Below are 60,948 nucleotides of genomic sequence, written 5' to 3' on the forward strand. Positions count from 1 at the left end.
CCATCATGAGAACTCTTGGGCCGCCGACCTATCAAACCAAATCCTACTCTCAGCCTTGAGAGTCAGCCTTCTCATGCTATAAGGGGCCCCGACTCCTCCTCTACGAGGTGGGCCATTCTGAGGGCTTGGAAAGGCTCCCCCTTGGAGCAAGCCCAGATGCGACACAAGTCCCGCATCGACTTTGGGCACACCGTTGACTTTCCTGAGGGACCTTCATGGGAGGATCTGACATGCCCCCTCTCCCGCATGCACGCCGAACCCTCGCCTTGGGAGACGCCACCTGACTCACACATTCCCCGTGCCGCTACTTCACAGGGCGCCATGCCCTCGGATACCTTCCGGGTGCCTACCTTGGCCTTCTTCTTCGGCCGACTCGCCTCCGGCTCCCTGGGTGATTTCGACTCGCACGCCGATGTGCTCTTCTTCAAAGGGACCCTAAGGCCGGACCCTTCGCATTCCTGAGTCAGTTGTGCCGCAGTTAAAGTGTGGGGCATCCCCTTCAAAGACTTGAGGTTCACCATTTCTGTGAACGAAGGTTCGATAAGTAAGACATGCCAAAAATGAAGGAAGCACTTCGGGCATAAATCTGACCATACCCCTAGGGGCTAGGCTTAGTCCCGCTTTGACCAGCCACATGATCTCTCTTAATCGCTCCACGTGCTTGGTCTCTATATGGGAAAGAAACAAGGGAACGTTGTTGATGGCTCAGGAAGTCCATCCAATGCAAAACCCCCACCCCCGACTATAGCTCAAAAGAAGGTGATGAGTTTTCCAACCCCTTGTTGTTGGAGGGTGCCCCACTAATCTTAAAGCCACATCAGGGGATTAAGTAATACCCGCCTTGCCTCTTGCACAAGCAAAAACATGCTAAGAAAAGTGTTCGAGTCGGCTTGATCCCCGCCCCCCAACACTCCTTGAGGAAAGCCACTAGGTAATGCCAAGAGTTCGGCGCCATCTGGGACGGTGAGATCCCCCACTAGCGGAGGCATTTTTCGATAACCAGGTGTAAGGGGAACCGCAACCCCACCTCAAGAGCATATGTGGTTAGCCCGAACCCGTTGGGAAACGGGTCGTAAGGAAGTTGACTAGGATGCGAAGCATGAAGCCTGTAATTCTTTGGGATACTATAATGATCCCAAATCAGACCTAAGAGTTCCTTAGTCACCCCAAATCAACGTCGTGCCACGACCTCATCACTTGAAGGGTCGCGAAGACCTTCGAATCCACCGAGGGCAAGCCGCCAGACGAGGAATTGACCACTTCTATCCTAGAACTATCGAAACCCGAGTCGCTGATCTTGGGAACCAACTGACCTAAAAAGGAGGAAGATAAGGAAGATGAAGACATCTTGACCTTAAGGTAAGGAGCAACAATCTCAGGCGTGAGCAGAAAAATGACAACTGAACAATGCCACCGTAGTACACGGGAAAGGGTTTATAAAGAGGAAACACGCCGCCATAAGTTAACGTTTGGACTCCCCGAGGTGAGAAGTAATGTCAACATCAAATCTGGCATAACTCCCCATATTCCCCAAATTCTCCAAGTTCTTGCCAAAAACCCGTAAACCACCAGAAATTTCCTGCCAAAAACATATTATGCGATGAATCACGAATAACTTCCCTCTAAGTTGGCAAGGAACCACTCGGCCAACAGGATCAGTCTTTGCCCGAGTCGTATAACTCGGCCAGTAGTCGCACGAGCAACACGTCGTCCAACCAGTCCATCCAGTGTCCGAGTTGAGTTGCTCGGCCAACATGATCAGTCTTTGCCCAAGTCGTACAACTCGGCCAATAGTCGCACGAGCAACGCCTCGTCCTACCAGCCCATCCAGTGCTCGAGTTGAGTTGCTCGGCTAGTCGGATCAGTCTTTGCCCAAGTCATACAACTCGGCCAGTAGTTGCACGAGCAACGCCTCGTCCAACCAGTCCATCTAGTGCCCGAGTCACATGACTCAGCCAGTTGATACTCAACCGCCGCTTCAACGACCCAATCGTGCCCTTAGCTCCTCATAAGGACCCTGGGGCACGACTTTTTTTGGGGGGGGGGGGGGGGGGTGTGGGGTGGGGGTGGGGTTGGGTTGGGAGAGAAGTGATAAGGCATATTATGGATTCCACCATGAGGACATGACCCCCGGCACGTCAGCCCAAGTGCGGAGCCTTGGGAGGCAAACGTAGTGTCACATCATATGTGCCACCAGAAATCCAAGATAATGGTTGTTTGGGGCTGCACCAACCAGCATCGCTGCAACAAGGACCACTCCGGGAAGCTCCTCATATCCCAGGCGATGAACGTCTGAAGGTACACTCTCCACTCGGAGAGTCGATCGCCGTGCGAAGGCCGTGTACAACCGACCCCTAAGCACTATGATAAAAACCCATTGCCAACATCTGATAAGGGGCATTTGTTAGTGGATCCGCAATGTTATCTTTGGATTGGGTCATAAATATGCTCAAGGAACTCAACGTCAACTCTACCTTTTCTCCTATAATATATTATGATAATATTAAAGCTATCTACCTATATGCCAATCTAGTGTTTCACTCATGCATGAAACACATTGTCATCGACTTCCACTTCGTGCGAAATCAAGTTGTCAGACATCAACTATGTGTTTCTCACGTGCATACGACTGATCAATTAGCAAACTCACTAACGAAGTATCTCGTCCATAAACGATTTTTATTGCATCAGTTCAAGATCAGCATCCTTGACAGAAGTTCAATCTTATGGGGGCATGATAACAATTAAAATTTCTTTAATTACATAAGAAAATCTGATAATTAAAGGAAATCTTCTATTCCCTCATATATAAATAAGACATGACATTGTATTCACCCATTTAATGTGTACTTTTATCATTACAATTCAAACTTATAAGCTGGTGTCGAACGACCGGCGCATGGCTTGGTCAACGTTTGGCCTTTGTTAGTCGATCTGCAATATTATCTTTGGATTTGGTCATAAATATGCTCAAGGAACTCAACGTCAACTCTACCTTTTCTCCTATAATATATTATAATAATATTAAAGCTACCTACCTATATGTCAATATAGTATTTCACTATGCATGAAACACATTGTCATCGACTTTTACTTTGTGCGAAATCAAGTTGTCAGACATCAACTATGTGTTTCTCACGTGTATACGACTGATCAACTAGCAAATTCACCGACGAAGTCTCTCGTTTGTAAACGATTTTTATTGCATCGGTTCAAGATCGACATCCTTGACAGGAGTTCAATCTTACGGGGGGCATGATAGTAATTAAATTTTTTTTAATTACACAAGAAAATCTGACAATTAAAGAAAATCTTCTATTCCATCGTATATAAATAAGCATGACATTGTATTCACCCATTTAATGTGTGCTTTTATCATTACAATTCAAACTTATCAGCTGGCGTCGAACGACCGGCGCACGGCTTGGTCAACGTTTGGCCTTTCCCTCCCTCCGCCAATATCCAGCGGTGGAGCTCTCAAATAGCATGGCAGTTCTGGCGCCGAGGAAGGGCGAGGCGAGGATGCGATCGCAGCCATGGCTCCTCTTGCAGCACCTGGTAGTTGAAACCAAGGCAGCGAAGGCGGTCTGGGAGGGAGTTTGGAAGTCGGTGACCGGCAGCTGCGGCCACTGCAAGCACGTCCCCGCGACCTGAACGCCCATCTCCTCCCGGCAACCCCCAGCCTCCAACCAATCAAGGATCAGTCAACTCAGAGGTCCGAAATGCCTGACAAACTGTATGGTAAAATGACAGGCATAACCTCACGGAAAAATACGGTGGACTTGGGCAGATAATTAAAAAAAAGGATAATATAGGAAACTCACAACCGAAAGAATTATTTATATTAATCACTTACATTATCTCAATATCTTAAATTCTATATACCTCAGCATCTCTCGATTTCATGTTAATCTCTCTTAATTTCTCTCTCTTAACTGCATAATATATTATATTAATCCTTATTTTTGGAGAGGTCAAACAAAGTGTTCGACTTTAAGTTACACAAGTTTTTTTATCTCTACTAAAAAACTTAATCCAATCCCTTACATAATTATAGTTTAATTTAATATTTCAATATGGACAGTCTAATATATTTTTTCTTAATGTTCTAAAAATTATTTCATTAGTAAAATATCCATGTCTCCTCGTTAAGGTCAAAGTCAAGGTCAAAGGGGGTAAATCTACGAGTTTACCCCTCCGTTCCCATTAGCCGATCATGGATTGGCTTCTTCCTCGCCCTCGGACGCTCCAAGAGAAGGCGAAGACATGAACTGCCGGAGCCTGGAGGAGTTCTGGCCCGTCTACGTGAGCCAGCACTCGAAGCCCACCACGCGGCGCTGGCACTTCGCCGGCACCCTCTCCGCCCTCCTCTCCCTCCTCCTCGCCCTCGTCCTCGCCCGCTGGCCCTTCCTCCTCCTCGCCCCCATCCTCGGCTACGGCCCCGCCTGGTGCAGTCACTTCTTCGTCGAGGGCAATTCCCCCGCCACCTTCCGCCACCCGCTCTGGTCCCTCCTCTGCGACCTCAAGATGTTCGCCCTCATGCTCACTGGCCAGATGAATCGGGAGATCAAGCGCCTCGGCAAGAGACCCGTGCTCCACGCCTTCTGATCTTCTTCTGCGTCGATTGGTCGATCGGATCCTCCATCCGACCCACCTGCCCTCGTCGTTGGTAAATTATCCATCAAACCCTAGCTCAATTGTCGCCGGCACCGTCTTATTAATTTCCCTTGTATGATTGGCATACACCTACCTGATGATGTTGATGAACGAATTATAGTCTATCTAAAGTCTGAATCTTACTATTAGTATTCTCTTGTTCCTGCCACTGCTGCTGCTATGGGATTGTCTGCTTGCAATTACTTCGACATTGGTGTTGGATTAAGGTTATTGTGGCTGTCTTAGAGGATCAAGATGACTCAACTTGGAGATGATCGTTCTTCAAGCTTTTGATTAGCTTGATGTACTTGGTGATATGTTGTTTGAGGAGGCCATCTTCTAAAGCTATTATGCTCCTACTAGGAATATGATAGCAGTGTCGACAAGTAACGAGACATGGAGTTATCGGCATCCATGGCACAATTCTGTTCAATCTCTTGTGGGACTCCCTTTTTGCCTGGCCAGCAAGGCAAATCGATCTCAGTTCTTATAATTTAGTTCTTATTCTTTTCTGGTGTTGGTGTGGCATATACCAATAGTTCTTATGATTTAGTTCCGAATTGAAACTTGTGTTTTCAGAAACAACCTCTTTAAATATTTAAAGGTAAGGCGGTATACATTGACCCTCCTCAGACACCGCATTGGTGAGAGCCTCGTGCATCGGGTACGCCCTTGGGTATGCCCTTTTTTTATTGAAACTTGTGTTTTCAGCATAGTTATTAGTAACAATGTTATCGATCAAGGGTTGCTCCAATGATGAATGACATTTATAACACTATTTTGGTGGGACAGATGAGAAGCACCATTTGCGGTTTCGATAAGAAGAAAGTAACTTGTAATAACTTCATGAGTTTATCTTCCTTGTTTATGTTTGGCTGCATAGCATCAAGCTACAGGATATCATTCTCAAATTTTCTTTTATTGAAGAGGATTCTTTCATCTATGTTTACTTCAGGAATCCTTGGGTGAAGAAGTTACCTGAAAAGTAGCTTCTTAGTATATGACAAATCGACAAACTTAGTACGTGATTAATGTATAGTTTCAAGTACATGTAAATATATATCATCAGAAGTGATTCTCTTCGGCAGTAGACTTTTGCTAATTCTTGTAGGAGACTAGTAGCGTCTGACTCTTACCTTCATTGCTGCCTTTGTTTTGTATAAATGTGATGCGGTATTGTTTCTGAGTCATCCGGTATCAGTTGTTTTCTGCATTATTTATTCTGATACTTTATGCCCCAGTATAAATGTGATTTAAATTGCTTGTGCTGTATGGGTAATGTCTTTAGTTTGTCCAAATTTCTTGATGTAATGTGCCAGCCAAATTGTGAAATACAAGACTCAGATGTTCTTTTGATTGGTGTTCTCTTGACAAAGATAGTAATTCATGTACAGTTGCAATTGCCCGGTAAATGCAGTATTGAAAGCAATACTCCTCATTTCATGAGACCTGCCTGCAAAAGATCCTTGCCTGACTCTTAACTTGATTTCTGCCCTTGTTTTGTATAAATGTGTAGTGGTGTTGTTTCTGAGCCTTTCAGTATCAATCAGTCGTGTTCTGCATAATTTCTCCATATACTTCATTCCCTAATAATAATATTGCTCTTGTTTGTCCAAGTTTCTCAACGTAATAATTTGTGAGTCAAAAATTGTGCCATAAATATCTTCCAGATGTTCCATTGATTCAACTGCTTCTTTGCATGGTTACTCATAATTAGGAGAAATCCTTTCATGGCACATGATGATGATGTCTCATCTCGTTTGGATTTTGGTTTTGCTATCGATTTATCACTCTAGATTTTTGGAGGGTTTGTTTTACTTGTTTCCACGATGCGAAAGTTACCAGCAATCGGTATTCACTTTGATATTATTGTTTGATTGCTGGTATTCAACATAAAAATGTTTTAGTATGAGAAACATTACAGACTTAAATGCATAATAGCATACAAGCTTGAAAAGGGTGGCACTGCACACGACCCTTTTTTAGGATAACATTTGTTTACCACATAGCCAATCTGTTATATACCCAACAAACCCTCATCTTTTGTGTTATTGGCTTTGCATTACGCGAACGAGCGTGGCTTTAACTAAGGGTAGAAGAGGAAGAAGACGAAGAATAAGTAGCTGCAGCGGCGATGGGGGCGGGAGGACTGGCCTTTTAGGCTGGTGTCCCATTCCTCGCTGCGCCTTCTCCTTTTTCCACCCACCCCCCTTTCCCCTCTCTCGCTGTCCGAAGAAGAAAGGAGGAGCGGCAGCTTATTTCTCTTCACCATGATCTCCGTCCAAGATCAACCGGTGGCAGGATCCTCTCCGGAGCTGCAACGATCGCTTCACGAGATCCTCGGCGGTGGAATCCGTAAGTCCCATTTTGCTCCTGGGATATTAGATTCTTCATCTTCGTCGATCGGTTCGGTTTTGACATCCCGATCATCGAACTTGTGTGTCGACATTCTGCTTGTAGATGCTTTCTCTCGTAGAAATCCGACACTGATTTGGTTTATCTTGAATGGATCCGGCGTTACTGTACACTGTATGGGGCAATCGTACCTTCTTCGTTCTTCTGTGGGAATCGATCGGAACCCTAAGCGTAATTATAAGGTGTCTGATGCAGCACCCGTTTGTCGGTCTCCATTTAATATCAGTAATTGACCTTTTTGATCCTATTCCTGCTTATTGTACTTCGATTTGGATTTTGCGCGGATGCTCGATCAGAATTTAGGGGTGGAATTAGATTGGGCAGCTGCTGCCTGATTGATAATCCATGTGTCATGATTAGTGGATTTACAGGAACTGTGTTTGACAGTTGCGGATGTGATCCTTTGGAGGAGAAAGAATGTAACGATAGCGATACTGCTTGGTGCACTGGCTTCTTGGCTGGTTTTTGAAGTGGTGGGATATACGCTATTGTCTCTTGTTTCAAACGTTCTGCTGCTGCTGATTTCCATCCTCTTTCTGTGGGCAAAGGCTGCAGAAGTCCTTAACAGGTAAACTGCCATCTTTGGACTGTTTGCATCTTTATTTAACTAGCTCCATTATGTTCCTCCAACCTCTTAAAATTAGAAAAATGTTGTCTTGATAAAAAGCAGAAATTAGCAATCTATCAATCTTTTTTTTTTGCATGATCTAAATTCTGAGACAGAGATCTAACTACTATGTTCTGTTCTATAACCAATTCATCTAATATAGACTGGCATCGTAGAATGAGAATTTGTGAAACCATTAAATGACTGTCAGTGGGCGTTGTTTGTGGTCCTGCTAGAAGATTGGACCTTAGAAGGGCATAAATTTGATGAACAAATTGTTCCTCCACCAGGACATTCTTGGGGAACTTGAAAACAGTGTAGCAACTCGGCAAGGCATTTCAACTGGAGAACTAAAAAGTAAGGAAGAGGAAACCGATGATTTTATAGTATTTTGGAGATAGATAGTGAAGCAAAGTGGGAATTTCAACCAATAACTTTGTGTGTGCAATAACCAATTTTGGCATTCTGATCCAAATTCCTGGTGATTCTTTTTTATGTGCTGAAGAAGGAACTCAATCTCATTTATGATTTCCTTACTTGTTGGAGGAGAGGATATAACTGCAGTAAAAATAACCAGAGACCAGTCCAATTTAAGGTATAGTTTTCTTCATTTTCCTCAGAGATACTTAATATGTGGGCTGAATTGAAAGAATAAATGCATTTGTCTCTTAAAGTGCTTGGTGAAATACTCTTCTGTTAAATATTATTTACATAATTTATAGCTACCCTAATCTATAATATTTAATGGAAAAAATGCTGATAAAGAAACAAGTGCAATGGCCTGTACAATTTTTTTTCTTCTTTTTCTTTACCCTCTATGTATGTCTGGGTGGAATACAGTGTATGTTCTCCTTTTTAAAGTTTAGACAAGTTTGCTAATCGAATGTATTTTACCTGTCATCTTAGATACAAGTAATTTTAATATGAATATAGATTTGCTAGTTTTATTCCTCATCCATTCTTATTGTGTCACTTCTACAACAATCTCCAGCTATTTGCTGACTTGAACGCAGGCCTCCTCCGCCCATGCCAGAGATGCACCTCTCAGAAGAAATGATATATGAAGCTACAGTTTTGTTCCGATTCCATGTGAACAAGGTCCTATCTGCTTTCAATGATATTGTACAGGGAAAGGACCCAAAACTTTTCTACACAGTAGCTCTGTGCCTATGGCTGATCTCCATGGTTGGTGGGTTGACTGATATGCTCACTTTGGGTTACACAAGTAAGTGCTCATGCTATTAGATTTAGATACCATATCATATGAATGTTCTAAGAGAATTACCTATTCTAATCTTTGGTTGTTCACATTTCTGAATTTGAGCTGTGAAACAATATAGGAATGCCCGTCAGAAAGGGTTGTGTTTTGGGTGGTTTTAGGTTTAAATTCTAAACTTACACTGTTCGCTAAGAAGCTGCAATGTTGAAATAAGAGAGTTGATCTTAGTTTTCCGATGATCCATCAGATCATGAAACCATAAATTTCTAGAACTGGTGTTCACATTACTAAAATGTATGTATAGTGATGGCTATCTGGTTTGCATAATTCAGTATGACTCGTAAAACTATGTAGCCGATATGTGTGTTCGAGTATACAAATTTCACAAAAAAAAAATGATGGTGAATTTCTTCTGAGAAGATTATTAGCTTGATGGCTGGTATTAAGGTCACATTTCATTTCTCTATCAGGTATTGCAATCATCCTAACAGTCCCGGCACTGTATGAGAAGTATGAAGACGGCCTGGACCAATGTGTGAAGTTGGCTCACATGCAAGTGAAGATGTACGAGGCAGTATACACCGAGTGTCTTAACAAATACTTTACAAAAGCTAAGAAGTGGATTTTGGAAAAGAAAAAATTAATTACTGATGTATGACTATGCCATGGAACATCTTTCGGTTTTCCTCCTTTTAGCATCATTATCAGAAAAGAGTTTTTGGAGTGGTCTGTCTGTAGCATCAGAAACATTTGTGCAGTTCTTTCAATTTCTTGGCAATTCTTAGGAAGGATTTCAGTGGATTTCAGTGGATTTGAGTGGTCTGTATCATCCATCAGAAACGAACCAAAAGCATTTCGTTCCAACAAAGTTTTCTCTTCTATTTATTACAGGGATAAACAGAAATATAAAATTACAGCAGTTGATTTCTTTGATGGAAATCATAGCATTTGTGGAAGTTGGCTGCAAAAGCTACAGTTTCCATCAAGTGGCAGAACATAAGAAGTTACGGCGAGTACCATAGGAACACCCACACACGCACATATACAACAACATTAAGGAGGCTCTCTCGTCTTCCAATACTCACTTCTTACCACCCTCCAAGCGCTCTTCTCCGGCTGATACAATCTTTCCATGTTCATCCTCCTCCACGGGGCATTCTACTGGCGACACTGGACGCCGAGCGACGAGCGCAGCCCACACGAACATCGCCGAGAACGCCAGCGTTGCACCACACGCAGCAGCAGACACCATTGCCATGAGAACACCCCAAGCATATGCCTTTCTTCGATGAACAGAAGGAGGGCTCTCGGTAGGCCTCACCAAGAACGAATTCGGATTCAGAGGCTCGGAGTGCATCAGATATGGAGCTCCCCGCTTCACTGTAAAGTTCCACGAGTATAGACTGCTGGTCTCAGTAGAATTTCCACTCCAAGAGCTTATGCCCACAAACACTGCCTCCTTCCACACCAAGCTGGACAAATTGATCGAGCAATAGATCGAACAGTTGGCGGTCGGCCTCGGATCCCCTGCCTGACTCAGCCTCACCTCCATCCTCTTCGATTCCCCGTCGTAGTCGATCCAAGAACGCAACTTTTCACCGCTATTCAGAAGCAGACCGACATCAGAAAGATTGCTGCTTGTCATGAAAGCTTCTCCGCCGAAATCGATTTCAATGAGGCTTCCACTTCGATTACCGGACGTCCCAAACCTCACTGCGACAAGGCTGGTCGACAGCCCAAACCCATCTCCCTCCACCGACTCCAAGAAGAAAGAGAGGAGGCTACCACCGTCGCCCGGGGAGATGGAGAAGGAGAAGGAGGAAGAAAATCCAGGCTTGGTCCCCAAGAATCTGATGGCTTTCCGGTGCGCGATCCGCCCCGAGCTCGAGTTCGCCGGCCGCGTGATCCTGACCGCCGAGCCACTCATCTGGGCGTCGCCGTAGAGGGTGAATTCCGAGTCAAAGCTCCGATTTTTCTCCGATCCGTCGAAAGAGAAGCAGAAGTCGTTGGCCTTATTAGGTACTTCGCATCTTCCACCGGACAAGAATACACCCAAGAGAAGGACGACGACGACGACGGTGAAGGTGGAAGACGGCGGCGACATTGCCATCACAAAAATCCGGCAGCTTACCATGGCACGAGAACCCGAGTCCGGGCCGGTCGTCCTCTATCGCGTTCTTGATGTCGGACTCGAGCTTTCGGCAGAGCAGCGCTGCAGCGGTGGATCTGCGAGCGGAATAGGGTTAGGGTTTGGGCTTCGCAGGAAGGGGAGAAGCGGAAGAATGGGAGCATTAATGGCGTGCGAGACCGGACGGAGCCCAAGAAGAATCTCACTGACACGCTCTCTCTCTCCTGCAGCAAAGACTCCCTCCTCAGTCGTCCTCACCCACTTCGGAGGTAGAAAAATAAGAGGGGAGGGAGGCATTTAAGGAGGCGACGACGATGATTGAACGCTGTCCGTCCGATTCCTCAGTCGCAGAGATGGACGGACGGATGTAAAATCTCGTTAAGTTATTCCTTTTTCCCTCGTGGGTCCCACAACCGAGCCCTGTGCGGCCTCACGCCAATAAATGCACGTACGGGCGGGTGGGTCCGCGGGTAATCTGTGAAGGGGTCCCAGAAGCGTTTGCTCTTCCCTTTTCCCTCCCCCCTCTTTCAATTATTATAAATTCACTTAGTAAAATATTACTGAAAACTCAATTTTCATTTTTTTTTTTATCAGTGAGAGTTTCTTGTTCAAAAATTATTCTAGAGCTCCTAATTTCTGCTAAATTTTAATTTTATCCTTGAATGAAAGTGACCGTATTTAAAATATGTCATTTAGAAAAATTGATGTGTTCCATACTGAAAAATGAACATTTTATGATTTATATTCAGTAAATCAACCTTGCATCTTCCATGATGTGAAGCTATTGGATCTTGTATTTACTTTTGTGATGTAAAACATTTAATATTAATCAACCTTCGTTTTATTTTTAATTGGCATTCTAATTAATATTAGGACTTCTTAAAAACTCCAAAGTAATTTAGATTTTCATATTTCATTTTTTATATTTTAATATACTACTATTCGTGATAATTGAAAAGTATAATAAACTAATCTACTCCTACTACAACTACTAATATAACAATAACAAGCTATAATCGCCCAATTACTTTGGATTGGCCAATGAGACTTAGGTACAAAATAAATGTATCAAATGGCATAACTCCTTTATGAATTTTGTTATTGTCTGAATGTCATTGATTAGAAGTTGACATGACTCAGATCTTCATCTAAAGGCATGAGGTCGTCTAAAGACCCATTGTGATAATCTCGTAAAACGATTATTGTAATGTCAAGGTGGTCTTTGAAGGGCTTATATGTATTTAAAATAGTCTCGAGGTTGGGGCAAGATAAGTTATGGTCTTCTCGATGGATCCTTCACAAAGGTTAACATCAAGGGTAGTTTTTCAACCCAACCCTTTCGATGTTCAAGTTAGCTTCTTCTAGTTGTATAAAAGTGTAAAGGATTTTTTTGAAAAAAAAGTTCGATCCTTGGATAGGCACTGAGGGTCGACTTTTATATTTTGACAACCGATAAGACAATCTATAACCATCATAACACCCTCTTCTTGATGTTCTGTCTACATGAACGATAAAGTCCGATATCCACGAAGGTCAATCGAGGGAGAGCAAATCCGAGCGATCATATGGATTAATGTTTCTAAATCAATTTTAATTATGAACACTTATGCCACCAAAATAATTGTATGGATTAATTTCTAAATTGTGCGTAACATCTCTATTGATTCATCGTGTCGGTGCCATATGAAATGTTATACGTAGAGATGCCCTATGAAATATGTGATGGACACGTGGCTAGTTCCACAAAGAGGATCTTCCTCGCCCCTCGCTCCTTATAAAGGGACTTCGTCATCTCTTCTCCTCAGGGACATCGGAGCCCAGCAAAAGCCATGGCGGAGGTGGCAAAGGTCGAGTTCGAGGCCGCTGACTGTCGGCAGATTGGCTGCCGGCTCAGCCGTACCCTTCCAGGTCGATCTCTTAGAACCCCTAACCCTCTTTTCACCCTGTTTCGATATTTACTGGCGACTTCTTTCTTCTGCGATGTTGGCGCAGATCAAAACCATGACCCTATTTCCACGTCGTTCTCTTCTTGATGGTTGTCACGATTTCCGTTCCCCTTTTCATGATCGGTGTTGTTTCTTTGATGGCGTAGATCAAGATCAACGATCTCGACACGATCACCGACCACCGTCCATCCCCAAACCTTAAACCTCTTTCACCTTTCACCCTGATCTATCTCTACCAGTGATCTCTTCCATTTTTTCCCTTCCCTTTGATCTTGCGGTGCTAGCGCAGATCAAAACCCTAACCCCATTACACGTCGTTCTCCTCTCGTCGGTTCTCCTGATTTCCGTTGTTGCTTTGATGGCGTGGATCAAGATTGCGTAGTGGAAACCGGTGATCAACCAAGGTGAACTCCTCCAATCCGCGTAAATCTATTTCCTAGGGTTTGAGATCCTGCTAAAGATTGCCCGTGGATTTTTAATCTTTTCTAGTTTCTTGATCTTAATCTTTGACGGTAGCCTTTCTTTCTAATGACAACTCTGGAATGCATAAAGATCATACATTTGTTCTCACTCTTCTTTCATTACGAGAACAAGAACAAATGTTGTGCTGATTTCCAACACAGAGTGTGTTTTTAGTGCAAAAGCGAGAAAAGAGACAATGAACAAATGTTGTGCTGATTTAAAAATACTCACCATGTTGAGTATTTTTAAAAACAACAAACAACAGACTGCCTTGCTGTGAAAATGTAAAAGGGCACTCGTAAGGCTAATGAGGAAGTGCAAGTATATGCACAATAATATATCAAACTAAAACCTAAATATTCGTAAATTTGATCCTGAGCTTGGCTTAGCAAACTGAGGATTATGTTGATCAATGGAAGTAAAGGCATGGTTTACCAACTTAATGCACCAACATGTCAGGAAATTTCTCAGACAATCACAGCAATGTTTAGTCATTCTTATCCTTTGCCCAATGAAATCAGTTCATTAGATAATTTAATCAAACATATAACATATGCAACATAAGAAACAAAAAAAGAAAAAAACATGGACACAATTCCAGCCAGATATTTAATAACAAAATATGTAAATCACTTTAATATGGTGACGAGAACACGAAGGATGTTGTGGTACAGAACTAGCACAAAATTGTAAGACCAACATTGCACTATGAGAGAATTTAACATCTCATAGATGAGATGAGATGAGTCATGGTCGTCAACTATTCAAGCCTACTCCAAGAAGTAAATGGCACACCACTGATTAGTAAAGAAAAAATTATTGTTAGTTGCAATTCATAAACACTTCATCATCAAAATCTGAGAATCAAAAGTTTTACAACAGTATTTTTTTTTTTTTTCATCATCAAGCTAGTAAGATTTTTCTCCTTCTTTGTTATTGTCAAAGAGAAGAGAAGAATACAATAGTATAATTTTTTTTTTTTCATACTCATAATATAAGATTTACAACCATAAATACAAATGAATTATATATAATGAAAATCATATCATGAAAGATAATATCAAAGATCATGTGAATACTAAAAGACATGATTCATTTTGATAAATCTCATCTTAAATAATTCAAAAGAAATCTTAGGATATCAAATAGCAAAAGATCTTCAAAAGAAACATTAAGTCATGAATTCGGAGAAATCAAGATCAAGATATAGGTAAAACTCATTTAAATCATCAAATCATCAAAATAACTTTCAAAAGATTCAAAATGACATAAATAGATTTATTAAATTTTTATTAAAAACTCACTAAGATTTTAGGGATAGAGACATTTTCAAGAATAATGCATTCCCCTTTTTAATGTGTATCAATTTATGTAATTTATTTCATATAAGCACGTCTTTGTCTTTTATACCAAACAAAAACATGCATTATCGTTTAAAATCAAAAAATAAAAAATCATCACAAAAATCATTACAAATACAAGCATACCCTTGTATAATAAATTAAACAATGAAGTATCTTCAATCAAAGGATTAGTTACCAATAATTCTAATTCTAATACTCTTTCCTTTATTGTTTCGGCTAGTGAGCTTTGTGAAGTGTGTTGGATCTTCGGTCATAAGCCTTGAGCATCAACTATCAAAATTTTATTTTTGCTCATAGCATTCGATTATAAAGATGTCTACAAGAAAGGTGAGTTTCTTTTACGTACTTATTTGACTTTGGGTCCCTCATGGTTGGATCTATCTATCTTGATTTTTGACATAAGGTCATTTATGGTTCATTTAGGGATTCAAACTAATTTATATGGATTATACTTTTTGAATGGACATTTATATGTAAAATGATTATGTCTATCACAATAACTATACTTAACCTTAGGGATAATATGTAATGTGGGTCCTTTAATAAATGCAGTTGGCTTTTGTTAAGTGTAATTACTCACAAGGTCGATTCCTTTTTTTCTACACTATTATTGGTAAGAATGATGTTTAAAGATTTTCTAACAATTTTAAAATTTTCTAACGTTTATGGTAATACTATATTTTTTTTCTTAAATGAATCTAATTCTTTACACTTAATACAAGGGGTTAACAAGCATTTATTATACTCATTTTTTAAAATTTCAAATTCATTAGAAAGAAAATATGGTTATTTTTTAATAATTTATATTTTTTACCAACTAAATTATATTCATCAAACAAATCATGAAAATCATTAAGCAATTCATCATAAGGTAAATAAGATTTGTTTGAGCCACTTATCTTATCGTTGAGAGCCATTAAGGCATAGTTCGCATCTCACTTTTGTTAGTTTAGTCCTCCTCTTTGGATATAATCGATTCGTCCCATGTCGCCTTGAATGCTTTCTTCTTCTTTGGCAACTTTTTCGATTGATAGCAAGTTGTTCTGTCATTTTTAAGTTCGTTTATAATTAATCTTTTTCATGATTTTTTTAATTTTTTTTATCAAAAGTTCTATGTCATCATCACTTGAGCTTTTGCTCGAGTGGTCTTCTATTGTTCGAAGTACTAAATCCTTCTTATTCTTTAGAAGGTAGTTCTCATATTCATCATATTCAATACAAGTCATTTCATAGGTCATTAAAGACCCGATAAATTCTTCAAGTGAAAAATTATTTAGGTCATTTGCTTCTTGTATTATTGTTACTTTTGGATCTAACTTTTTGGAAGAGATTTTAGAATCTTGTTTATAAGTTCAAGATTAGAAAAATATTTACCAAGAGCTTCTAAACTATTGATGATATCTGTAAAACGGGTATACATATTAACAATAGTTTCACTTAGTTTCATTTGAAATAATTTAAAACTATAGATAAAAAAATTGACTTTAGACTCTTTAACTCTACTTGTGCCTTCATATATGATTTCGAGTGTATGTCAAATATCATGTGTAGTTTTGCATATAGAAACTAGATTTAATTCATCTTTATCTAGAGCATAAAACAAAGCGTTCATCGCTTTAGCATTCAAAGAAAAAGTTTTCTTCTCCAAATCATTCCATTCTTTCATTGGATTAGAAGACTTTTGAAAACTACTTTCAATAATATTTCATAAATTCAAATCCATAGAAAGTAAGAAAACTCTCATTCGAGTTTTCCAATAAATGTAATCCATCCCATTGAACATAGGAGGACAAATGATAAAGTGGCCCTCTATATTATCGAAAAAAGTCATCTCTCTTAGGTGTTAAACAATGAAGACAAACGTGACTTTGATACTAACTGTTAGGACTGAAATCGATACTAAGAGGAGTGGTGAATTAGTACTTTCGTAAAACTTTCGACGATTCAAAAATTTCGTTCGATAAAACTTGTATCAGAAAGATGTTTAACTTAAAAATGTACGAAAGCGTAATGAGCATAGGAAAGTAAGAAATCAATTTACAATGTAAATAAAAAGCATAAAGTAAATGTAAACCAGATTTTATAGTAGTTCGGTTATCCCGACCTACGTTCACTCCTGATTCCTCTTCACTCGAGGCCACCATCTTTCACTATCGATCTTCTTTCTAACGGGTGAAGATCAACTACCTGTTGGGAAGAAACCTATTAAAGCGGAATAATTCTTTCCCTCTTTGTGTATTAAAATAGGTTCCTTATCAAAATACTAACTTGATATCCAAATGAAAATATCAACCAGCACAGCATAAATAATAGAGCAAAAATCAATCACACAGTGTGACCAAATCTTTTTAACGTGAAAAACCCAATGTGGGAAAAATCACGGGACCGTAGTCCACCTCAAACTTCCACTATCAATAATAATGATAACAGGTTTACGGTATGTCTTCTCTAGAATAACTAGAGGATCAAAATAACATCAAGAACATAGATCTTGGCTCAAGAATAGCATATCTTCATCATGTAGGATGGATCTCCTCGTAAGAGAATTCTAGATCTCACAAAGTGGATATCGTAGGAAAGTACCTTAGAGAGGGTAAACTGTAGATCAACACCGTTAGGATTGTAGAGTTTGCCGCAAGGATTCTCCACATAAAATTTGGGCCAAAACTAACAACGTTTGGCCACCGATCGTCAAATAGAAAACTCATAAACCTTACTTTCTCTCTCTATTTCTCTCTCCTCTTTTGTCTGCACACCGCCGCACGCTTTCACTGTACTATTTTCCTCACCTTCTCTCTCCTCTTTTTAATTTCTTTCGTTTGGGCTCAAACTACCCAATATGTCCAAGCCCACATATGGGCTGGACCCAACAATTCTCCCCCTCCAGCTCATATGGTGGGCTGTACCAAGCCCGCTCTTTGCCTACATGCTTCAAGCTTCTCCTTAGGCAAAGATTTTGTCAACATATTTGATCCATTCTCATTAGTATGCACTTTTTCCAACTGTAATTCTTTCATCTCAAGCACATCACGAATCCAGTGATATCTCACATCAATATGCTTGGATCTAGAATGGTATGTTGAATTCTTGGAGAGGTGAATGGCACTATGACTGTCACAGTAAATAGTATATCCTTCCTGTTTCAAGCCCAATTCCTGTAGAAACATTTTCATCCATAAAGCTTCCTTGCAGGCTTCAGTAACTGCTATGTATTCTGCTTCTGTGGTTGATAGAGCAACACACTTCTGTAACTTAGACTGCCAAGAGATTGCTCCTCCTATAAATGTCATCAAGAATCCCGAAGTGGACTTCCTAGAATCAGTATCATCTGCCATGTCTGCATCTGTGTAACCTTCTAACACAGATTCATCATTACCAAAACATAAACATAACCTGGAAGTACCTCTTAGATATCTTAATATCCATTTCACTGCTGCCCAATGTTCCTTTCCAGGATTAGAGAGAAATCGGCTGACAACTCCAACTGCATGAGCTATATCTGGCCTAGTACAAACCATAGCATACATCAAACTACCTACTGCAGATGAGTAAGGCACTTTGGACATTTCTTTTTTTTCTTTCTCACTTGTAGGACATTGTTTCGAACTAAGCTTGAAATGACCTGCAAGTGGAGAACAAACTGCTTTGGCTTTACTCATGTTGAATCTTTCAAGAACTTTTTCAATGTAAGTCTCCTGAAATAGCCAAATCTTCCTTTTCTTCCTATCACGAAGAATCTTCATGCCAAGTATTTGTTTCACCAATCCCAAGTCTTTCATGGCAAAAGACTTACTTAGCTCTCTTTTAAGCTTTTCAATTTTTCCAACATCATGGCCAACAATCAGCATATCATCAACATATAGCAGTAAAATAATAAAATCATCATCTAAAAATTTTTTCATAAACACACAATGATCAGATGTGGTTCTATCATACCATTGGCTCATCATAAAGGAATCAAACTTCTTATACCATTGTCTAGGTGCCTGTTTGAGTCCATATAAGCTTTTCTTAAGCTTACATACCAGATTTTCTTTTCCCTTGACTTTGAAACCTTATGGTTGCTCCATGTAAATTTCTTCTTCTAAGTCACCATGAAGAAATGCTATTTTTACATCAAGTTGCTCAACTTCTAAATTCAAGCGGGCAGCCAAACCAAGAACAACTCGGATAGAGGATATTTTTACAACCGGAGAAAATATTTCTTCAAAGTCAATACCTTTCTTCTGACTGAATCCTTTCACAACTAGTCGTGCTTTGTATCTCTGTTGTGAGCTATTGCTTTCAGTCTTCAATTTATAAACCCACTCATTCTTAAGAGCTTTCTTCTCTTTAGGCAACTTTACCAAGTCATAGGTGTGGTTCTCAAGCAGGGATCTCATCTCTTCTTGCATGGCTTTAACCCACTCTTTCTTATTCTCATGTAGAATAGCTTCTTCGTAAGTTTCTGGCTCTCTCCCGTCAGTAAGCATAACATACTCATGTGGAGGATATCTGGTAGAGGGTTGTCGCTCTCTAGTGGATCTTCTCAATGGAATCTCAATTGGTGGTGGAGGTAGCTGTTCAGTTGGTTCAACATCATCAACTGTAGGTGTATCATCACTTACATTCTCACCATGATCTTCTTGTTTATCTCCCCCATGATCATCATAAACTACAGGTGAAGGAACTGGACCCACACTCCAAGGAATATAAACAGAGGTTTCTGGCTTCTCAATATTATCACCATCATCAAACAATTGGTCTTCAAGAAACACAACATCTCTGCTTCTAATAATCTTCTTGTTCACTGGATCCTATAATCTATACCCAAACTCTTCATGACCATATCCCAAGAAGATACATGCTTTTACTTTACTATCAAGCTTGGACCTCTCATCTTTGGGAATATGAACAAATGCTTTACACCCAAAGACTCTTAAATGATTATAAGATATATCTTTTCCTCTCTATACTCTCTCTGGAACATCACCTTGCAGAGGAACTGATGGAGAAAGATTTATCAGATCAACTGTAGTTCTCATTGCCTTCCCCCAAAATGACTTTGGTAACTTGGCGTGGGAAAGCATACACCTAATCCTTTCTTCAATGGTTCTGTTCATCCTTTCTGTCACACCGTTCTGTTGAGGAGTTTTAGGAACTGTTTTCTCAAGCCTGATACCATGAAATCTGCAATAATTCTCAAAAGGACCCCTGTACTCGCCACCATTATCTGATCGAATACACTTTAGTTTTCTGCCAGTTTCTCTTTCAACACTGACATGAAACTCCTTGAAAACATCGAGTACCTGGTCTTTATATTTCAAAGCAAAAGCCCACACTTTTTTAGAATGATTATCAATAAAAGTAACAAAATAAAGAGCACCTCCAAGAGTTCTAGTTTGCATAGTACAAACATCAGTATGAACTAAATCAATAACATCTGATCTTCTAGATGATGGATATGTCTGAAATGTAACTCTATGTGTTTTTCCAGCTAAGCAATGATCACAAGATTTAAGAGATGTACCTTGCAACTTTGGTAAGAACTGCTTTCTAGCAAGAATTTGAAGTCCCTTCTCGCTGATATATCCAAGCCTCTTATGCCAAAGATCTATACTTTCACCTTTTTGAATTGCATTAATCTCTCCTTTGTGTAGCTTAGCTTCCATGACATAAAAAGAGTTAATCTTCTTTCCTTTTGCCATAATCAGAGAACCTTTAGTGAGTTTCCATTTGCTTTCACCAAAATAATATGCAAAACCCTCATCATCAAGTCTACCTGTAGATATCAAGTTAAGACGAATATATGAAACATGCCTTACATCTTTGAGTATCAATTTGCTCCCAATACTAGTCTCCAAGCAAATATCTCCAATACCCACAATCTTAGATGTACCACTGTTTCCCATTCTAACATTACCAAAATCACCAGTAGTGTAAGATCTAAAGAAATCACCATGAGAAGTAACATAAAATGAAGCACCAGAGTCAATTACCCAGCTACTGTCCTGAGCTACAAGACTAACACAACCTTCATCACAAACAATAGTGATATTACCTTTAGCATCAACTGTATTGGTCACTTTCTCATTTTTCTTCATTTCATTCTGTCCTTGCTTCCAAAATCTACACTCTTTCTTCATGTGACCTGGCCTATTACAGTGAAAACATTTGATATCTCTTCTAGACTTGGATCTTCCTCTATAACCATGTGGATTTCTGCTATGACTTCTTCCACGTCTTTCTTGTTTTTCAGTAACAAATGCCCCAGAAGAAGATTCACCCTGTTCTTTCCTTCTGGCATCTTCATTTAGCAAACTATCTTTAACCATATCAATAGTTAGAGTTCCCTCTGGCGTGGAGTTGCAAATAGTCACCACATATGTTTCCCAACTTTCTGGTAAAGAGCTGAGAAGTAACAATCCCTGCATCTCATCATTTATATTCATTTTCATAGCAACCAACTTGTTTGCAAGACTCTGAAATAGGCTTATGTGCTCAACAATGTTACCACCATCTTTATACTTCAAATTTACAAGCCTTCTGAGGAGAGAAATTCTATTTCCCACTGTCTTTTTCGCAAAGAGTTTTTCTAACCTTTGCCAAATAACATCAGCTCTAGTTTCATTAGAAATATGCTCATGCAAGTTTATATCCATCCATCTTCTAATATAAGCAATAGCTTTTCTATGTTAAACTTCTCATTCTTCATCGTCCATAGTAGAAGGTTTATCTTTAACCTTGATAGGCTTATACAAATCTTTGCAATATAGCCTCAAAGTGGAATAATTTGATGAGTTCAATTTAATCATACCATCAGACTCCATTTCAATCACACAAAAAAAACTAGCACCAACCAACCTGATGCTCTGATACCACTTGTTGGGAAGAAACCTGTTAAAGCGAAATAATTCTTTCCCTCTTTGTGTATTAAAATAAGTTCCTCATCAAAATACCAACTTGATATCCAAATGAAAATATCAACCAGCACAGCATAAATAATAGAGCAAAAATCAATCACACAGTGTGACCAAATCTTTTTAACATGGAAAACCCAATGTGGGAAAAACCACGGGACCGTAGTCCACCTCAAATTTCCACTATCAATAATAATGATAACAGGTTTACGGTATGTCTTCTCTAGAATAACTAGAGGATCAGAATAACATCAAGAACATAGATCTTGGCTCAAGAATAGCATATCTTCATCATGTAGGATGGATCTCCTCGTAAGAGAATTCTAGGTCTCACAAAGTGGATATCGTAGGAAAGTACCTTAGAGAGAGTAAACTGCAGATCAACACCGTTAGGATTGTAGAGTTTGCTGTAAGGATTTTTCACATAAAATTTGGGCCAAAACTGACAACGTTTAGCCACCGATTGTCAAACAGAAAACTCAAAAACCTTACTTTCTCTCTCCTCTTTTCTTGCACGCTACTGCACCCTGCACGCTTTCATTGTACTATTGTCCTCACCTTCTCTCTCCTCTTTTTAATTTCTTTCATTTGGGCTCAAACTGCCCAATATGTCCAAGCCCACATATGGGCTGGACCCAACACTACCCTTACAACTCTTTTCTCCTTTTCACAGGTTTAGGAGATAACCTTTACACCCATCTTTTACAAGTGTTCCCTCACACACCTCTCTTAGGACTTTTACTAAGCTCTAGGAGGAGGGACTCTACACTTTAAAAGATTACAACATTAGAAGAATAGAGTTTTTATTCTAATTTCTTACTATGCATAAGCAGGAATTTGTGGGGTATTTCTATACCCCAAATGGCTTCAAAAATTGGAGCCAAAATTTAAATCCCCGGGTTTTCGAGATACTGACGGTACCACCACTTGTATTGGGCGGTGTAGCAATACCATCGCTTGACACACTGACATTAGTAGTACCATTGCTCAGTCCGGCGATTCCACCGCCTGACATAGTCTGGGAGATTATGTCTGGGTGGTACCACTACACTAACTAGCGATACCACTGCCTGATAGCCTGGAAAAATGTGCTCTTGACTTTTCCAGCTCATAGGTGTTTCACCTAACCTTTGGTGACCGAATGGGCCTTTTACTTGACCCAAAATAGTCCAAACTTAGGCCCAATGGGCCCTTAATTGAGTTGGCATGGTTACGCCTAAAACCAACTCAATTATGACCAATTAAGACAACCAATTACAATATTAGAATTTTATGTTGTTTGGCATGTCATTGGTTCATCCAGTGCTTCGTTCGATCCTTTAGCGCATCATCCTCTCCTTCGACATATTACTCAATCGACATGTTGACCTCCCGTAACTTCTAATCTCCTTGGTGCAATATTCGACCCTTCAGCTCGATGCCCGAACTCACGGCACGAAGTCCTTCTGTTGGCACGTCAACCGATCCTTCGATCGACGTCCAATTTTCTAATATATTCACTCCGGCCCAACGTCTGATTCTTTTTTGCTTTATTTAGTTTATTTTTCCAGATCAAAGTTAGTCATGCATTACTAAAAATGTAGATTAGATCAATTTTATCATCAAAATCTGAAATTCAACACATAATAGTGGGAGAGAGGGGGGGGGGGTAAAGATTACTGATTGGGAATAACCAAAATAAAAGAAGTTTATATAAAAATAATATATTTTTAATAGATTATGTGAATGAGTATAACTAGATTATAACCTGAGTGTAACTTGAATATAAGAGATTTGAGTGTAACTTGAATATAAGTGATTTGATCGAACTCGATCTAATTGAATCTACTTAACACTAGAATGATACAACTTGATTAGATCGAACCACCCATTGACCTGTTGGGCTTGGATATTATCAAAACTTTTGAAAAAAAGGATATCATTTGGTAAAAATCAAATATAAGTGTGTCATTTATTAAAAGTTCATCACTATTGAGAAGCACAAGTACTCTGACTGATGAGTCAGCACGGTTAGGCCCACGTGCCGATGTCAGGAACTTTTGGGGGGAACGCGAGGGTTGTCCTTCCAACGTCCGCCGACCCCGAGCTCCGTTTACGGGAAGAGGTGTCTGCTCGTCCCCTGGATAGATGGCGACCTTCCTCACCACACAAGCTCCTCTTTGGAACAAGAAATGAGACTGGCGCCGGTCGGATCCGAGCCACTGGGTCGCCCTACTCTGCGTATTGGGAGATGACTTCGGGGTGAAGGCGCCTGCAGCTTGGTGACGACCACCTCCCTACAAAAAGGCTCTCGTCGAGTGTGTCCCGACTTTGGCCCCTCCGATGAGCAAGTTAGATTCATTTTTATTCCCTTTTTCCCTCCCCCCTTTTTCTGGATCAGGTCGGGGGTATTTATACCTGCATGCGGGAATTGGTCAGGCCCTGGTCCGGCATGGCCGTTAACTCTAGGGGCGGAACAACCTATCTGACAAGATGGCATCTTCGGGAGTGCTTGAGCAGCGTCAGACTGCACTGCCCTAACAGCATACGGCACCGCCCCCAGCTCTTGGGGTGGTCAGGCCGCACAGTCGCACCATTGGAGCTTCATATGGCGTGCACCCCGCGCTTCTGAGGCGTACAGTGTCGGGTCGATTTGCAGTGTCTGTCGGTGGTTCACATAGGGCCAAAATGCGCCCTATCAATCACTATAGGATTTTTTGGTAAATTGTCTAATAATAAATTGAGCTTATTATTTAAAGCTCATTTTTTACTATTCATAATCTCTTAAAATTAATAAAATAATATTTTACTATTCGCCCATAAGATGTTGGGGAGCTTGTCCACCCAGGCCCCATGCGCACCTGAGATTCTCTTCTTGAGGCCTTCAATTATTGCTCGGTTCATCACCTCGGTCTGACCGTTGGTCTGTGGGTGTGCGACCAAGCTGAACTTCAACTGAATCCCATAGGACTAGCAGTATGCCTTGAACTTACTGTTGTTGAATTGGTTCCCATTGTCGGCGATGATAGCCCTTGGGATCCCGAACCGGGTGATGATGTTCCTCTATGTGAAGTTCTGAACGTGCCTCTCAGTGATGGAGGCTAAGGGTTCGGCCTCGACCCACTTCGTGAAGTAGTCGACCTCGACAATGAGGAAAAGGCCCGAGGAGATCGAGCCCCTATTGGGTGAAGGGCCAAGCCACATCCATGGGGGTCAAGGGGACCGCCGGTTGGTGTGGCAGTCGGGCGTGCCGTTGACACTACAGGCACTGTCGTGCGTACGCCATGGCGTTCTAGCATATGGTCAGCTAGTAGTACCCTTGCAGAAGGGTCTTAAAGGCCAAGGTCCGCCCCCCGACATGCTCCCCACATATTCCCTCGTGGAGCTCGACGAGGATGGCTTCAGCCTCCGACGGCGCGAGGCAGCGTAGGAGGGGTTGAGAGAATGCCCTTCGGTACAATCTTCCACCGATGACGCAGTACCATGCTTGAGCTCGCCTCAACTGTCTTGCAGCCGCGAGATCGTTGGGATCTTTCCCACCTGCCTTGTAGCGGAGGATCTCTTCTATCCAATTCGGGGGTAGATTTATTTTGGCAACCTCATGAGTCGATATGGTCAGGATCGCCACAGACTCAATGGTCGGGACCAACTCAGGGGTGCGGGTGGAGGCTGATTTGGCCAGCATGTTGGCCCACTTGTTTTGTGCCCGAGGTATTCTGGTGATTGAAAAGTAGTCGAAACAGCGGGCGAGCTGCTTTACCTCCATTAGGTATGATATCATCATGGGGTCTCGGGTTTTGCAACTCTCGTTGATGTGCCCTGTTACTAGTTGGGAGTCACTGAAGACTTCAAGGTTGCCCACATGTAACTCCAGAGCGAGACGTAGACCGTGAAGTAGCACCTCATACTCAGCTTCGTTGTAGGTGGCCCAGAACTTTAATTGGAGAGATCTCTCATAGGTTTCTCCCGACCGACCTCTGAGGACGAAACCAACCCCGGCTCCCTCAGAAGTGGAAGAGCCATCTACGTGCAACGTCCACGTGCCCCGGCCACTTTGCCGCCCTGTGGCCTGGTCCTCGGGCGTCAACTCGAAAATGAAATTGGCCAGCACATGAGCTTTAACAGCGGTCCTTAGGGGAGTACTGGATGTCGAATTCGCTGAGCTTGATTGACCACCGCAGCATGCGACCCGATGTGTCGAAGTTGGATACGGTCTGCCGTAGCGGTTGGACGATGACTATCATCGTGGGGTCTCAGGCTTCGCAGCTCCCGTTGATGTGCCCTGTTACTAGTTGGGAGTCACTGAAGACTTCAAGGTCGCCCACATGTAACTCCAGAGTGAGACGCAAACCGTGGAGTAGCGCCTCGTACTTAGCTTCGTTGTTGGTGGCTCGGAACTTTAATTGGAGAGATCTTTCATAGGTTTATCTCGATCGACCTCTAAGGATGAAACCAACCCTGGCTCCCTCAGAAGTGGAAGAGCCATCTACGTGCAACATCCACGTGCCCCGGCCACTTTGCCGCCCTACGGCTTGGTCCTCAGGCGTCAGCTCGGAAATGAAATCGGCCAGCACCTGAGCTTTCATGGCGGACCTGGGGGAGTACTGGATGTTGAATTCACTGAGCTCGATCGACCACCGCAGCATGCGACCCGATGTGTCGAAGTTGGATAGGGTCTGCCGCAACGGTTGGTCAGTGACTACTCTGATTGTATGAGCTTGGAAGTAGGGCCGCAACTTTCGGGCCGTCAAGACCAGGGCAAGAGCTAACCTTGATCGTGGGGGTAGTGTATTTCGGGCCCTCTGAGGATGTGGTTAATGTAATGCATCTACTGTTGCGTCGGTGGTACCTCCCAAACTAGCATTGAACTAACGGCTTGTGGCGAGGCCGCTAGGTAGAGGCCGAGGGTCTCGCCCGGTTCAGGCGAGGTGAGTCGGGGCAGGTGGACGAGGCATTTCTTCAACTTTTTGAAGGCCTCCTCGCATTCCGGGGTCCAAGTGAAGCTACCGACCCATCGAAGAACTCGGAAAAAAGGGAGGCTCTTATCGCCCGAACACGATACGAACCTGCTGAGTGCTGCCAGCCTCCCGGTAAGTCGCTGCACTTCTTTTGTCGAGCGGGGGGAGTGCATCTCAGTAATGGCACGAACTTTCTCTGGGTTGGCATCAATTCCCCATCGGTGAATGATGAAGCCGAGGAACTTCCTCGAGCTGACCCCGAAGACGCACTTTGTTGGGTTTAGACGCAAGTTGAACTGTATGAGGGTTTGGAATGTTTTCACTGTTGGGAAATCATGGGGGGTGACATCATATGCGCAGCGGAAGAACAAGAAAACAAAATCCCCGATTCCCAAAAAGATGTTCGTCGTCGTGCGAAGATTGGTGCGCAAAAATCCGCAAAACACAAAACTGCGTATAGAGATTGTGTTACCTAGGGAGATCGTATATCCCTGTTTCCTTGCAGATCCTTAGGAGAGGGAGAGGAGAATAGGAAGGGCAAGCAAAGACTCTAGCCTATGAGGCTGTGAATCCCTCCTATTTATAGAGATCCCGTGTCAAAACCCTAATGGGTCCTTTCCCTAGTGGGTATTGGATCTGCATCCAATAAGACAAGGGCTCCGTCGGATATCTCATATCCGAACCTCTACTCATCGCAATACCTACCATATGTGTGTGACCCTCTAGGCCCAATATCGAGCTGGCCGTGAGTCATACCTGTCAGAACTCCTTCTAACTCAGTGAATTATTATCTCTGTAATAATTCACTCGACTCATCGACTACGGAAGTACTAGGCCACTACGCCGTAGTCCCCAGACGATACAGGGGAATCCAATCCATTGGACCTGTCTGTCCTTAGTTACCATGTACCTATAGTCCCTCATCCATCTAATATCCCAGAGACCGTATATTGAGCATGGTGCTGTCAGACCCATATGGTTTCTACTCGAGTCTCGCTCTAATCGGATTCTCCCGGAGAACTCTTTCTCTCTCAACCCGAATGACCCTGGCCAGGGATTTGTCTGAGCAAGAACACATGGGATATTCCTCTCACGATACCGAGAGTGGATGATCCTCTATCGACACTCAATAGCCCTCGTAAGGTCGACTACCACTCCCAATGACCAGCTGTACTAGATCTGGGAACAGCCAAACCTATAAGTCTGGTATCAAAGAGTGGAGCACTCATACAGGACATCCTTGGTGTCTCAAGTCTAAGAACCAGATACACCACTAGGACTACGGAATCGTTGTCTGACAATAAGGCATCATCAACCATCCAGCATTCCGTAAGCGGATCAATCAGTGAACTCATTCTCCAATGAGCACCTGTACTGTATCCCTAGTGTCCCTACACGAGCAGCTATGAGACCAGCTGCATCCATCATATGGACGGGTATACAGCACACCAGTCTATCCGGTTATCACGATGTCCCTCTCGAGTAACCTATGACCGGGATTATTTAGGATATGTGTTTAAAGGTGAATCGATCTCATTATCGTGATCTCATCACGATCCGATTCTCATTGCACAAATCCAAGGACATCACAATATATATGCATTTATGCAATAGTTATAAAGTGATATACGCCAAAATATAATAAGCAAAAAGATTCTGTATCAAGTCACACGTGCCATCACTCACGTGATTGGCTTGCTGGGCACTTATGACTAGCAATCTCCCACTTGACCTAAAGCCAATCACCTATGTGTCTGATCCCCATCAGACCCCTGTGACGCTCAAAGACAATCTGAGACAATGGCTTTGTTAGTGGATCTGCAATGTTATCTTCGGATGGAACTCTTTCCACTGCTACATCTCCTCGGGTCACGATCTCTCTGATAAGGTGGAACCTCCTCAGAACATGCTTAGATTTCTGATGAGACCTAGGTTCCTTCGCTTGAGCAATTGCCCCGTTGTTGTCGCAATATAGGGAAATCGGCTCCTCACTATCCGGCACGACTCCCAAATCTGTGATGAACTTCTTCAACCAGACTCCCTCCTTTACTGCATCTGATGCAGCAATGTACTCCGCCTCTGTGGTCGAGTCAGCAGTGGTATCTTGCTTGGAACTCTTCCAGCACACTGCTCCTCCATTCAAGGTGTACACATACCCTGAATTCGACTTGCTATCATCGACATCAGACTGAAAACTTGAGTCAGTGTAGCCTTCAACCTTAAGGCTATTACCTCCATATACTAGTAAAAGATCCTTAGTCCTTCTCAAGTACTTAAGGATACACTTTACTGCTTTCCAATGCTCCAAGCCTGGATCCGCCTGATACCTGCTCGTGACACTCAGAGCATGCGCTATATCAGGCCTAGTACATAGCATGGCATACATGATAGACCCTATTGTTGAGGCATAAGGTATCATATCCATGTTCGCCCTTTCTTCTGGAGTCTTTGGGGACATACTCGTAGAAAGCGATATCCCATGTCTCATCGGTATGAGACCTCTTTTGGAATTTTCCATGCCAAATCTTTTGACAATAGTTTCTATGTACCTGGACTGGGACAAGCCAAGCATCCTTTTGGATCTATCTCTATAGATTCTAATCCCCAAGATATAAGATGATTCTCCTAAGTCCTTCATGGAGAAGTGTCTAGATAACCAAGCCTTTATTGTGGATAGCATTCCTATGTCATTCCCAATGATGAGGATGTCATCCACATATAACACCAAAAAGCTAATAGCGCTCCCACTTACCTTTCTGTATACACAAGGCTCATCTTCGTTCTTAACGAAGTCATAAGATCTGATTGCCTCATCAAATCTTATGTTCCAACTTCGGGAAGCTTGCTTTAGTCCATAAATGGATCTAAGCAACCTACACACCTTATCTGGGCAGTTCTTGGACACGAATCCCTCAGGTTGCATCATATACACCTCCTCCTCCAGGTTCCCGTTGAGGAATGCGGTTTTCACATCCATCTGCCAGATCTCATAATCATAGTGTGCTGCAATAGCCAATAGAATTCTGATGGATTTTAGCATTGCTACGGGTGAGAAAGTTTCATCGTAGTCAACACCTTGCCTTTGACGATACCCCTTAGCCACTAGCCTTGCTTTATAGGTCTCTACCTTTCCATCTACTCCGATCTTTTTCTTAAAGATCCACTTGCAACCGATGGGTACAATACCTTCGGGTGCATCAACTAGGTTCCAAACCTTATTGGAGTACATAGAATCCATCTCAGAATTCATGGCTTCTTTTCACTTCCCGGAGTCTATACTCATAATAGCCTCCTCGTAGGTCTGAGGATCAATATCCTCTACATCCTCTGCTCTAATATGTCCCACATATCTCTCAGGAGGATGGGATACTCTATCAGACCTGCGTAAAGTTGAAACTTGTGTATTAGATACCTGAACAGACTCGGGCTGTAGAGTGGTGCTTGAGCTTGGTTCTCCAACCTCGCTCAATTCTATCATTCTCCCACTGTCTCCGTCAAGAATGTGTTCCTTCTCAAGGAACACTGCTCACTTAGCTACAAAGACCTTTTGGTCCTCGAGATGATAGAAGTAATACCCACAAGTTTCCTTGGGGTATCCCACAAATTTACATTGCCCTGTCCTTGATTCTAACTTATCGGGGTTGTGTCTTTTAACATGGGCAGAGCAGCCCCAAATCTTAACTACTTTAAGATCAGGCTTCTTCCCTTTCCATATCTCATATGGTGTAGACACCACCGTCTTAGTTGGAACTCTGTTCAGAAGGTAAGCTGCGGTTTCTAGGGCATATCCCCAGAATGAGATGGGTAGGTCAGCGAAACTCATCATGGACCGTACCATATCTAATAATGTACGATTTCTCCTTTCAGAGACACCATTGAGCTGAGGTGTATAAGGAGGTGTCCATTGGGATAATATCCCATGGTCCTTGAGGAAGTGAGTAAACTCTGTACTTAAGTACTCACCTCCTCGATCTGATCGAAGAGTTTTGATACTCTTTCCAGTCTGGTTCTCCACCTCATTCTTATACTCTCTGAATTTCTCAAAGGTCTCGGACTTGTACTTCATTAAGTACACATATCCATACCTTGAGAAATCATCAGTAAATGTAATGAAGTAGGAGTAACCTCCAATGGCATGAGTTGACATGGGTCCACATACATCACTATGTATGAGTTCCAACAACTCAGTGGCTCTCTCTCCAGTTCCACTAAATGGAGAGTTGGTCAGTTTTCCACGAATGCAAGGCTCACAAGTTGCATATGACACATAGTCGAATGGATCTAGATATCCATCATTTAGCAACTTTTGAATCCTTCTTTCATGGATGTGACCTAGCCTACAATGCCACAGGTATGCACTGTTCAACTCATCTCGTTTCCTTTTGGACACATTTATATTCATGATATATGGAGTGGTGTCTAACATAAATAAACCATTATGCAATGTTCCTTTCGTGATGATCTTATCATCTAATAATATCGAACAACCATTGTTCTCAAAAACAAATTTATATCCACTAACTGTTAAACATGAAATGGAGATAATGTTTTTGATAATAGAAGGAACAAAATAACATGCATCTAATGCAATAAAAGCTCCACTAGGCAGATGTAGGGCGACCTCGCCAACAGCTAATACAGCAACTTTTGCTCCATTACCCATCTTGAGGTCCATCTCGCCTCTCTCTAGTCTCCTAGGCCTTGCCAGAACCTGCAACGAATTACATATATGATAAGCACTACCGGTATCTAATACCCATGTGTTATCATAAGAGTCTGACAAATGGAGACTGATCATGAATGTACCTGAAGCTTCATCAAGCTTTTGTTTCGCTCTTTCTGCAAGGTACTCTTTGCAGTTTCTCTTCCAGTGCCCATCTTTACCACAGTGGAAGCACTGGCCTTTGTCCTTTGTTGGGTCTTTCTTAGCAACCTTTGCTTTACCTTGTTTGCCCTTGCCCTTTCCCTTCTTAAGGGACCTTTCTGCTTTCCTTTTCTTTCTGGTCTCACCAGTGTAGAGAACTGGCTTCTCTTTCTTAATAGTACTCTCTGCCTCCCTCAACATATTGAGGAGCTCTGGGAGAGTCACCTCAAGCTTGTTCATATTAAAGTTCATTATGAACTGTGAAAAGGAATCTGGTAGGGACTGAAGCACAATGTCCACACACAAGTTATCCTCTAGGACCATTCCTATGAGTTTCTCTATCCACTCAATCATCTTTAGGACATGGTTCTGAACCGGTGTCCCCTCAGTCATCCTAGCGCGGAAAAGGCTCTTGGATATCTCATATCGTTGAGTCCTTCCCTGTTCCTCAAACAATTTACGGACATGTAGGAGAATGGATCTGGCATCCATCTTTTCATGTTGTCTCTGTAACTCTGGAGTCATAGAGCCCAACATATAGCACTGAGCAAGAGTGGAGTCATCAATGTACTTCACGTAGCGAGCGATCTCATCCTCGCTTGCCCCTTCTTCGGGCGTAGGCATCACTGTATCAAGGACGTACACGATTTTCTCCGCTGTGAGAACAATTCTCAAGTTACGGAGCCAATCCGTATAATTTGGACCAGTGAGGCGGTTGACATCAAGTATGCCACGTAAGGGATTTGAAAGCGACATTTTCTGAAAATAAAGATGTAGCAAAAATGAATAACATGCAGATTTTGCAAGAAATAAACTATCAAGATATGGACTTCTATCTTAATATGCTCCCACTATTTTACTAACGAGTCACGCGACACCCTCAGCACGTGAAACGGAAGTCTCCGGCAGACTTCTAGTGGGGATCAGGATCCAATCAGCGTCTTAGTGTAACCTCGAGGGACTCGACCAATCACACTAAGCCTAAAAGGTAGACAACTCTTGCCGATCACAACTCCTTGTGATTCCCGTCCTGTTCGGCCTCCGAATCACCATGGCCTCGAGGGACTCGACCAACCATGATGCTCGGTTAAGTCAACACCTTCGTTACAAGATGAGTCTGATTTGATGATATACCCTCGAGGGACTCGACCAAGCATATCATGCCCTCAGGTCACCGGTGACATCTCTATGTCGTAAGCAAGATAGCGAATCGCGATATAGGTGAGTCTCGAGGGACTCGACCAACTCAACCTACACCGGGATTCGGTTCCTACTCATAACGATGGAAGGCCACGTGGGTCAATCTAATTGCCTCACGTTTACCGACTTAATATTATCGAGAGATGTTTCTATGATTTGGTCTCCTAATATGACATGTCACACATATACATATTTAATATATATCTACATCGCATGCAAATATATATACATATCTAGTATTTGTATAAGCAATCACACCAGATGATCATGGACTACAACCTAATATGATTAGGCCCGAGCCAGTAGGCCTAATCACTCACATCAAGATCTATGTGTGCAACGGTGCATCTCCATGCCCTGTGATCGTCCATCTCGTCCTCGTCGGTTTCGTCGACATCTTGATGCATCTCCATGCATCACGATCGTCCGTCTCGTGGGTCCCGCTATCGCATCCACGCTCCCGCTGCGCCTCCTCATGTGATTACAACTTAATCATAGGCACGCAGGCCCGACAATAAACGAGAAATATAATGGAGGTTCGTAGACCTCAATAATAATAATCACAAGTACACACATCACACGGTCCATGATCATCCGTCCACACATCATACATCACATGTATAAATAATCATCATCATGTAGGACTACTAGATAATAATAAAAATAATAATCAACTAAACCTTTTAATTAATTAATATTTTCTGAAATCAGGGACATGTAGGGAATTTCTCAATTCCTAAGGGTATTTTCGTAATTTGGACAAAAGATAGAAACTGGAATTTCTCAAATTCCGAGGGGCAAAACTGTCTTTTTCCCATAAAACCCTAATTCCCTCTTACTGCTGCTGCTGCCGCCGCCACCCTGCCGGCGGCGGCCTGTGCGGCGGGGCGAGGGCACTGCCCTCGCCTGCAGGCGGCACGCCCGCTGGCGGCGATGCCGCTGCGGGTGGGCGCCCTCTTCGGGCGCCGCTGCCTCCGCAGGCGGTGCTGTCCCGCCGGGCGGCCGCCCCTGTGGGGGGGGGGTTTCGCCCGCGGGAGCAGCGGCGGCAGGCGTCGCGCGTCGCTGCCCTGCGGCGGCAGGCGTCGCGCGTCGCTGCCCTGCGGCGGCAGGCGCCGCTTCCTTTCGGCGGTAGGCGCCGCTGCCCTGCGGCGCCTCTGCCCGTGGGTTGCCAGCCCCGCCGGCAGCAAGCCTGCTGCAAGCAGGCCGCCGGCCGGCTGCTGCAGGCACAGCGCTTGCGCATGCGCCGGCGCTGTGCTGCCTGGCTGCGGCTGCGGCTGCCGCTGCAGGTGGCTGCGGCTGCGGCTGCCGCTGCAGGTGGCTGCAGGCATGCAGATCGAGGGCAGCAACTGTTGTTGCCCTTCCTTGCTTTTGCGTCAACGATTTTGACGTCAAAATTCTTCCTAAACACAATACACGCAGTTCAAAACCAATCATTCGCACGAACAACCTGGCTCTGATACCACTGTTGGGAAATCATAAGGGGGGCGACATCATATGCGCAGCGGAAGAACAAGAAAACAAAAATCCCCGATTCCCAAAAAGATGTTCATCGTCGTGCGAAGATTGGTACGCAAAATCCGCAAAACACAAAACTGCGTATAGAGATTGTGTTACCTAGGGAGATCGTATATCCCTGTTTCCTTGCAGATCCTTAGGAGAGGGAGAGGAGAATAGGAAGGGCAAGCAAAGACTCTAGCCTATGAGGCTGTGAATCCCTCCTATTTATAGAGATCCCGTGTCAAAACCCTAATGGGTCCTTTCCCTAGTGGGTATTGGATCTGCATCCAATAAGACAAGGGCTCCGTCGGATATCTCATATCCGAACCTCTACTCATCGCAATGCCTACCATATGTGTGTGACCCTCTAGGCCCAATATCGAGCTGGCCGTGAGTCATACCTGTCAGAACTCCTTCTAACTCAGTGAATTATTATCTCTGTAATAATTCACTCGACTCATCGACTACGGAAGTACTAGGCCACTACGCCGTAGTCCCCAGACGATACAGGGGAATCCAATCCATTGGACCTGTCTGTCCTTAGTTACCATGTACCTATAGTCCCTCATCCATCTAATATCCCAGAGACCGTATATTGAGCATGGTGCTGTCAGACCCATACGGTTTCTACTCGAGTCTCGCTCTAATCGGATTCTCCCGGAGAACTCTTTCTCTCTCAACCCGAATGACCCTGGCCAGGGATTTGTCTGAGCAAGAACACATGGGATATTCCTCTCACGATACCGAGAGTGGATGATCCTCTATCGACACTCAATAGCCCTCGTAAGGTCGACTACCACTCCCAATGACCAGCTGTACTAGATCTGGGAACAGCCAAACCTATAAGTCTGGTATCAAAGAGTGGAGCACTCATACAGGACATCCTTGGTGTCTCAAGTCTAAGAACCAAATACACCACTAGGACTACGGAATCGTTGTCTGACAATAAGGCATCATCAACCATCCAGCATTCCGTAAGCGGATCAATCAGTGAACTCATTCTCCAATGAGCACCTGTACTGTATCCCTAGTGTCCCTACACGAGCAGCTATGAGACCAGCTGCATCCATCATATGGACGGGTATACAGCACACCAGTCTATCCGGTTATCACGATGTCCCTCTCGAGTAACCTATGACCGGGATTATTTAGGATATGTGTTTAAAGGTGAATCGATCTCATTATCGTGATCTCATCACGATCCGATTCCCATTGCACAAATCCAAGGACATCACAATATATATGCATTTATGCAATAGTTATAAAGTGATATACGCCAAAATATAATAAGCAAAAAGATTCTGTATCAAGTCACACGTGCCATCACTCACGTGATTGGCTTGCTGGGCACTTATGACTAGCATTCACCAGGTCGGCCAAATGTGTCCCTGTGACCTTGCTTTTTACAATCATGTCATCTATGTACACCTTCATATTTCTCCCGAGCTGGTGTTTGAAAAGCTTGTCGACCATCCTTTGGTAGGTCGCACCGGTGTTCTTTAGGCCAAAAGGCATTACTTGTAACAGTACGCCCCTTGGTTGGTGACGAAGGTAGTATCTTCCTGATCTTGGGTCGTCATCCGGATTTGGTTGTAGTTGGAGAACACGTCCAAGAACTTAAGGCGTTCATGACCAGTAGTGGCGTCGACCAAATGGTCTATCCTAGGGAGCGGATAGCAGTCCTTGGGGCATGCTCGATTGAGATCGGTATAATCAATACACATTCTCCAACTTCCATTAGGCTTTCTAACAAGGATTATATTAGATAACCATCGGGGGTACTTAATCTTGGCGACGAACCCGGCCTTTATGAGGTGATCGACCTCGTCTCGAATCACCCTCTGTCGGTCGGGGGTGAACCTTCGAAGCTTTTGCATTACCGATCGCGCCCCAGGGTCGACGTTGAGCCGGTGTTGTGCCACCTCCGAGTCGATCCTAGGCATCTCTTCGGGGGACCACACAAATAGGTCAGTGTTCTCCCTCGGGAAATCGACAAGGTGGAGCTGGTCTGCCTCAGGGAGCGCAGCCCCGACTCTAACGATCTGGTGGGTCTGCCCCGCTTCAAGGGCACCTCGATAAGCAGCTCCAGGGGCTCCAACGTCATTTGTGGTACAGGTGCCTCACGAGGGTCGGGAATCGGGGTTGGGCGAGACTGCGATGAGGTAGCATCGCCTTGACTCCCTTGGGTCGCTCCAAGCCTCCCCAATCCCTACCGAGGTTGGGAACTTAATGGTTCTTTAATAGGTAGAGACCATCGCCTGAATCCTGTTGAGGGTCGGGCGACCGAGGATGACATTGTAGGCCGATGGTAGGTCGACCACCATGAAGGTGGTCATTACTGTTTTCATCCTTGGTTCCTCCTCAAGGGTGATGGGGAGCACTATGGTTCCGAGCAGGGAGATGGAATCTCTGGTGAACCCTGTAAGAGCTGACGTCACGGGGGTAAGATTTTCCTAGGTCAAACCAAGCTTCCCAAAGGCATCGAAGTAGAGGACGTCGGTGGAACTCCTCGTATCAACCATCACCCTCTTGACTCGGGCGTTGGCGATTTGGATGGAGATCACCAGAGCATCGTCATGGTGGGAGCGCTCGACCTCTCCAGCTCTAAAGGTAATTATAGGCTTGTGCTCAGGCCGGGGATGCTTCTCCATCGTGCTGCATGCGTAGGCCTTTCTTGCTGCCGTGCTAGTGCCACCGGTTATCGGCCCGCTAGAGATGACGTCGATCTATCTCTCGGGGGGCCCTCTTGGGCGTGGAGTCGTCTCCCGGGACTTGAGATAGCATCCGAGGTGGCCTCTCCGGATTAGTGCTTCTATCTGGTTTCGGAGGTCATGGCAGTCCTCCGTGTCGTGGCCGTGGTCCCGGTGGAACCTATAGTATTTAGATTGGTCTCTGCGGACGGCCTTCATAGGGCAAGGCTGCTGTAAGAGGCCCGTCTCTTTAATCTGGAGGAAGATCTCGATACGAGATGCGTTTAGGGGGAGAGGTGGTGGACTTGGGAGCAGCAGCTCTTGTCGGTTGGGCCCCCGGTGGGGAGGCGTTGGGACTGCCGAGGTCGTTCCTCAAGACAACTCCATCCTTGGCTTCTTGCCTTCCACGCGCCACCCTACCACCAAAGCCTCGGCAGCAACATACTGGTTGGCGCATTGAAGCATCTCAGAAATGGCCATTGGCGGCTTCTCGATCAGTGACCAGAAGAACCTTGAAGGTTTGAAGCCCATCAGAAAGGCCTGCAAGATTAGAGAAGGGTGAGCATTCGGAAAACCTCGAATCCCGGTGGTGAACCGTGCCACGAACTGAGAGAGCAACTCGTCCTCGCACTGAGATAGTGCGAGCAAAGTGGCTATGGAGGGCCTGGGCCGCGTGCTGGAGAGGAAACTTTGCTCAAATTCCTGAGCCAGCTGGTTGAAGGACAAGACTAAAGCTTGGTGCAACTGGCTGAACCAAGTCCGTGCCGGGCCGTGTAGAGTGGTCGGAAATGCTCGGCACATCAACGCATCGGAGGCATCGTAAAAGGCCATTTGGGCCCAAAATACAAAGACATGCTCCATGGGATCGGAGCCTCCATCGTATGTTTCCAATGTCAGGAACCTGAAGTTAAGGGGTACCGGCTTGTCCTGCACTTCTTGGGTAAAGGCGGACCCACCCGAAGTGCCCTCGCTCGGCTCACTACGCGATCTCCGAAGCTTACGCTGGAATGCATCCAAGCGCTAATTGACCCGGGACAACTAGGCTCTGAATGAGTCCTCCATCGAGTCGGACGATATAATGTCGGGCTCTAGATGAGATGGGGTGGCTTGGCAGGGTGCGAGCGCGTTTTGCTCAAGAGGACTCCTCGGGTCCATTGCCTGCCTAGAGGCTCCCCCAACCCCGAGCTGTTCCCCGCTTGGGGGCTGCCGATCCGGATCAGTCGGGGGCCGCCCGATTTGGGGAATAATCGAGGCGAGTGTGTGCATTATGCCTGCCATGGTCTGTACTTGCTTGGTTAGGCTAAGGAACGTCTCGGGCATCACGGTCGGGCCTCCCGGGGCGAGCCCTAGGGGCGACAGTCCCGGGTCGTTGAACAGGCGCTAGTAACGATCAGGCATTGAAGCCGGAATCCTTTCGTTCGCAGGGGCGGAGAGGGCTTGTCCTTTTGGCTCGGCGGAAGGGAGGTCGGTCGGGAGCTCCCTCCCGGGGTGCGTTCCCGCTAGCTGTTCCTGCGACATGGCCCTCCTTCTAGAGCCAATCTGTTGAGAAACAAAAGTATGGTGACTAATGAGTCAGCACGGTTAGGCCCACGTGCCAACGTCAGGAACTTCTGGGGGGAACGCGAGGGTTGTCTTTCCAAGGTCTACCGACCCCGAACTCTGTTTGCGGGAAGAGGTGTCCGCTCATCCCCAGGATAGATGGCAACCTTCCTCACCACACGGGCTCCTCTTTGGAACGAGAGACGAGACTGGCGCCGGTCGGATCCGAGCCACGATCGCTCTGCTCTACGTATTAGGAGACGACTTCGGGGTGAAGGCAGGCGCGACTTGGTGACGACCAACTCCCTACAAAAAGGCCTTCGTCGGGTGTATCCCGACTTTGGCCCCTCGGACGAGCAAGTTAGATTCATTTTTATTCCTTTTTTCCCTCCCTCTTTTTTCTGGATCAAGTCGGGGGTCTTTATACCTACATGTGGGAATTGGTCGGGCTTTGGTTCGGCATGGCCGTTACCTCTGGGGGCGGAACAACCTCTCTGACGAGATGGCGTCTTCGGGGGTGCTTGAGCAGCGTCAGACGACACCACCCCCAGCTCTTAATGTGGTCAGGCCGCATAGTCGCATCGTTGGAGCTTGACGTGATGTGCACCCAGCGCTTCCGAGGCATATGGTGTCGGGTCGGTCTGGTGGTTCACATAGAGCCAAAATACGCCCTATCAATCACTATAGGATTTTTTTTGATAAATTGTCTAATAATAAATTGAGCTTATTATTTAGAGCTCTTTTTTTACTATTCATAATCTCTTAAAATTAATAAACTAATATTTTACTATTCATAACCCCTTACCTTTTATCCTTCTGTTTTTTTTTTTTTTTTCCTTCCTCGTAGCCTACCACCCTATTGCCATTAACTCTTCCCACCGCTCGCTATTGCTGATTACCAACCTCAGCCTACCCCCATCACTCCCTACCATTAAATGCTACACCCCAATTTGCTTGCCTACGCAACTTGCAGACTCTCCCCATCGCTCGTCACCCCTAGCCCATGCTCCTTGCCCCTGATGCTCCCCCATCCATCGTCATCACCGGCAATGTCGTAGCCATCAGCTCTGTCAATTACGGATGTCGTTGGTGCCAACCTCATTCGACAGGGAGAAGAAGAAGAAGAAAGAGAAAAGGGGAAAAAAAAAAAAAAGGGAGGGGATGATATGAAAGGAGTGAAAAGATCTCATTAGAATTGAGTTCTAAATTGACGGCATATATGTTTACTTACTGTGGTTAACTTATAAATATTCAAAAATTTTAACATGAGGCTATAAATAATAAAAATATGATTGTAAATAGTAATCTCTTAATAAATTTATTAGTTATGGTTAGTATCGAATTTGGTCGGTTTGGGTTAATCCGAGTTGGATCTCATTCTAAAATATAAATAACAGATTATATAGGTTTTGATTTGTATAGAATTTAGTTCTGAAATATAAATAATATATTACTTAATTTTTTGATAGTACAAAATTTAGTCATAGGGTTAATTCAGGTTAGATTTGTTTCAAAATATAAGTAATCAATTACTCTTTTTTTTTTGTGTCGACTTTGATCGGATTGGGGCTAATCTAATATAACTTGTTTTCAAAATATTATCACCACACCATGGAAGTGGGTTTGCAACATTAATATCAAAGTTTATATTTGGAGGTTGAAAGTCTAATATGGAGAATCTTAGTACTATTTTAGATGGTTCGATTCTTGAGATCATTATAAAACCCATATTAAGGTGTGTTCGATAAAATTTCTTCGATATTCAAATTTATAAATATTTGAGACTATAAGTAGGATTCACAAAGTTGGGAGACTTATGCCTCGCTCTTAGAACCCTTATTTATAGTTGAGAACATCTAACTGTAAGCACATAATTCACAACGAAAAGTCCAACGACGACAGAGATCAGATGTATCTACGCATGCAAATTGCTGTTTCAATCAACTAGCTTGCACGAAGGAAATTGTATTGATCACCCACCGTAAATTGCTGTTTCAATCTCCTAATAGCAACGGACTTACGTTCGTTGGTGTTGTTCCAGTTTTGATACTCCTTTCCTCTCGCGACATTTCATTTCATTGTCCCACATCGTGGATTCTCGGAGCCGGAGAGGTTTGAGAGGCGCTTAAGAGAGAGCTTGGCCGACCATTTCACCATACTTACCTGGACGGGGTCGTCGGGCGATCAAAAAGGCCTGTGGTCTGGGCCCGCGACCTCCATTGCACGTGGGAGGGCCGCTGGTCTACCATCTCCCCGAGTGGGAGAGTGGACGTCGTAATTTGTGGCAGCGGGGGAACGCGTTCGCGCGGCCCCTATCCAAATTGAATTTAAGTTTTTTTTTTATAATAATTATCCACTTTATTAACTTATTAATGTTAATTAATATCAGGAGATGATTCTTTCTCGTGCGGCCAATATCGCTGCTTTCAGGCTATGTATGCATGGTAAGCTTGCATTTCTGAAGGGTGAGAAACGGGGAAAGGAACCGGTAGTTGATTACCTGGGGGGGATTAAAGCGTCCGAAGCCATGTCAGTGGCTCTCTAGTGTTCCTCTCTGCTATTTTGCTGCTGCTTCTCTTGCTCGGACTGCATAGGATGGTGCAGTATGGCTTCTATCGTCAGGCCGTGGCTCTCAACTTTTCCGTTCGAGGGATTTGGACTGTATCGAGCAATGACAACTAAAAACATTCCATCACAAAGAATCTCGTAATAACTAACTGCCGCTACGGAAACAGGGACGATTAGTCCCACATCGATTGGGACACGAAGAGGTAAGGAGCAAGAGGCGCTTAAAACAGAGTCTTCGTCGTCCTTTTCTCCATACTTACCTGGACAGGGTCGATGGGCGATCAACAAGGCCCATGGCCTGGGCCCGCGACCTCCATTGCACTTGGGAGGGGCGCTGGTCTACCATCTCCCCAAGTGGGAGAGTGGCGTCGTAATTTGTGGCAGCGGGGGTACGCGTTCGCGCGGCCCCTACCAAAGTCTTAACCAAGTTTTTCTTCTATAAATCCAAGTTTGTTTAAAAGGCCATGGTTTTATCGTATGGCAGCCAATGCTTCTCCATTCTCTTCAATGGAACGGAACAATAATCAAACTGCCAAAGAACGTCTATATATAGGTGGTAAATGCTTGCTGTATCTTTATATTTGCCCAACCATGGGTGTGCATCTAGTTGATCTGGTTTGAGTGGTCAGTGGGTCCTTCACGTGGCCGCTGGATCTACCAAAATCCCGACAAATCCCCAACTACGGGAGCGCGACAGCAGCTAATCATTTGTGTACCAAATTTTGCCTATGAAATATCCCTACTTGTTCTGAATGTTTAAGCACTGTGAAGTGACTGGGACCTACACCAGTACTTGTTACACAGGATAATTTCCCTTGGACAATGCTACCAAATAATATAAGTATCCTTAGCAGCAGCGATCATGCTTGAGGCCCATTTATTACAAGCTATAACGTAGCAAATTTCAACTAAAAGGAACTTGCATACATAAAATCCTGAAAGACATGTATCATCTATCAATTGGCAGAAATCACTTGCTGTCCTATAAAAAAGGAATACTTTGCAAGAATAATATAGTAGTCATGCGTGCCCCCATTAGCACCAAGAAAAGGCTTGTTAACATAATCCTCGTTTATGCACTTTGGCTGCCAGAGTAAACATGACTACATCAAACAGTTTGCGATGCAAGATGTGCTTAGTCCTTATATCGAATGTCTATTACAAATAAAACAATATTTCACCAAAAGAGCAGGATATGGAGGAAAGTTGATATCCCTATGGTGTGACAACTTAATGCCCAATGCCCTTCTTCGCTCTTAGAGATTCAAGGGCCTTCTCTCGGAGCTCAATCTCAAGCCTTTTTTCCTCGGATTCTGTTCCTTCTGCATCAGCCAAACGAGAAGTTGTTTTAATTGAAGCTTCACCATCTGATTTACCGTTATCATATTTCTCAAAATCTGGAGGGGGTGTCACAGTATCGATTGACTTCACTTTTAGCTTCTCAGCATGACGTTCTGATCTTTTCCGGTGTTTATCTTCACGCTTTCGACGCCTTTCCTCTTTGCGTAATCTTTTCTCGTCCTTCCTTCTTCTCTTGGCTTCCTTGTCTTCAGTATGAGAATCAGGCTCAGAAGTCTCATCTTCCCTTCTATGCCTATCAGACTTTTTATGCCTTTTTTTGGTACTCCTATATTTATGTGTATTAGTCTCCTCAGAATCCGAATGATTGCTGTGTGCTTGACTGCTTGTATCCATTTTTCTCTCAGATTTTTTAACAGATTCTGTTTCATAATGCGATTCTCTGTATGCATCGCTTCTTGATTTAGCCCTTTTTTCAACATCTGATACAGAAAGATCCGCACGGGAGCTTTTTAAAACCAGCTCATTAGAAACCACTGAAGCAGATGCAACTTGCACGGTTATCTTAGTTGAGTGTTGTCTATCATAGGAAACTTCCATAGAATGTTTTTCACCCTGTACCCTTTCAGGACCATATTCAGTATAACTGGCAAGAAAAGACATGATAGTTACACATCCACATAGCTATTAGGCAAGATAATGCATGGTGATTTAAGTATTCCTTGCACAGAAAGCTTAAAAAGAAAGAAAAAAAAACATTATCTTTCAAAACCAGGATTTGGTCCAAGCCACAGAACTATGGAAGACATTTAACTTCGTTAGGAGCTTTAACTAATCCCAGAACAGAATGATTATTAGGTGTATGCAAATCTATAGAAAAAGAATTGCTTCTGAGAGTTATACACCAAAAACTGAATGGTGATCCACACTAATGCTCAAACTTGGCCAACAATAATGTTAGCAGTGCTGGCGGTAATGTCAATTCCATGGGGTTGGCTTTATGAATCTTTTCCCACTCTGAGCTTTGTTAAGGCCAGTATCCATACCCAAACTACTCGAATTCAACTAAAAATTAAGAAAACTTGAAAGCGAGATTGCCATTGAGTCAACCGGAATGGCTGATCCAGATCAAGGATCAACGAAAACTAGTCCAGGGCCATTGAGCTTTGTTGAAGGCAGCATCACAAATCAAATTTTCTCTTAGTATTTCCAACGAATTTTTTTAGCTTTTCCTTCACATCTCTTCTTGTTTAGCCAGTGCATTTGTCCTTTGAATATAACCGAACAAATTTAAACAATTTCCTTCAATTTAGCCTGGACTAGTATATCCACAAATGCTTCGGATGCTAAATTTCTTATATAGTTTCTTTCTAACCAAGCACATCGACCTTATATCCTCATTTCAATGACAGTAATTTCTTGAAAACCACCCAACATTCTAGTTCATAAAGCAAACAATGAATTAAGATCTAAGTCAAAATTAATAAAATAACATAAATTTCATCATTCTTCATTGTCCACAAACAGTTATTCTGTCACCCACCCTTCTTTCATTTTGGCCAACAGTCAATCTATTGTTTGTTTATGTGGTAGTTGTGGGTGCCTGCCAACACTATATTCTGGAACAAGAATAGTGTATCTTTAAGGGAATCGGTACACAGTCAAAGCCTATACAGAACAAAATTAGCCAATTTTTAGTTAAGAGATTCTCACATGAGACGACTCCTATAGGTACCAAAAAATTTTCAGAAGAGTATGACCATTAGAATGAAACTTGTATAAGCCAACAAGGATAGGAAGTTACAAAGGCTCACAAGATTGAAATATATTTCTGGTTGGTCATTGATATATAATTAGTACTGGAATAGATAGGCTGGATGGCATTTCAATTGAAAGCTAATTCGAAAATAAAAAAATAATGAAAGGCCACTACAAAGTATATTAATGGTAACATGTGCATGCACATGTTGTGAATAAAACATAATCTGTGGACATGACATGAATAAATATTAACGTCAAAGCTCAAATGCTAATTATTATGAGCAATATAGTCAAACATATAAATGTCAAAGTATGACATGGATAAATAATTAGGTTGAGATGCATGGCTTATACTCAAAAGAGTACTTGGTCACCAAAATGAAAATCAAAGAGGTAAGTTTCCCCAAAAGAGGTGATGCTACTTGGCTTTTTTTTTCCCTCCTGCACTGTAATCAATTTGGATGGTATTAATCAACCAAGCAGGATGATTTTTGATTGAGAATAACAGTCCTAGTTAATACAAGGTGATCCATTCAATAATTGATCTGCCTCAGCCAAGCTCGGCCTTTTAAGTGAATAGATTGATTTAGATGGAATAAAAAACTTCAACCATTGTTGTCAGCTACATTAAACAGTCTATTAAAAGATACTAATATATTCAGAGTTTGTATGATGAATGTTAATTAGGGACATTGAATTCAAATCAGAAACAGTGAGCCAATGCTCAGAGAGACTGAAATTGATCTTGGTAGAGGACTGCTTCAACTCTCATCTCTTCTTTTTCCTCTTGAAGGTCAGATTGCCGTCTTGCTCTAGATCTACTCTATAACCCATCATTTTAACTTAAATGTCTCTTGCTTTTCTTTTTCACTTGCCACCCCACTTTATTCATCTATCAGCTTAATCATCTTATTTTATACTACTACTACAACAACAACAATAACAACAAAGCTGTAAGTCCCAGAAGCCCCAAAATCTTATTTTCTTATCCCAAAATTTTTGCATAAACTATCCTTATACCTAGTTTTCTGACTTCATTCAGTAGTCTCAATTTGATGGTCAAGATCATCTTCAATTTGTTTTTGTTCACCAGTCTGTTACTAATTATAGATTACTGATTTTAGGGACTAATGCAAATTGTGTTATTAGTTCTATTCTGTCTCAGTTTTAACACCAATAATGATTTTTGTTAGACTGTACTAACATATTTAGGTATGCTTTTAAAAACTTGATAATCATAAATGCTTGCTGACCTATTAATTCCCTATTGAAATTTAAAAAAAAATTTGCTGAGTATCAGGGAGGAACCATAAGGGGACATGGGGACATGTGCTTGAGAACAGGAAAGAATGAAACAAGAGAACAAGAGAAAAGCAAAAGGAGAATGTTATTCACCTTTTACGTTCAGTTTCCTTATTTTTTATGCCCATGTTAGAATGACGATCTTGGTTGCTTGGAGAGTGATCAACTTCTAACCCGTTATTAGAAAACTCTTCTTGGCTGAATTTTTTGGCATGAAACCTTTTCTTCTTCATATCAGCTGCTGAATCTCTACCTTTCTTGGATGAGGAATCAGTTCTACAATATGCATCCTCCCTGAAAATTAGAATGTGGATAGATAACAGGACTGACATGAGAATCAAGTATAATTCAAAACCAAAGAAGCCAAAAGAATAAACTTAACCTGACAACATAAGACTCTTCATTGTTGTCATTTATTTCTTGGATGTTGTTAGGCAATCGTTTTTCAGACAGCCTGCAAGATCATTTGGTGACCAATCTCTATGATAAACTGATAAACCTCAAAGGTAGGAGCAATGACAAAAAATACTACATAGGCATGTACCTATTTCTTCTTGTTGGACTTTTTCTCAAATGGCTAGAGGAATCTGACTGCTCTGAAGAGTTCTCTGATGGTACATCATAATCTTTGCTGTGGATGTCATTCTGATCCCTGGAATCTGGACTGGAAGACCTAGAAGAAACTGTTAAAATGTGTGGAAGGGAATCCAAGATGTTGCCCTTGAAGTCCGAATGATCAACCACCTCTCTATGCAAGGTGTGATGAACTGGTGATCTCTTCTCACGAGCCCTGAGTAAAAGAAGTTATGATAAGAATGTCTGTACTGCAATATTTGTATGGCACACTTTCCATTAAGATGTCAATCTATAGACAACTGGGAAACAGGATACAGCCTTAAGAACCACCTCTTGGGTGAATATTTATCCCGACGCCTTTTGGAGTCATAACCATTACTTCTGGTATCTGTTTCCCTACTTGAACCTCTATGAGCTGGATAAGATGGGCTAATACTCCTGTGAGGACTGCTACTCCTGCACATGTATCAGCACATGAGACAAGGTACACAAAGTGCAATGTTAGCAATAACATTTGCAATAATCAGTTAGTTTAAAACAGGTACAATTTTCTGTGTCAACACCTCTTTCTTGCCCGCAGAGACACTTGAGAATCTCCACCATAATTTCCAGGTGAATGCAGAGACCTCTTTTGCTGTTGAAACCGGTTTCGAGGTGATCTCCAAGGAGACACGGCCTTATCTCTTGCAGGAGATAAAGACCTACGCCTGATAGGAGACACACGGCGTGCAGCAGGTGGTCTCCGTTGGCGTGATGGGGAAGGCGATCTCCGATGGCGTGATGGGGAAGGCGATCTCCGATGGCGTGAAGGGGAAGGTGATCTCCTGCGGTTTTGAACTGGGGACCTATGGCGTGAGGGAGGAGACCTACAGCGCAACAATGGAGATCTTCGTCCATAAGGAGATTTTCGTCGGATGGGTGACGGTGATCTTCGTCTCGGTGATCTGCGCCTTGAAGGTGACCAGTTGCTCCGTGGGGAATATGTATGACGGGGAGAAATCGACCCTCTAGCTGGAGACTTATACTGCCTTTCAGATGACATGGCACGCCTATGTGGAGAATGATACCGTCTACTAGGAGAAAGTGAATGCCCTTGGGAATGAGATGAAAGAGATCGACTTCTTGATCGTCCTTCTCTGGTAAATTAAACATGTAAAAGAGCTCTGTTTTCATTACCCAAGCAACAGCATAAAAAAAAGTTGATCATGGAAATAAGAGTGAACTCGAAGATATAGGAAACAAATATGTCCAGATAATGGAAGTAACCTTGCAGCAGAAGGCTGTTGTATAATCGATATATGAATTTGACAAAGGCAGTGCCAAATATCTGGTTCAACAAATAGCATTGGTTGTCCACAAAAAAAGACAAACATATATTATTGATGGTTTTAATGATATTCATAACAGAGAGCATGATAAAGAACCTAAGCTTCTATATTAGTAGCAGAGTCATTGTCATAGCATCAAGGACTGTAGCTGCCAAACCGGGGATAGTAAATAAAGTAACTGTTGCATTGATTAAGAAATAATTTCAAATACTTGAATAATGATATTCAAATATTGTTTCATTGATTAAGAAATAATTTAAGGAAATGTATGACAAACAGGAACTAAGATGATTTCCAAATTTAAGCTAATTAGGATTGAATTACTCAGAAACTATGCTCACCTCCAATAAGCTAAACATAAATCCAAGTTACCCAACAACATTATGGAATTAAATATATCATTATTTAATAGTACTTGAAGTTAGTGATAAAGTGAACCAGTATACTATTGGATCTCAAATAGAATAAAATTTCTGTAGAAAATCACAAAAGAGAAGACACAGAAGCTGATTTGCTGAATGACCTGTTTGGTGAAGAAATCCTTCTGAAGAAAGATCATATTTATCCAATTAAAATAGGTGATAATACCTAAGTTAAATGATCATAAATTGAACAAATAAAACATAGCTACCAAATACGAGAATTATGATTCAAGTGTAGAGAAATGTAAAGCCTAAAGGGAACAAGAAGAAAAAACTTAGCTTATAACACAATCAAGCTCACAACACCAAAAGATTGCAAGTAAATATTACTCCTCCAATATTACTAAAATATTTGAAATATATAACAAGAGATAAGTCCATTCCTATCTCTGGGGAATAACAAACAGTAGACCGATCTTTACCTCACGACACCAGTGAAAAACAAGCATGTGCCACAATCAATGGTTGCAACCCGTACATGCTATAGAAAGATTATTTAGAACATTCCTGTCCTCAAGGAAACATCATCAAGTCTTGCATATAAAAACAAACAACACACTTTCTAAAAGGAGACCTACGTCAACCGAGACAGTGAATTCCACATCCAGTTTATACTTGGTTTTCCTTCTGTCTCACTTCAAAATGTTATCCTAACAGTGGATTATGTAGTTTTCTCAGAGTAAAAGAAAAAATCCTATGGTATACAGAATGAGTCAACTAGCTTACACATTTCAAGAAATGAAAGTCAAGTAAAGTCGGTCTTGATTCCCTTGATCAAGTTGCAATATCAACAGAGTAAGAAATTAAGCCCTAATACAAATAACATTTGCCATGTATGAAAATTTACAAACTGCAAAGGACAGGTCTGGTAGTAATAAATGTGGTGAGCATGTTGATACTAACCGTCTTTTTAATCTTGGACTCTGCTTTGTCTCCATATCTCTCTCCTCAGACTGAACTCTGGAATCCTTTGGCAGTGAATGTTTTAAACTCGAGCCAGATACAGCAGTAATGCCGGCCTCAGCGTCCTACAGTAGTTTGAGGTAAAGAAGTATATGAACCCAAATAATCGCACAAGCTCTGAATGGCATAGAGAGACAACCATGAGTTAACTTTTTAAAAAAAATCTTAAATGTATCAAAGAAAAAACTCTGGATCAGAAAAGTTAAATACCATCCTCTTCTGCTTCTCTTGCTCGAACTCTCTTCCCTCTTTCTCCTTTCTCTTCTGTATTTCCTGAGTGATTCTTTCACTCTCCGCCTGCAACACAAACAATGCATTAGAACACAGAGTTAACAAGAACAATGCAACAGTACCACAGAAGTACTAAAATTCAAAGGAACCATTCTCTTTTTCAATTCCTCTTCTTTGGCATCCAAGAACTGCTGCGGAACACCGCTGGCATTATTTTGTGCACTGAGGAGAAGTCCCCAAAGCTCCTTCATGAACTTCCCTGTATTTTTTTCCAGGAATCCTGTAAGCTGGATCTGAATCTGTTTCCCGTCCACCTGCATAAAAACTTGGAATAGTACATTCAGTACTGAGTGGTCTATGTAACCACGGTCTACCAAAAGCATAGACAGTCGAAACAGCATGCCTTGCCATCGAGGAGTCCATAAACAAAGTTGATGAGAACTTCATCCTCGAAACCAAGTAGCTCAGTAGCCCTAGTTGCAATCCATGGCCTGATCACGTCCATCTTTACCTTTGTAACATCCACCTGATCAGAATAAAATTCAATCTTGTAAGCGGTGAACTAGAGAAAGAAACTTCTCAAGTTACAGAATCTAAGACACTCCAGATTCTATTCAATAATGCATTAAACTAACGGACAGAGTTTGTCTAGAAATCTTGCGATCTACACCCCAGACTTGAAAAGAAATGAAACTCCAAACACAATTCGAATTACAGGTCGATCTGATGAGCAACTCACCGGGTGATCGAGCACGGGAGCGAACTTTTGAGTCTTGAGCAGCTTCGCCTGCTTGTTGGAGAAGCGGGTATCCTGCTCCGCTGAGGTGCCCTGAAGTTAGCATCGGGGAGCCATTAGAACCCTAACCGATCCCCTCGGCCACGACAAACCGCAGCAGGAAGAGTTCGACAGAAGATTCGAAATCGAAAGGGAGATATCGGATGAAAAGAGGGTTTCGCTTACCCGAAAGAAGCCGCCCGACATCTTCCTCTTCCTCTAGGGTTTCAAACGCGGAGGAAGAGGGTGAGTGAGAAATGAGGAGCACCGAAACCCCCCGAACTCGAAACGCTGCTATGACGCGAGGGTTGGTTTTGGTTTCGCCCCAAAGACCCGACGCATCGAACCGAGCCGCACGCGAGTCGCACTTATAGGAGACCGCGGCGTTGGAGCGAAGGATATGAACGGGCCAGCGTTCCTGAAACGGGTGAGGCCCATGAAGCCTAGTTATTATAACTGTTGACTGCGAGTTCCATATAACGGCCCCGTTATAGAGAGGCGTAGAGATATCACGGGTGTAACAATCCGCTGGTCCCACCAGATCATGGCCGTCGATCCATCATCTACTGGCTCCTTGCGTTTCAGATGATAGACCACAATCAGAGAAAGAGAGCCTCCATGTCCACACACTCGTAACCAACGGAAGAGACAAGTACGAACAGTTCTATCCGGATCGTGGACGCATCTTTTCCTGTCACAGAGGACGCTCTTCACGTTGTTTGGTTCCTCGGTAAATATTCCCACCTAAGATAAGAATAACTCCCTTTTATACGTTCAAGTAATGTGCCCATTGAATGCATGAAATGAATGAACAATATTAATGAAATGCAGTAACTCAATATACAAACGGCCATTTCTTGCTTTCTCGTTCTTTGTCTCCTCCATCGGTAGATAGAATCTACCAGTCAATTCAACCAAAACAGAGGAAACAGTAGCCTGTGAAGAACGAAGTCTTTCTATGCTCCTCCCCTATGTTGAGCTCACAGCTCATACATCCCTCTTAGTACAAGAGAAAAAACAGTATACACAGTTTTGACTTATTCTTCCCTTTCATCCTTTCGATGTTGAGAGAACTATCAAGGCGTATGCATATGGTTTTGCGTCTTCTTCTCCTACATGTCAAGAGTTGTCTCGCTAGCAGATGAGCATAGTGACACAGCGGCGCGCATGATGTAGAACCTAGCTCGATGCTCCTTTACGAAGCACGGGCACCGGAGTGAGAAGGACCTCGGCGGCGTTGTCTACCGTGCTTCCCTTGCGCTAGCTCTGTATCCTACTGTTTCGTTTGGTAGACCTATCAATTTCTCATTGTTAGACTACACGCTTATCATAATTTGATAATTCAATCTTAATCTTATCCATTTCTAATGTAAGATTAATTATTATAAAATATAATTAATTTTTTTTAATTTAAGAATTACTTTTTTATTTCTGTAATCTAAGAAATAATTATTAAATATTCTAAATATAATATTATTATATTTATTAGTATATTAAACGAAAATTAATATTAAATAAATATAAAATTTTAAAAAAAAATTCTTAAGTAGAGGGCTAACCTCCTCTTATTTAAAGGGAGGGATTCCTATCATCTATTCCTCATCAAACTTACAAATGGAAGGACGAAGAGTTATATCCTATTGATCCTCATCAAACCTAGAAATAGAAGGACAAAGAGTTATATCCTATTGAGTAGAGGTAGGTTTTCTATCTTTCTTGAAAAATCTATTTTTAAATTTTATTTTTAGGATTAAAATATATTATAAATAGTTCAAAAATATTTTTTAATCCTTTATATGTCAAAATTTTATTGTTAAATTAAAATAAGTTATCTAAAGTTTTTAAGATATTCTTTGATCCCTTTTTAAAGTTTTTATTTTTGGATTAAAAAATATTAAAAATATTCATGCCATATATGTTGAATACATGATACCTGATTTTTTTATATTTAAATTAAGAATGCTATTTCATCATATTATAGTTTATCTTTTAATCTTATTTGGATTAAAATATATTATAAGTAATTCAAAAATATTTCTTAATCTTGTAAGTGTCAAAATTTTATTGTTAGATTAAAATAAGTTATCTAAAATTTTTAAGATATTCTTTGATCCATTTTAGGATTTTTATTTTTGGATTAGAAAAATTATTCATGTTATATGTATTGAATGCATGATATCTTATTTTTATATTTTAATTAAGAATACTATTTTCTCCTATTATAGTTTATCTTTTAGTCTTACCTTTTAGTATGTTATTAATTTTTAATGACCTATGGTCAATGAATATCTATGCTTGATAATAATTTCATTATGTTACAATTTGAAATTGAAGAAATTGATCAAGATTTAGATTAAAATAGCCCATAGGCTAAGCCTAGCTAGCAAACTAAACCCATACAACAAGTTAAGCCTAACCTATAGGTCAAGTCAGAACCCATAAGCTAGGCCTAATCAATAGGTCGGCCCTAACCCAAGGTCAAACCCTAACCTACAAGCTAGCTTAGCCCAACCCAATATGGATAGTCACGTGCGATGCATATGACTAGGCCATAGGTTAGCCTAGCATAGTGTGGTGCATACATAGTCATGTATAGTGCAGATGACCAGTACATGGGTTGGCCCAACCTAGTCTACTACTATTATGCAGTTGTTAGATTTGAACTTAAACATTAATTAAATTAAATCATATTTGATTAGTTTATATCAATTTAGGGTGATTCCAAATTAATTGACTTACTTAAGCCTATTTAACCTAAATTAAACCTAATTTAATCTAAATTATACTAATCTAGGGTGATTCCAAACTAATTAAATAATGATTAGAGATCGATTCAACTAGTTTCTAGTTAAATCAGGTTCAATTGGACTGATTGAACTAGGGTTTCAAGTCAATTGAAAGCTATTCCAAATAATTATCACTATAGTATATAGATAACCTCATTTGAAGCTCTTTATAGGAGAAAATATAGATCACTTGTGTATTGAGATGAGATGCGAGAATAAAAGCTTTTAGGGCCTCAATTAATTCAAATAGATGTGGATAATATTTGAATTATACGTCAAAGATTATTAACAACCCAAAATCATCAAAAAAGTCATATTGTCGAAGACGAAGAGATCTAGAGTTCAAAGTTGATAATCACATCTTCTTGAAGGTATCTCCAATTGGGAGAGTAATGAGGTTTGGTCAAAGAAGAAAGTTAGCCCATAGATTCACTGGCCCATTTAAGATCTCATAAAAAGTTAGGCTTGTGACATATAGATTGGTATTACCCCCGACTTTAGTTAGTATCCATAATGTATTCCACCTCTTTATGCTCTAGAGAAATATCAGGGATCCATCCCATGTTATATCTTACTAACATCTACAACTAAGAGACGATGCTACCTTTATGGAACTTCCAACCCAGATCTTGAAAAGAAAAAAAAGTTATAAAAAATAAAGTTGTACTTTTGGTAAAGATCCATTCACAATAACACTATTCAAATCAAGAGGCAACTTGGGAAAGAGAAGAGGATGTGTAAGAGAAGTATCCTTACATATTTTCTCGAGGTAAGCTAAATTTTGGGACCAAATTTCTTTTAGGAGGGGAGAAACATAATCAAATCTTCAATTTGAGAATTAATTTTTATTTTTTTGCTTATTGTTGTTTTATAAAAAATAACTATTAAACACTACAAATAGAGTGATATCAAATTTGTTAGTATATTAAACAAAAATTTATATTAAATAAATATAAAAATAAAAATAAAAATTTTCTCAAATTGAGGGCTTACCTCCTCCTATTTAAAAGGATAGATTCCTCTTCTTCGTTTCTCACTAATTTAAGTTTAACAGTAAGAAGAATGAGGAGTTGTATCATACTAAAGAGAGATAGGTTTCCCTATATTTTTTGAAAAATAAAAGTTTTTTTTCTTCGATTCTTTTAAATATTATAATTTTATTTTTAGGATTAAAATATATTATAAGTAGTTCAAAAATATTTCTTAATCCTTTAATAATATCTAGTAGGTGTATAAACAATCACATATTATGTGAGCAATCATACTATATAATCATAGACCACAGCTTAATGTGATCAAGTCCAAGCCAATGGGCCCAATCACTTATATCAAGATATATGTGTGCAGTAGTGCATCTCCATGCCTTGTGATCATCCATCTCATCATCGTCGGTTCCATCAATATCTCGATGCATCTCCATGCGTCACAATCGTCCATCTCGACCTCGTGGGTTCCACTATTGCCTCCACGCTCTCGCTACACCTCCTTATGTGATTACAATGTAATTATAGGCACACAGGCCCAACAATAAACGAGAATAAAATTGGAGACTCGCAAGCCCCAATAAGAATAATAATTACATCACATGTACACATACATCACATGGTCCATGATCATTTGTCTATATCAGACATCACATGTACACATCATCACCATATAGGACTACTATATAATAATTATAATAATTAATTAAATTATTTAATTAATTATTATATAGTATTTTGGGAACCCTACCGTAGTGTCACGAACAAACTTCTAAACATGATGTTTGATGTAATGCTTATGTATGTCCGTGTCTTTTGGCATGTTCACGCCTTGTACAGCATGTAGAGGGGCGGCCAAAGGCTTAATAGTCCCATTTTAGTTGGGTTGGTGGCCTCTTTAGGCTTGTAAATAAAGGTTGTGTCATGTGGACACGTGCGAGAGATTTTCGGTCTATAATTGATCATTTTACCCTTTGTTGTGTAACTGTTCAGAGCTTATAAAGTTTGTTTGTAATTTGCATTGTCTATGAAGTGTTTTTCGGAGATGTTTGCTTGTGGATCCCGATTGAGGCGTTCTCTCTAACTCGTTCTCTCTTTTGTTGGTCCTAAGGGACAATGGGAGGCTTCGGGGAGGCTGACCTTTGCGGACGGACACTCAAGGGTGCCGCACGACTTAGGCAAAACCAACTAAGTCCATGACATATGGTATCAGAGCGGGACAAGCACTCATAGAAATACTTAGCATGCAAACGTGGGAGACCTAGCGGGGCTGTGTTGAGGGCAGTCAGCACATACGCGACCGTTTGGGGGAAAACGGGCATGGAGATGTAGGGAAAAGGAGTCACTCGGAGGAGCGGGCATCTGACATTGGCATTCAGAGGAATGGCCAACCCTTCGCGTAAGAGGCACCACGAGAACAGGCAAGCTTGGAAGAATGCGGAGCGCACAAAGGTTGGGATGGCTGAGTTTGAGGTACGGCTCAATGTTGACAACCATACTTGATGGTGCTCAAGGCAAGCGAGGCGCTTGGTAAGAATCAGACCATGCAAGGTGGAATGAGTTGCTCAGCGACCGAAAGAGTTGTGTAAAGCTCACAGAGGTGAGGGGAATTGCTAACTCAAAGAATTCGGTACTCATGCATGGGCTTGTATGCGAACGATGGAATGTTCGCGGCCATCCCAAGGCGACCGAAACTCGGCGCCATGGAGCATTGAAACTTTTGTTGAATCTCGGATTTTGATGATGAAGTCAATTGTCATTTGTTGTCTAATCTATGTGTTGAGATAAGTGTGCAGGATTAACTACGACGAAAGTAAGACATGCAGTAGGAGTTGCACGGGAGTCATGACAATGATCACGTTGGGAGTTCGAGAGCTCGACGGAAGTTCGGACAGTCGTCAGAGGTTCTGCGGGAACAAATCCGAGAAGTCCAGAAGCTTGCCAAAGAAGCTTGTCGGAACTTGCCAAGTGGATCGTCGCAAGTCCAGGAGTTTGCCGGAAGTCCGCAGGAGCATCACCGAGGGTTCATCGGATGATCGACGGAAGTTCGCCGGAAACTCACCGGAAGAAGCGATTGACGCACCGGAGCAAGCTGCAGAAATTGTCTTAGGATTTATCGTAGTTAGCCCGAATGATTAAGTTGAAAATGGGAGGTGATCCCATTAGCTTAATCTTGGGGCAATTGAGCCCCTGAAAAACCCAAATTGGGCCGAATGGATCAACCCATTCGGACCCTGGTTGCTGTGGGAGGTGCAACCGCCCAAGCCAGGAGGTAGCATCGCCTGGGCTAAGTCTCCCAGGGAGACTGGGCAGTGCAACTGCCCTAGCCAGGAGGTGCAACCGCCTGGGCTCAGTCTCCGAGCGAGACTGGGCGGTGCAACCTCTCCTGACAAGAGGTGGCACCGCCTGAGCTCAAGTTTCGAGCTCTGCCAAGCGGTGCAACCGCCCCAGTCAGGAGGTGCAATCGCCTGAGCTCGGTCTTCGAGCTCTGGCAGAGAGGTGCAACCGCCCCTAACAGAGGTGGCACCGCCCATAGGCTCAGTCTTCGAGCTCTGCCAGGCGGTGCAACCGCCCCAGTCAGGAGGTGCAACCGCCTGATCCCGGAATTCTAGGAATTGACAGCTTTGAGCTCCAAATTTGAACTGGGTTGGGGCCTATAAATACCCCACCCATTCAGCACTGAAAGGTAGAACACACACTCGAAATCTTGATATCTTTCTGTGATTCTTAGAGCTCAAAACTGTTGTAAAGACCAAAAGTTCTCCTCCTTCTGTTCTTCAAAGTTTGAGTTGTAAAGAGAGGAGAGAAAACTTCTGTAAGGGTTGTCTCCTAAGCCCGTCAAAAGGAGTGAATCTGTAAAAGAGTGGTTGGCCTTCGCCTATTGAAGGAAGGCCTCTAGTTGACGTCGGTGACCTCGTCGGTGGAGGAAGCCAAAAGTGGAGTAGGTCAAGATTGACCGAACCACTCTAAATCTCGGTTTGCATTTCCTTTGATCATTTTACCTTCACTGCAAACTTCTCAATAGCTTACTGCCTTCTGCGATTTTACGAACGAGTTTCTAAGTTCAGAATTTTTCGAATCTGCGTTTAGACGTAAATCGGCTTTTCTCGTACGATCATCATATTTCAGTTTATGTTTACGTTTTGATTTCAATCATAACTGTTTACTACCTTTTGCGATCTTACGAATAAGTTTCTAAGTTCAGAACTTTCTAAATCTGTGTTTAGACGTAAATCGGCTTTTATCGTACGAACGTCGCATTTTAGTTTGCGCTTGTATTCTGCTTTCCATCATAAACTGCAAACTGCCTTCGTAGATCTACTTTAACGTCATCTCACTTAATCTTAAGTTAAAGTAATCTTAGAATCGGCTTTCACATCGAAATCGTTTTTATCGAACGAACGCAGCTTTCGTTTTAATCGCTGAAAAATTTTCGCTGCACTAATTCACCCCCCCCCCCCCCCCCCTCTTAGTGCTCTTGATCCTAACAATTGGTATCAGAGCTCGGTTAACTCTCAAACAGATTAAAACCCAAGAGAGATGACTTACGCCGGAAACCAAGAGGGCCATTCTATTACACGTCCACCCATGTTTAATGGGACGGACTACACCTATTGGAAGACCCGAATGATGATATTTCTTATTTCTATGGACTTAGAACTTTGGAAGACCACTTGAAAGAAAACTCAAGTGATGAGGACTGTGACGATGACTTGGCACTTCTAACAAGAAAATTTAAAAAATTCATTAAAAGAAACAAGATTAAGAATGACATTAAAAATAAACTTGAACCCAAGAAGGACCAAGTTATTTGCTATGAGTGCAAAAAGCCGGGACACTACAAGAGTGATTGTCCCCAAGCCAAAAAGAGAACAACAAAGAAGAAGGCGCTCATAGCAACATGGGATGATTCGAGCGCGTCCGAAGAAGAGGAGTCCAACACCGAGCAAGTTGCTCATTATGCCTTAATGGCCATCGGAGAGGAGGTAACAAATTTATTAGATGCAGATTTATCTTTCGATGAATTATTAAATGCCTTCCATGACTTATTTGATGAATGCAAGATTATCAATAGAAAATATAAATTGCTAAAAAAGGAGCATGATAGTCTTACTTATGATTTTGATAAGTTAAAAACTGAATATCATGATAGTTTAGATCCATGCATCAAATGCCATGATCTAAAAACTCTCTAAAAAGAAAACTTGCTACTTAAAGACACCTTGAAGAAATTCGAGGTTGGTAGCAAGTCATTAAACATGATCCTTGCAAACAAGGGTCACGTTCCAAAAATGAGTGGAATTGGATTTGTGAGAAGTTCTCACCAAAATCCAACCACCTTCATAAAAGGCCCCATCTTACATGTTCAACACCAAACCAAATGCAACTTTTGTTGCAAACTTGGACACAATACGCACTATTGTCCATTCAAGAAAATTAGTCCAAACAAATTGATTTGGGTTCCTAAAAGAACCATGATAAACTCTATGCAACATGATATACAATGTAGATCTATCTTTGAGGCACCCAAAAGCAAATGGGTTCCTAAAAATTATCCCTTCCTGTAAAAATATTAAAAATATAAAAATTTTAGGCTAGAGCAAGAAATAATATTCTGCTCCTTGATTCTCGATATTCATAACCCAAGATCCAAAAAGGAACTCGTAATGCTCTCTAGCCTAAATTACAGACGGAGATTATAAATTTAAAATCACAAATGCGACTTAGATACAACTTTATTTGATTTTTTAGAATTAGAAACGTATGATTCCCAAAATTCACATATCCCCTGGATTTTCTAACCCATCAATTTCATCCGTTCATAACCTTCGAATCTAACTCTGTATCATGAAGTGACTAAGTCTGTCATGAACTTGCAAGACTTACCAACTTGAAGAAACTATCACAAACATGTGTATGACATTGAGAGTATGCACGTTAAAAATCTATCTTGATCGTGCAAAAGTCCTTGTCTTAAAATGAAAATTCTTACGTAATTACGTAAGTAAAATTGATTGCTCAGAATGAAAATTCTCCTCAAGATAGAAAAACTCTCAGATCACACTGATCAGAACAAGTGCTCACCGCCTGCAGGCGGTGGCACCGCCCCAACTGGAGGTAGCACCTCCAGCTGTCACGTGTTGCAAGCGGTTGCACCGCTCCAGCCAGAGGTGCAACCGCCCGCAACTCTGCACCTTTTTAACCCAAGCTAGGGCCGGCGGTGAAACCGACCCCAACTCACTCCCTTCCCTCCTCTGCTCTTCCAAGCCTCCTCCATCCCCATTTCTCCCATCTTAGCATCCCAAATACCCCTCATTTCGAAGCAAAGCATCAACAATCCTTCCCTCTCTTGAAGATCTCACTAAGGTACTCTCTAAGAAGCCCTTAAACTCTGTTTTTTTATTCATTTACTCTTGCTCATCACTATTGTTCTAAACAACAGTAGTTATGGGATCTAGAAGATCCTCAAGGGACAAAGGAAAGAGGAGATTAGTAGAAGATTTTGATCTCACCCTTTTCGATTCAAAATACCATGCTGAAAAATTTTCCTCTTTCGAACTTAGGAGTGTCAATAAAGGAAAATACGTAGACTTAAATGAACTAAGAGACTTAGAGACAATCCAATGGTTTGCAAACTTAGATCTACTTCCAATTTTGCAAATTAACGAACCCATCTATCCAAGACTTGTTAGATTGTTTTACAACAATATACAAGTAGATGAAGAAGAAAGAATGTCCACCTATCTTTTAGGACAACACATCTCAATTACGGATAGATTCATTTGCGATATGATAGGCATTCCCATGAAAAGTAGAGGACTTTACTGTTGAATCTCGGATTTTGATGATGAAGTCAATTGTCATTTGTTGTCTAATCTATGTGTTGAGATAAGTGTGCAGGATTATCTACGATGAAAGTTAGACAAGCAGCAGGAGTTGCGCCGGAGTCAAGTTCATGATCACATTGGAAGTTCGAGAGTTCGACGGAAGTTCGGACGGTCATCGGAGGTTCTGCGAGAACAGATCCGAGAAGTCCAGAAGCTTGCCAAGCGAAGCTCGTCGGAACTTGCCAAGTGGATCGTCGTAAAGTCCAGGAGTTTGCCGGAAGTCCGCAGGAGCATCACCGAGGGTTCATCGGATGATCGACGGAAGTTCGCCGGAAACTCGCCGGAAGAAGCGATTGACGCACCGAAGCAAAGCTGCAGAAATTGTCTTAGATTTAATCGTAGTTAGCACGTTGATTAAGTTGGAAAATGGGAGGTGATCCCTTTGGCTTAATCTTGGGGCAATTGGGCCCTTGAAAGACTGAAATTGGGCCGAATGGAACTAACCATTCGGACCCTGATTGCACCAGGAGATGCAACCGCCTAGGCCAGGAGGTGGCACCGCCTGGGCTAAGCCTCCCAGCGAGACTGGGCGGTGCAACCTCCCCAGCCGGGAGGTGGCACCGCCTGAGCTCAATCTTCGAGCAAGACTGGGCGGTGCAACATCCCTGATAGAGAGGTGGCACCGCCTGAGCTCAGTCTTCGAGCAAGACTGGGCGGTGCAACCTCCCTGACAGAGAGGTGGCACCGCCTGAGCTCGGTCTTCGAGCTCTGCCAGGCGGTGCAACCTCTCCAGTCAAGAGGTGCAACCGCCTGATCCCGGAATTCCGGGATTTGATCGTTTTGAGCTCGAAATTTGAATTGGATTGGGGCCTATAAATACCCCACCCATTCAGCACTGAAAAGAAACAGACCTACACCGAAATCTTGATCTTTTCTGTGATTCTAAGAGCTCAAAAGTGTTGTAAAGCCTTTAAGTCTCCTCCTTCTGTTCTTCAAGTTCTTGAGTTGTAAAGTGAGGAGAGAAAGGTCTGTAAAGGTTGTCTCCTGAGCCTGTCAAAAGGAGAGAAACTGTAAAAGGGCAGTTGGCCTTCGCCTATTGAAGGAAGGCCTCTAGTTGATGTCGGTGACCTCGTCGGTGGAGGAAGCCAAAAGTGGAGTAGGTCAAGACTGACCGAACCACTCTAAATCTCTGGTTTGCGTTTATTTTGAGCACTTTATCATTACTGCAAACCTCCTTCATAACTACTGCTTTCTGCGCTTCTACGAACAAGTTCTAAGTGTTGTTCTTTCAGAATCTGCATTCAGACGTAAATCGGTGTTTTCGTACATTACAGTTTACGTTTACGTTTTGATTCTGCAAAACTGTCTTCTGCGTCTTCACGAACAAGTTTCTAAGTGCTGATCTTTCCAAATCTGTTTTCAGACGTAAACCAGTGTTTTCGTGCGATATTTACATTGCAGTTTACGTTTACGCCTTGATTCTGCAAAACTGTCTTCTGCGCTTTTACGAATGAGTTTCTAAGTTCAGATCCCTTTGAAACTGCGTCTAGACGTAAAATTACGTTTAGACGTAAAACTGTCCAAACTGTGTTTAGACGTTTTAGACGTAATCTGAGTTTAGACGTAAATCTGCGTTTAGACGTAAATCTGCGTTTAGACGTAAATCTGCGTTTAGACGTAAAACTACGTTTTAGACGTAAACT

General features: G+C 42.3%; 4 protein-coding genes and 2 non-coding genes across 7 annotated transcripts; 4 read left to right on the forward strand and 2 right to left on the reverse strand.

Moving 5' to 3' along the window:
• Window positions 1-4,170: 4,170 nt before the first annotated feature.
• Window positions 4,171-7,598, forward strand: LOC103999655 (uncharacterized). 2 transcript variants are annotated; one of them, XR_010501937.1, is made up of 2 exons: window positions 4,171-4,669; window positions 7,459-7,598. XR_010501937.1 is itself a non-coding variant. In XM_009421463.3 (1 exon), the coding sequence occupies exon 1, from the start codon at window positions 4,267-4,269 to the stop codon at window positions 4,606-4,608; it is 342 nt and encodes a 113-aa protein (XP_009419738.1). In that variant the 5' UTR covers window positions 4,173-4,266; the 3' UTR covers window positions 4,609-4,805. The 2 variants fall into 2 exon arrangements, 1 of the variants encoding a protein (XP_009419738.1); XM_009421463.3 differs by lacking the exon at window positions 7,459-7,598 and having other exon boundaries at window positions 4,173-4,805.
• Window positions 4,950-9,698, forward strand: LOC135582393 (reticulon-like protein B12). The gene is made up of 4 exons (XM_065172223.1): window positions 4,950-7,011; window positions 7,459-7,639; window positions 8,692-8,903; window positions 9,368-9,698. The coding sequence occupies exons 1-4, from the start codon at window positions 6,927-6,929 to the stop codon at window positions 9,553-9,555; spliced, it is 666 nt and encodes a 221-aa protein (XP_065028295.1). The 5' UTR covers window positions 4,950-6,926; the 3' UTR covers window positions 9,556-9,698.
• Window positions 9,699-9,750: 52 nt separating this feature from the next.
• LOC135651797 (L-type lectin-domain containing receptor kinase S.4-like) lies at window positions 9,751-11,307 on the reverse strand. Its single transcript, XM_065172222.1, has one exon. The coding sequence runs from the start codon at window positions 11,029-11,031 to the stop codon at window positions 9,979-9,981; it is 1,053 nt and encodes a 350-aa protein (XP_065028294.1). The 5' UTR covers window positions 11,032-11,307; the 3' UTR covers window positions 9,751-9,978.
• Window positions 11,308-40,578: 29,271 nt separating this feature from the next.
• On the forward strand, window positions 40,579-40,738 carry LOC135652002 (U1 spliceosomal RNA). Its single transcript, XR_010502019.1, has one exon. It is a non-coding gene; the product is annotated as a U1 spliceosomal RNA (small nuclear RNA).
• Window positions 40,739-41,243: 505 nt separating this feature from the next.
• LOC135652003 (U1 spliceosomal RNA) lies at window positions 41,244-41,402 on the forward strand. The gene has a single exon (XR_010502020.1). It is a non-coding gene; the product is annotated as a U1 spliceosomal RNA (small nuclear RNA).
• Window positions 41,403-42,005: 603 nt separating this feature from the next.
• Window positions 42,006-49,977, reverse strand: LOC135651694 (uncharacterized). The gene is made up of 12 exons (XM_065172011.1): window positions 49,835-49,977; window positions 49,613-49,702; window positions 49,277-49,399; window positions 49,023-49,187; window positions 48,853-48,939; window positions 48,583-48,707; window positions 46,493-47,065; window positions 46,260-46,385; window positions 45,898-46,143; window positions 45,736-45,807; window positions 45,447-45,647; window positions 42,006-42,936 (listed from the first exon to the last, which is right to left on the reverse strand). The coding sequence occupies exons 1-12, from the start codon at window positions 49,853-49,855 to the stop codon at window positions 42,222-42,224; spliced, it is 2,544 nt and encodes an 847-aa protein (XP_065028083.1). The 5' UTR covers window positions 49,856-49,977; the 3' UTR covers window positions 42,006-42,221.
• Between the last annotated feature and the right edge of the window lie 10,971 nt (window positions 49,978-60,948).

The sequence above is a fragment of the Musa acuminata genome, chromosome BXJ3-10 (genome assembly GCF_036884655.1).
Source record: "Musa acuminata AAA Group cultivar baxijiao chromosome BXJ3-10, Cavendish_Baxijiao_AAA, whole genome shotgun sequence".
Taxonomy (NCBI): Eukaryota; Viridiplantae; Streptophyta; class Magnoliopsida; order Zingiberales; family Musaceae; genus Musa; species Musa acuminata.

Coding starts and splice junctions, on each gene's coding strand:
- LOC103999655 (XM_009421463.3), top strand. CDS start 4,267: ATGAACTGCCGGAGCCTGGAGGAGTTCTGGCCCGTCTACGTGAGCCAG.
- LOC135582393 (XM_065172223.1), top strand. CDS start 6,927: ATGATCTCCGTCCAAGATCAACCGGTGGCAGGATCCTCTCCGGAGCTG. Junction 7,012..7,458: donor GATCCTCGGCGGTGGAATCC/GTAAGTCCCATT, acceptor TGTGTTTGACAG/TTGCGGATGTGATCCTTTGG. Junction 7,640..8,691: donor GCTGCAGAAGTCCTTAACAG/GTAAACTGCCAT, acceptor ACTTGAACGCAG/GCCTCCTCCGCCCATGCCAG.
- LOC135651797 (XM_065172222.1), bottom strand. CDS start 11,031: ATGGTAAGCTGCCGGATTTTTGTGATGGCAATGTCGCCGCCGTCTTCC.
- LOC135651694 (XM_065172011.1), bottom strand. CDS start 49,855: ATGTCGGGCGGCTTCTTTCGG. Junction 48,940..49,022: donor AGGAATTGAAAAAGAGAATG/GTTCCTTTGAAT, acceptor TTTGTGTTGCAG/GCGGAGAGTGAAAGAATCAC. Junction 46,386..46,492: donor TCTCTGCGGGCAAGAAAGAG/GTGTTGACACAG, acceptor ATACATGTGCAG/GAGTAGCAGTCCTCACAGGA.